Source organism: Sphaeramia orbicularis, chromosome 22, assembly GCF_902148855.1.
Source record: "Sphaeramia orbicularis chromosome 22, fSphaOr1.1, whole genome shotgun sequence".
NCBI lineage: Eukaryota > Metazoa > Chordata > Actinopteri > Kurtiformes > Apogonidae > Sphaeramia > Sphaeramia orbicularis.
The window spans coordinates 43,181,453-43,247,130 of record NC_043978.1 but is presented as its reverse complement, the minus strand read 5'-3'; the positions used below and the strand labels follow the sequence as shown (position 1 = coordinate 43,247,130).

The 65,678-nt window shown below is 38.4% G+C and overlaps 3 protein-coding genes across 7 annotated transcripts; 2 read left to right on the top strand and 1 right to left on the bottom strand.

The window, feature by feature from the left end:
• Window positions 1-7,181: 7,181 nt before the first annotated feature.
• On the top strand, window positions 7,182-26,292 carry LOC115413409 (uncharacterized). Its single transcript, XM_030126224.1, has 5 exons — window positions 7,182-7,779; window positions 15,272-15,353; window positions 15,535-16,049; window positions 19,644-19,697; window positions 25,013-26,292. The coding sequence occupies exons 1-5, from the start codon at window positions 7,711-7,713 to the stop codon at window positions 25,136-25,138; spliced, it is 846 nt and encodes a 281-aa protein (XP_029982084.1). The 5' UTR covers window positions 7,182-7,710; the 3' UTR covers window positions 25,139-26,292.
• Window positions 26,293-29,438: 3,146 nt separating this feature from the next.
• Window positions 29,439-38,291, bottom strand: slc4a1ap (solute carrier family 4 member 1 adaptor protein). Of its 3 annotated transcripts, none has more exons than XM_030126907.1 (14): window positions 37,437-38,291; window positions 36,797-36,989; window positions 36,544-36,672; window positions 36,399-36,459; window positions 36,181-36,320; window positions 35,934-36,094; window positions 34,152-34,221; window positions 33,863-34,052; window positions 33,675-33,771; window positions 33,312-33,567; window positions 32,575-32,673; window positions 32,420-32,487; window positions 32,259-32,328; window positions 29,439-30,467 (listed from the first exon to the last, which is right to left on the bottom strand). In XM_030126907.1, exons 1-14 carry the CDS (start codon window positions 38,265-38,267, stop codon window positions 30,418-30,420), a joined length of 2,415 nt encoding a protein of 804 aa, XP_029982767.1. In that variant the 5' UTR covers window positions 38,268-38,291; the 3' UTR covers window positions 29,439-30,417. The 3 variants fall into 3 exon arrangements, with proteins under 3 accessions (XP_029982767.1, XP_029982769.1, XP_029982768.1); XM_030126909.1 differs by having other exon boundaries at window positions 33,675-33,765; XM_030126908.1 differs by having other exon boundaries at window positions 36,797-36,997; window positions 37,445-38,291.
• On the top strand, window positions 37,585-43,973 carry supt7l (SPT7 like, STAGA complex subunit gamma). 3 transcript variants are annotated; one of them, XM_030126912.1, is made up of 5 exons: window positions 37,585-37,678; window positions 39,654-40,133; window positions 40,270-40,594; window positions 42,121-42,358; window positions 43,389-43,973. In XM_030126912.1, the coding sequence occupies exons 2-5, from the start codon at window positions 39,697-39,699 to the stop codon at window positions 43,682-43,684; spliced, it is 1,296 nt and encodes a 431-aa protein (XP_029982772.1). In that variant the 5' UTR covers window positions 37,585-37,678; window positions 39,654-39,696; the 3' UTR covers window positions 43,685-43,973. The 3 variants fall into 3 exon arrangements, with proteins under 3 accessions (XP_029982772.1, XP_029982771.1, XP_029982773.1); XM_030126911.1 differs by lacking the exon at window positions 37,585-37,678 and adding an exon at window positions 38,501-38,596; XM_030126913.1 differs by lacking the exon at window positions 37,585-37,678 and adding an exon at window positions 38,655-38,823.
• Window positions 43,974-65,678: the final 21,705 nt, after the last annotated feature.

The following is a 65,678-nucleotide window of genomic DNA, read 5'->3' as shown; positions in this document are numbered from 1 at the left end:
CCTGGTGTAATTTCCAGTTAAAGAACTGGAAAGTTAAAGTTGGCTGTTTTTTGTTGTTGTTGTTGTTGTTGTTGTTTTTTTAATAATATAACCACCCTTGACTTAAAAGATAAAAATGGCTAAATTAGGTTTGTAATGTACAGCTAAACATTATCCAGAGAGATGGTCAGGTGATAATTAATGTTAATGAAGTTATACACTGTGCACCGTCTTACACCCCAAGGCCAACTGGGCTGTTCAAAGAATTTATATTACATAATATATGAGCCACTGAGGATCAGTTCATTGAGGTAATCCATTTATTTCTTGCCGCTAAAGGAATGTAGATGCTGCCCCCATGTGGATAAAAATATTAAACCCTACATTATGAGTCAGAGCCTTCTATTCTCCACATAATTTAATCAGGACTAAGCAGATGAATCATTATTTGCATTTTCGTCTGTCATCACTTTAGATTCCTCATAATGATTAAAAAATAAACACTCATCCAGGCTTAGGGGTTTTGTTCACAAGTTGGCTATATTCAGCAGCAAATTGGATTTGCATTGAGCCTGACCTAGAGCCAAGCCACAAGTTCCTTGGAAAGTTTACCAGGTCACTGACCGGAGGTGTTAAGTGAGAAAGCCTCTCACACACAAATGAGTGAGGGAGATGCGTTTAAAGGCACAGTGAACTGTTAGTGAGTGTTTGCACCACACAGGAGAGTCAGCAGCAGACAGATAAGCACCGAGAAAACCAGCCTACACAAATGTTACTATAAATGAAAGTAAAAGCCATGATTTTATAGGTTGTGAAATGAGTATGAAGATATGAAGCATGAAAGGGGAATCAGATACTATCACTAGAGGATCCAAAGTTCAGGTCATGTAGAAGCGATCCAGTAATAAGTAACAAATGTTTCACAAAATATTAAACAAAGCAGGTTTCATTTAATCTTAGAATAAGTCACTGTCATGGTAGTTGTTTTTTCTTTGTTATTGTTTTTTAAGTTATTGTATTTACATACATATTTAATATGCACTGTACATTTTGTAGATACGTTGGTTTAGGCTTTGGTTTAGTTCTTTTGTTTTACACAATCAAAAACGAAACTAAGAGAGCACATGGTCCAGTTGTAATGCAGTCTGTGCGTGCACTCAAACATGCATCAACATCTACTGTATGTTAGAGTGGACAGTGGTTGAAAAGAATGACATCATTGAAACTGGATGCCTCACTTACACCAATTATACCTGACATGCTCTCCTTCTTCTCAGCTTCCTCTGTCTTGTTGCCTCTTCTGTTCTACAAGAGTTTTTTTTTTTTTTTTTTTTTTTTAAGGGTCTGGTTGGTGCTCTTTAAAAATAATGGACACATAACAGTGATTTGAAAGGACTAACTTCCAAAGACATTTGATAGTTTAGTGAAACAACTTCCTACCACAATCCTTTTTTTTTTTTTTTACAGGTATCTTTTCGGTTTTCAGTGTGAGGTCCTGCATATAATGAAAACAACAGTTACCCAGTGTGGGAGAACTATAAATAGAATTATATGTAAATATATGTAAGAGAATAAAGAATGGATAATGAGGAAAAAAGATCCCAATTTCTCTATTTAATTAAAGCTCACTTAATATAACACACTCATAACATTTGTATGAAAGTACATCTAAATATTTCACTTAGTCATTATGGTGGTTATGAAGGTGAGAAAAAACATACTTTACGTGTAAGTTTAGGCTAAAATAGTAACTCGTAATTGCAGGAAACACACATGTACAAACAGTAGTGTGCAAAAGTCTTAGGCCACATTTAGCTTTGTTGTAATAAGCATAGATGTTTATTTTCTAAGCCTTTTCTCATCAGATACAATGAGAAAGAACAGGAAATACATGCATAAAAACAAACAAAAATGTGAACTAAATATCTGCTACAACCTGAAATCAGTACTTAATATGACTGCTGAGACTATGACAAAAAGTAACCTAGACAATAACAAACATCTGACATACTGTATGTGTCAAGACAGCTGATGTAAAAAAAAAAAAAAAAAAAAAAAAAAAAGAAGAAGCAGAACACAAATGCAATAAATCTCATCTTGTCTCAACAAAAGATTTAAAGACATTTCAAATGTGGAGGGAAATACTACTTTGGTTTGCAAAAGCTGTTCTTCTTTTCCCCTGAAACCTTCATTCATAAGCTATGTTTTCCTGCATATCCTGTTTTTGGGCTGCTTTAACTGAAAAAGCTGCTTGCTTTAATATATTTAGTATAAAGTTGATGGAATAATATTGAGTTAACTGTGTATCTTGATGCAAAATTACTGATGATATAACCTCATAGACCGGATAATTGTGTTTATCTGTCCTCAAAAGACTAATTATGTGCAAAAAACAATCCACAAGGTAATTCCAGAGTAAAACCAGGCTCCCCTCTTAAACCTACATATCCTTTTGAAAAATATATTTTCAGTCCCTACACTGTATATGTTTGCTCTACTACTCTTACAAAAAGTCATAAGCTTCAGCTTTAGCCTGCACATTTTGAGTCAGTATTGTATGTATATATTGGATCATATAGTGACTGGAATAAACTGACTTGTTCCATCTTAACCCATAAAGACCCAAACAGCCACCGGTGACATAAACCATCCACTGATCTAGACCGTTTAATACTTGTAGACCCACTAATCCCATCAATACATGTAAATATTTGGTGTAAAATGCAGTTATACATCTTTTTATGGTCATCAGATATGACCCATTTGAACGTTCAAAGGCTTTGTAGTTACCGTGGAAACACCGTCATCTTCTACAACATTGATTCACCAGTAAAACCCATGGAGTTGGATCAATGACAGTGGATGGAGACACTTGGTTTTGCATTCAGTTAGCTATATCTTTGCTGAAAAAGTCACTTTTTCTTCATTTTTCTCTGTTTTGATATAATTAACTTTGAATTTACTCTGAGTTTTCATGAACATTTATATGATCTGTGAATTGAATATAGGAAAATACATGATTTATACCAAAAAAATGCAAAATACAGAGGATAATATTTTTAAAAAATGGTGATAAATGAGTGAAGAAAGGCAGAAAAAGAGAAAAAATAATAATTTGGGGACTGCCTCAAAAGTATCGCTGGGTCTTTATGGGTTAATACAGAGACTAAAAATGGCATATGTGTGATCATTGTAACTCAGTAAAACAACAAACCTAGACTTTTGCCCTGTACAATATGTTTAAGTCCATTAGTTACATCTTTATTGTATTTTATTTACCTTAAATTATGTTTGAAAAGCATACACTGGAATGAAACAAACCTCATCCATATTAAAGATTATTCCAGTAATGTGCAGCCAGTGATGTCAACATGTCTGTTGTGACTAAGCACTGTTCAGGGGTTTCCATTAACTTCAACATAAGCAGGGATACAACAGGGGCATAATAGGTTCAATATGTGCTTGGATCTTATTATCTGTTAACCCTCAAAGAAGTCACTTGTCTTTAGTTTTGTCTGTTTTGATATAATAACATTTGAATTTACACTCTGCTTTTATAAACTTCTACATAATCAATAAATGAAATACAGAAAAATGCCTGTCTTTTCACTGGATAATGCAAAATACAGAGGATGATATCATAAGACGTAGTGATAAATCCCTTTGGAAAGGTTAAATGCAGAGAGAAATACACTTGGAAGTTGCCATAAAATAGTTGTAGATCTTTTACCCCTAGTCTCCTCCAATTCTCCTTGATATTCTATTAAAAATGTACTGAAGTGCTGCTTAACATTCTTTCTGACTGTACATGGCCTGTTTAACTATGATCCCTGACATTCACGGATCAGTATCAAAGCTCTGTTTAAGTAATGGTTTCATTCATTTCATGACATTCTACTGATTTGTGGATCATTTTGTTTGCATTGTTGACTTAAGGAATTGATCAGTCGCCGCATCAATAAAATTATTTGCATACCCCAGGCTGGAAAATTTGTTTAATCATTATCATTATTATTACAACTATGCCAATGTGACTAATTTGTATCATCGCTAAATTTACCTTTACACTGTTGCCGATAAAGATGGAATAAAATATTTATACCTTTTCTCATGAAATCATTGTGATTTATTCTTGATTGATAGATGAAGTGTAACTGAGACTCAGTATGTAATCACTGCACCTGGTCAAAGGTGATTACTGATGTGTATAAATAGGAATAAAAAAAGGAATGAGTCTGAAAACAAAATTATTCCAAATTTATGGGCAACAGTGAATATGTTAATTATGCCTAATATTTTAGTTTATCCATTTTTATTTCCTTCAAAGATAAAAGAAAGACACAGAATAGGAAAATCTGCTTTTACATGCCAGAAAAATGACCAAAATTTAAAGAAAAAGGAGGAGACAATAGAACAATTTTATAATTTCTGCTTTTAACCAATAAAGATCCAAACATCTATCACAGACTAAAAGCATCTACTGATGTAAACTGTTTAACACCTGTCAATCCACTAATCCTATCAATACATGTAAATAATTGGTGTAAAATACAGTTTGTCATCTCCTCATGGTCATCAGATATGATGATCAGAGGCTCTGTAGCGAATGCAGAAACACCGTCATCTTCTACAACATTGATTCACCAGTAAGACTCCTGGAATTTGAATAAAGACAGCAGATGTAAAAGCATGGTTTATGTTCAGTAAATGATATATTTTACTGAAAAGTCACTTTTTCTGCAGTTTTCTCTGTTTTTAATATAATAATCCTCAACTTTAATCTGATATTTTGTGAACAGCTACATGTTCAGTAAATTAAAAACAGGAAAACACCTAATTCATGTGTACACCTATGTTATATTTATTGCATTTCGTTACTTTTTCTGTGATTAATGACCATTGATGGGTGCATATGTGATTGACTTCTTGATTTTATTGTTTTATTGAGTTCTTTTTTGTTTTTTATTTCAAGTCTGAGACAAATAAACAAAATAAAACACTGATAACATGCAAAATACAGAAGATGGCATTAAAATAAATGGTGATAAATGGTGTTCCTTTTAAATTAAAAGTTTTTATCTGTTTTATCTGCTTGTCTGTTTTATCTGTTTATCTGTTTTATCTATTTATCTGATTTTTGTTTGTTTGTTTGTTTGTTTGTTTGATTGCTTTTCTCATGCCTTCTGCTGTAATGTTTTTAATGTTTTATGTAAAGCACTTTGAATAGTCTTGTACATGAAATGTGCTATATAAGTAAACCTGCCTTGCCTTGCCTTGATAAATCACTTAAGAAAGGTTAGATATAGAGAAAATTTCATTTGGGAACTGACACAAAAGTAGCACTGGGCCTATATGGGTTAAACAAAATACTTCACCTAATTTGGCATCTGTGTTACAGAAACAACACATTTAATATATATAAAAACAATTGTAAATAAATTTGGGTAAGGAATTAAATGTTAACTGCTTTTACTTTATTACTTATTCATTGCTGCTTTCTCATGGCAATATGATAGTGATGTGAGGTTCACGAACGAATCAAATCTTTTAAACGACTCTTTGAAATGAACGATGGGAACCGAGGCTTTGTAGAGAGCTGTTCATTTTTTTTTTTTTAAAGAGGGAGTTTCTGATTGCCTGTCAATTTACCAACGTACTGTTCTTGTTCTGAGAATGGCACTATAGTTCAGGTATTTAAGTAATTGCAGTGATTAATCACTGTTGTGTTTTGTGCTATTTTTTCTGTATGTTTTCACACATTTATTGTTCGTGTTTTGAGGAGACTAAAATGTTATTTCATAAGAAAATGTTTTATTTTCTTCTGCATTTTTAGGCTACAGACTAGTCCACATAATGTACCATGATGTTTTTAGTCCAATTCCAGCATTTGCCTAATGTCACCTCATGAAAGAATTTAAAAAGAGGTACAAAGACACAATTTTTCAGAGGTACAGGGATGAGGGAGGGCTTGGGGATCACTGGGTGTGATAAAGATGTACAAGTATGTTGTAAGTGTGTGTAAATGTATGTATAGGTGTGTATGTGTGTGTGTATATGTAGGTGTATATGTGTGTATAGATCTGTGTATGAATATGTATTTACATATATGTGTTATTGTATTATGTGTTTATGTAAATCGTATTATATTTGTTCGTAATAATATAAAGCCAGAAACCTAATTATTTACTAGTAAGTATCAGTCATATTATGGCATAGTGTATAGATATGATTAGACTGGGAAGGTTATTATTGTTATGAAGGAGAAGAGGTGGGAGTTTATAAGTTGTACTTCTTCTCACTCCTTTTCGAATATGTATTATATGTCTTATGTTTAAGTGTTTTGTTTATTAATTTTCTTCTGTTTGACATTCATGTTCAAAATAAATACATCAATCAATCAATCAGTCAATCAATCAATCAATCAATCAATCAATCAATCAATGTCATGGATTTAGCCCACACATTTTAACTAACTATTCTTTTTTATGGTAAGATAATATTTACTGCCAATTAAACACCTTTAAAATGTAATGTCAATCATCACATGTAGCCTGTTTAGTCATTAAAACAATAGTGTTTCAAAATAATGCAAAAAGCATAAAAGAGCCAGTCTTTTGAACGGCTCTTTTCAGTGAACGCCTCCTGATTGAACGGCTCCCTTCAAAGAGCCAAAAGTCCCATCACTACAATATGAGCAAAAATAGATAGATAGATAGATAGATAGATAGATAGATAGATAGATAGATAGATAGATAGATAGATAGATAGATAGATAGATAGATAGATAGATAGATAGATAGATAGATAGATAGATAGATAGATAGATAGATAGATAGATACTTTATTGATCCCCGGGGGGAAATTCAAGTATTCAGCAGCTTACATACAAACACAAAAGTGGGTTAGTATCAGGTTGACAAAAAGGTTAGTATATACACTCTAAGAGACAATTGCTAAAGAAACTACTCTAGTGCTTCCTGTACAGTCCTGTACATCAAGACTGATATGCAACCATATATCACACCTGATCTTTTTTTTTTTTTGAAGTAGTGTAACTCAGATTAATGTGTAATAGGAAGTAAACAGAGTAGATAGTGTGGCTTTAACTCTTAGCCCTCCTCCTCTAGTGGTGTCTATGACATCATCGCATAGCGTAGCCAATCAGAGAGCAGGACGCTGAGGCTCGAGGAGCACTCCGTGTGTTCGTGTAGTTGGTGTGCATCTGCTTGTGTGTATGTGTGTGAGTGTGCGTGTGTGCGTGTCTGAATGCGAACAAGTTGATATTATTTTTAATTTTACCAACATCTTTCAATTAGGACGTTGGAAAATAAGTCGGGCCTGCGTTGAGTGAGACATCTCTGAGAGCCGTAAGACAGAAAAGAAGACTTCACGCAGACACTAATGAACTCGAAAATACCAAGTTTGCTACGTACAGTCTTTGGAAACAGCCCGCATCTACGCAGTTTAACCAATTCCGATATTTCGTTGTTTTTTTTTCCCCCCCGACACTAGCTAACTCTGCAGCTGCTCACCGTATTGTTATTTTTTGTGGTTGGCAGTTTGCAGCTAACAAAGTCATAGTCTCGTGTGCCTTTTTTTTTTCATTGTTATTATTTTTAATGCACAAAATCGTTAATGTTAGCTAATGAAGTTGTAGTCACCGTCACAGACACATTAACGGTTACAAAACTAGTAAGGGTTAAGCCATAAAACTACAAAAAAAAAAAAAAAATGTTAAAGACTCTGACGAAGAAGCTAAGAAGACACTCACTAAATGAAATACATCCCTTTCAACTCAAGGTAAGTTTGAGTGGCTTCTTTGTTGTTGTAAATATTATGCCATAACTGAATTTAACAGCAGTGTTTATATATGTCAGTAGACCGATACTAGCTTAAATGACACGGTGCAGTATCGTTGAGAAGTAATGAGCTTGTTTGTGAACAGCGTGGCTTTACTTTTGTCTTGTGACTTGTTCATTTGTAGGCCAGTTGACGACGCAGCTTATACCCTGAGCGTGTAACCTTGTCAAAGAGGTTACTCTGAGTTCATTAAGACTTTTTTTTTTTTTTTTTTTTTACCTCTTTCACACACACATAGTGAAAGAAAACAGCATACTGTCACTAAATCAGCAGATACTACCAGCCCTGTGTGTGTTCTGATATCCAAGCAAATGTTATTCAGAGGTATTTTCTGCTTCTAAGCACTCCCAACCATTCATTATTACTGTGTTATGGAAGGATTTTTACTCTTCATGGCTTACAGGACTTTGCCAGCTGTTTACAGGAAGAAACTTGAGATCCACATCGTTGCACAAACACATCAGCAAACATGTGGCATGTCAACAAACTCTCCCACTCACAGATGGACACTCATTGACTCATAAACTACAGTTCAGCTGTTTGTCATTTGAGAAAAGGCTGTCTGGAAATACCTGAGAGTGTGTGTTCATACTAATAACTAAGTAAGAGATGATCATTTGTGTGAGCGTAATGTTACATCCATCATCGTGTCCATGCTCTTCCCTCAATGGTTGTAATATTAGTGTGTGTGGGCTAGTATCAGTGGAAACTCATTTCGTATGCAAAAGCTTGGGGGAAAAAAAACAAACATTTAAATAAAAGCCTTACTGTTTAGGGGTATAACTGTCTACGACATCTGCATCCTTCCCCCTCACTTTTCCACAACAGACTCCATGTAAGTGCTCCTCAATTGTTAGTGCCTGTTCAGTTCACATAATGCCTCTTTTTGGTGAGTAGAGGGGTGAATTGTATCCTTCATGGGTCACTAACTTGCTCCATCTACAACACTATTGTGCGTCAACCAACTGTATAGTCGCATGGCAGCCATTTTGTGCCAAAGTGTTTCCCCTCAAAGGCCTGGCTGAGGATACAGGGGAAAGTGTGCCATCCCTATTGTCTACTTTTGTTTGTGTTTGCGGCTCTGCTCAGTGGTAGGACTCCTTGTGCTAAAAGTGGTTTGTGTGATGAGAAAAGTGAATTGCAAATTAGTGAGTAGGCCTGTTGCCTCGTCCTAGCTCCATGCACAAGTTTCCTAGAAGCTACACCCACTACCTCAGATACAGATACTAAAGCTGTTTACAAAGGATTCCCACTTAGAAATATTGTGATCGCAGCATGAAAACCAGAATATTTGCACTTTACAGTAATGGCTTATAGTGTTGAAGTAGGTTCTGGTCGCAGTAGGAATGGCACTTTGAAAGGTTCAGAACTTCAAAAGCACAAGTTTTAATAAATTGGATCCATCCATTTCAAATAGTAGTCCTACATGTTGAGCACATTAAGAAGAACTATAACAAGAGAAAAACAATCCATATCAATGTTGCTGAGGCAGCTTTATCCAGACCTTTTAGTTCCTGGTATTAGTGAAGTCAAAAATGCTAAATTCTTCATTTTCCATAAAGCAAAGTGTTGGTGGATTTTATAGACTGTCTCTGCTTCATAGATACCTATGTCAAATTTAACACCCCCACATTTGAACTTGTTATTTTTATGTCCCTAAAGACATCCTCAGGGTAACATTTAAGAATTTAAAGTTACCTTCAAAGCCATACAAGATATGTTAGAGATATGCTTCCATTATTCTTTTCATTTCTATTGCTTGTCAAAATTCACTGTGTTCATTATGAGTTGGCATTGTTCTTTGGCTTAAATTAGCAGAAAAAACTCATATTAAAAGTGCAGTCATTCACATGTGTGGTTTTTGCAGGATTGCTGTCATTGATTTTTAAGCAAAGTTGGATTTTGTGTGATTCATAGTCACCCTTTTGACAGTTCCACTTTTCCATTCTGACTAAATATTGGCATTGTCTTGACCAAAGTTTAATAAGGCAGGGTTTATACTTATTTAGTGTTATTTTTCTAAAGTGTTACACTGAAGTGTACTACTGTGGTCACTATGGCTACGTTCAGACTGCTGGCAAATGTGGCCCAAATTCGATTTTTTTGCCCATAGTGTGACCTGTATCCGATCTGTTAAAGACAGTTTGAACAGCACAAATCCGATTTTTTTCAAATCCGACCCAGGCCGCTTTCATATGTAGTCCTAAATCCAATACGTATCTGAGATCTTGCAATGCAACTTCAGTCTGAATGACCAGGTCACATTTACCCGACCTTTATGTCATTGAAATGCGACAAACGTCACAATTCTGCGTCCCAGGAATGTTACTTCCGTAAATGCAGTGCATGCCTGTGTGGTCATGTATTACATCAGGACCTCTTTTTCGAATGCGGGTCGCTTCAGGGTCACAATCAGTTCATACTTAAAACTGATAGAAGTCACATTTAATGTGTAATATGAACGAGCACACAAAAAAATCGGATTTCACCCAAAAATCTGAATTGTGCGTTAAGACCTGCTGTCTGAACGTAGCCTATGATGATCGAGGACTGAATGACCACTTTAGGAATAATGACAACGAACTTAAGGGTGAAATTAGCTTAGTTACAGTACATTTGCGTGACTTTTTAATCATGGCTATTTACACTAAACTGTTAGTAAGTTCTGGTGGAGTTTGAGCAAGAGAAATCAACCATGTCCAACTCTGTGTTGTGTGTTTTCACGAGAAGGAGACTGGAGTGTGACAGTGTCCATGTCAGCAAGGAAGGGCAGAGCAAAGCTGATATGTGTGTGAACTGGGTGGTGTGTGTACACGGTGACATTGCCATTGATCCAGCTTAGCAAGCTGCTCAGCGATGCAGTGGACTGACAAGGATTTCATTCAACTGTTCTTGACACACAAACACACAATTCTTTGTCTGTCTTTGCGTGTACAAAGGCAGTTTTATGATTTTAACTATGCAGTCTCACTTTTTTCTTGTGTAGATGTGTCTTTGCTCTGAACAGCCATGACTGATGACAGATCATCCTCATTTTGGCATGTTTGTAGGAATGAACAAAAATAAGTTGTGTGTTGCAAATTAAAGTATATTCAATTTAATGAAAGAGTAAGTAGTATCTTAAAATATACTGCCGTCACTACATGATTAATTACGATACATACTTTGAAGATATTACATATAAATTCATCCCACTGACATTCTGTCTTCTAGAGTTTAGACATCTAAATGGAGTTCCTCAGTTCCTCAGCACTCCAACACTTTGTAAACACTTCCAGTGTACATCCTCTGAACTACTGTGGAGAGTGTTACTCTCATGGCTGCTGCCAGTCCAAATGCTCATCACATTACATCATTTGTGTCAATGAAGAAGGAAGTAGATCCATGTTAGGAAATGAGAAATTTTAGAAAAATACCATCAGTACCTCAGAGAAGTTTAAATGTGTTTTCTCCCTTGTTTTCACACAGTTTGTCTTCACTGTGAATGCACTGCTAATGAGAAATGTGATGTGTGTTCTGAAGGGTGTATCTGTAGGTGGTCCTTGTAGAACATGTGATTGTGTTGTGATTTGTGCACTTCATGTGTACATTATGGGTCTTATCCTTTTTATGCAATTCCTGTTTTTGAAAGGGTCTTTACAGAATTGCACATTTTGTGGCAATATAATTGCAACTTCAGCCTGTGCAATTATATAATCCAAAAAAAAGTCTTAAATTTAAAGGTCCAATATAAGTATGGTGTTTTAGATTCAGTTACAATGAGCAGAGGGGTATTATGTAAAGAATGAAAATGTAAGTCATCGCATTTTTTAAATTTAGTTTATTTTTTTTATTTATTTTTTTTTTTTTACACAAAAGTTTTCATATTTTTCTTTTAGTTTTCAATTGTAACCAAGCAGGTACATTCAAATTGCAAATTTGTCCTCAATAATTTCAATATGACTTTAACTTCTTTTTCCAGGCTCTTCATCTGCTAAATCAAGCTGTGCAGTTTCAGAAAAACTGTGCCCTAAATTATCCAATCAACAAAGTCTGCTTGGTCATTTTAGTTTTTACATATTTTACTTGTCGTAAATGAAGCATGCGGGTGTAGTAAAAATAGTGGGGTTTTTTGGTATGTGATAGCACAGCCATAGCTTATTCTACTAAACTTTTCTAGCCATGTTTTTTCTTCTTATCATGTAAGTAGTAGTACTTCCATAATTTGTACTGTGCCACATCCAGAAAGTACACTTAGAAAGACACAATCGATGCTTAGCTGCATGGATTATAGTACGAAGCCACCTGTCCAGGTTGGAGTAGTACAATCCAGGCTTAGCCATAGTATTACACAAGAGCTGCAAAAAGACAATTGAACATTTCCTACTGAGTTTTATAGGTTTCAGGCAGTGTCATGTACATAAGGTGATGAAAAAAGTTGTGATTATAAGTACAGCAGCATAATAGGATGCAGTGGAGCATTGTGGGTGTTCCTGGTGATTTCTTGAATCTGTTCACTTCACAACCACAAGATGTTAATTTGATTCAATTTTTAATTGAATTCACTCCTGTTTTGATGCAATTAGGAAAATTCAGTTTCCAATTTTTTCCCCATATAGAGTTTAACTAAAACATTTTATTTTCCCAACCTTCTTACACATATTTTCAGGTTGCATGGTTTATATTTTGGAGCTTTTATGATACTAGCCTAACCTACAGTTGTATGTCACTATCCACTTCTACCTCATCTAACTATAAAATGAACATCAGTTAGTGAAATGTAATGTTTATTGTAGCTACTGTATCTGTCAGAAAGCAGTAACTGTCAGCTGTGGTTGACAGACAAAGTTCTTTGTTCCTTACACAACTCGTGCCAAATAAAATAGGCTCTACATGGTGTTTTTTTTTTACAAAGATTCCTCACATTCTAGTATAATTTAAGTGTGATAAATCAAAAGTGATAACTCAGAGTTTTAATGTGGTTTTTTTTTTTCTGCACATTTTTTTATACTGTAGAAAACTGTAATGACGCCAGAAAGGTGATTTTTGAGTGCTGGCCCTTTAAATGTAAATGATCCACTTCATGCCCCACCCCCTCCAGGTTGTTGGCTGTGTTGCTCTGTCCCGTTCAACCAACAATTGAATGTTTTAGGTAACTGGCTCAAAGTTTGGACATATTTTCAGTGTAAACTACAACTGCTGCTGCTGACAAACAGTTACGCCGTAATCAGAGAAATATTCATCTGAAGTCTTGACCTTATGTGTGCAAATGTTGTGACATAGGTAGTTATACACATAACAAATTAAGAAGGAATTAAAACAGGTTGTAGAAATCCACTCAATTTTTGCCAAAATGAACATGAAGACAGCTTTGCAGCACCTGGAGGGTTCACATTCAAACTTTTTGAACTATGAGGGTCCAAATACACAAATAAATGAACCAAAGACTAATAAAAGTGGGTTTAGCAAAATATGACCCCTTTAAACTAAAGCTGCAGAACATTATGCAGTCAGGGCAAAATACTTTCAAATATAAGTGCTGTATATGGTCTCAGTGTACTCTGACGCACCCACATTGTATTTGAATGGTTGAATGGTTTATCATTTGTTTACATGGATCTTCTTTACATAAGTAGTGAGCCTTCACGTAGCACATTAACTATTTTAGTGGTGGTAAGTGTTATAGTGATAATAGTTTATCTGTGTGCTGCTGAACTAAGTCACTGAACAGACAGGCCTGCTTTGTGTGAAACTCTGGAACACCCTCAGGTTTACTAAACTGTGAGCCGTGCTTCATTACTGCATGTGTCAGTGTGGATATCTGAGGCTTGCAATTACAGCATGTTGTGACAAAAGCTGAAACATTTTACAAGCCTGCTAGACGAGACATCAGGCCATGTCCTACACGTGAGCTACACATGTTCTGCATTTGTGTTCTGTGAATCCATCAACAACAACCTTTAAGGAATCCCCTAAGGGGAAGTAAGGCTTAATCCTTAATGTCAGGCTATATGTGATTAGTCTGTGGAGAAACACTAGACTTCCAGAGCTAAAAAGCACACATGCTTAAGATGTTGTCTCTTTTGCTTAAGTGGTTGAGTATCTGGGAAAATCAGCAGACTGTTGATCCCACTGAGCATAAATGCAGATTTCAACACCTCAGAATGAACTCATTTGTCCTTAGAGTGCAATGAAGACATAAAGTTTATGCACCACCAGCATCTCTTCATTCTTAGCATCCTGCAGCAGTAACTTTAATGGGACTTCAGCTGTTTCATGGATGCTGCCCTACTATATTTCATTGGTGTGTAGTGTATAGTGAAGCTGAAGCCTAGCCTCCTGCCAAAATACATTTCCTTCCCACAGTTATTCCTCGGTGTAATTTTCCTATTGGAGTTCATGAAATGACACTGTTTAAGCTTGAGACTCCATGTAAGGGAAGCCAAAGTTATTTTCTCTTCTGTACACTGGCTCTGGGGCTGTTTGTTGAGACTGTCCCACATTCATGTAAATTTAAGAAAGATGAACTTGTACTAATATCCTGAACTGTGTCAGTGAAATACAGTATTAGGCCATATCCTGTTGTGTGCTGTTTGTGACCTTGTTGATTTGTGCACGTGTTGTTTACCGATCTGTAGAATTACACAGTGGAATTCACACTTAAAATGAATTGAATAGTGTCTGCTCTGATTGGGCTTAGAGGCCCTGGCTCCTTTCTCCCTTTCCCCTCTTTTTTGAAGAGCTTCAGAAAGAAGAGGAGGTGTGCGTATTACAGAGTAGAAGGGAGGACACGGTCTATGTTTGTGTGTGTGCGTGTGTGTGTGTGTGCATACACACACAAGCACAGATGGCAGCTGCTCAGTGAGGCCTCAGAGTGGTAATTACTGAGTGTGAGGCGCATTACTTAACTCTTAGCGTTGCAGTCTGCAGGGTATCTGTATTGTTGCTGCTGCTGTAGATGAGGAATTGATTTTAGTGACAAACGAAGATTGTGAGAATGGAAGGTTGGCAGTGCTATACTCCAGTAATCTTACCTGTTGAGATTTGAAGCATGTTCAATATGTCATGTTGCTGTAGAAGTAATCATACATTTATAATAAGATGATCGTGTTTTCATTTTGAATGAATTGTCTGCAAGTCTTTCTGTGTTATGAATTACAATGCAAAGTTAATACCTGCCCTCATTGTGGACTCCATTAAGATTCCTATTATAAAGTGTTGATAAATGATGTAATAAACTTCTAAGTGGGTCAGTGAACAAGTTAAACTTTCACTTTTGCTCAACTCAGAATAGTTTATGTTGTTATTAGAATTTAATAACATTTAATCTTAAATCTAAAAAAAAATATCAGTAGAAGTGGAGTTCTCTGTACTAATCCTTACGTAATTGTTAACATGCTGGTGTTACCATATGGCATATTTGACCTACAGTATGAGCTCTATCCTTCTCCAGATTTCTTATCATGGCAGTGGAGAGGGAGGGGAGAGTGATGACTCAGAAGGGGAGAACCAGGAGCTTGCACAGATTGACAGAGGTACATGCCCTTTGCCAAACATATTATTTATGTATACAGATATTTTCATGACATATTGTTATTACACAGTCTTACGTGTAGATGCTTTAAATTCAACGAGTGATGCCTTCATATACAGGAGCATTGACGGCCTTTTGTAACCACTTTTTCCTTTGACTCCTGTTTATTGACTCCTCTATAGAGAGACGGAGAAATTGTGCCCTCACCCCCTTGGCCACCAGCCAGCAACACAATCAAGGTCCCCTCTCTCCAGCACGGTTACGACGCCTTCGCCTCCTTCTAGATGCCAATCTGGATCGCCACTCATCAGAGGAAGAGCTTGAGAGAATCAGCTGCGGTGACAACAGGAAGTGGGTGTCTGCATTTCCCCAGCGCCATAGTGATCACCACAGCAGTGCCTCCAGTGACGAGGAGGTGCGGGACCTCTGTGGCTGCGGGTCACCGGCTGCCTCTAACAGGCCATTGGTCGAGTCGGGTGCCTGCTTGGCCGCCTCCCCCAGCCCTGTTCTTTTCAGTTCCAGCCCACCACGAAGTCTCAAGCCACCGTCCATGCGTTTTCAGCTCCAAGTGGTGCAGCCAGTGACACGGCCAATCATTCTTACCCACTTTGACCAATCAGCACCTTACCGGAAGTATCGGCACAGCTATGGAGGGGAGCCTGGGAGGCCCAGTCTGGACTTAGAGAAAATGCAACAGGTTAGTTCACCACCAATTACAGCTAGAGGTGTGAGGAGGGTGGAAAGATCACAGTAAACTTAATCAAACACTTAGTAAGTGATGAATGATGAAACACAAGCACAATTATTGGACCAGTTATTGTCACTTCTCAGGAGGATATTTAGTTTGTTACGTCAGCGTTATATGGATGACTCAGGATTGACAATAAGCCACTTCAGCAGGACAACCATAAGAATATACCTTTCTTCTTTTCTTGTCTGCATTTGTCTGCACAGAGGCACAAAAGATCACATACTTGCTGAGATTAGGGAATGAATTCAAATATAAGAAAACAAAGTTTTCCTTTCATTCCAAGATCAGTTCATTTAAAAGTTTAAAGAGGGTTTTTGGGGTCCTTAACTGCTGTTAAAAACTATAAAATCCAATAAATAAATCAATAAATAAATAAATAAACGCCTTAAAGTGTTAAATATGATTTTGACACGTCTTGAAATTGTATTGGATTGTGAGGTTAAAGTTAATTTCAGTTTTGCTTTTACATGTTTTAGGGGGAATTTTGTATTGACCTCACTGTAAGTTAACTACAAATGAAACCAACCATGAAAACTGCATTCTGGTCTGAACCTCTACCCATGACAAAGCAGCAATTTGTATGAGTAACTAGATAAAATGATTTCTGTTGAATATTTTTGATGTATTTGGTCTTTGTAAGGGTAAGTGCAAGTTACATAGCCCACTGAAAATGACATTTGATACACTTTAAACAAGAACATTCTTGAATTGGAATTGAATCAGATGTAAAAAGTGAGCCCCAGCATGACCCACTCTGCTCTAAAAAGTTGGTTTGACTTGCATTAGTGATTGTCTTAAATTGAAACGGTTGGAACATCCAGAAACCCTGTGAAAGTACAGTGTTTACAGAGACTACTTTGTGTCTATAATTCATCTGTTAATATTCTGAAGTAAGTCTATTTCAGTGAAAATACAGTTATAAGTGTATATATTAAGTCAGCCACTGTTTTTGACTGAAAATGTTAAAACCACCAAACAGCAGATGAGCCTTATGCTACCCATTGAAGAAGGCAAACAGTTATGTTGGACTGAGGATTTGGTCCAAAAATACAATGATGTCCCAGCAGTCTACCCAGCTACCCACCACACACGCACATGGCTACACAAATGTGCACGCTCGCACAAGCAAACAAAGTCCTCCCTTTCCATCGCCGGCCGTGTGCCACTACGGTGGTCTGGCTGGAGAGGGATGAAGGAGAGGGAGGCACGGACGGCAGATGTCCGCCCTCGTTTCTCACAAAGGCTGGTGAGCGAGGGGAAACGATAAAGGGGTGGAGGCAGAAGGAGAGGATTAAATAAACAACAGAAAAATGACAGCCACTAATGAGCCATGGAGAAGCTGGTCCACTAATCATTAAAAATCCAATAGACTTGTTGGCCCACACTGTATTGGTAAAGGGTATGTGTGTGTGTGTGTGTGTACATCTGAGAGTGTGTGCTTGCAGGGACAGAACCTGCAGGTTTCAGGGGTCCATATGTCCATGGGGTTTTTAGAGGGAAAGAACAGATGATGAGAGACAGCGGGCAGCAATGAGAGGGGTGAGAAGAAAAAAAGAGGAAGAGTCATGTGTGTGTGCACATTAGTGTGCGTAGGTCTGGGGTACGCGTCTATCATCCTTCCCGTCTTTTTGTGTCAGTGTGTGTACATCCTCCTGTCTGCTGTGAGTTTGTTGCTGTATCAGTGTGTGTATCCGTATGTGTGTGAGTGTGTGTGCACAGTCACACTCAGTCAAGTGGAATGGGAGGTGCTGCAGGGAATACAATAGGGGGCCTACAGAGGTAGCTAGCAGACACAGCTCTAGTCTCCCATTAACCCTTTAACCAGAGAACTTCCAGTCACCAATCCTGTCTCAACTGGGACACAGTCCCCTCAGTTATTATTTCACAGCCTCTTTTTGAAAGTCTCAGCTCAGTCTCAGACAACAGAACATAGCTGAGTTCTTCTTTTTAAACTTCTCAAGTGTGCCCAGCATGAGCCACAGCCTGAGGCATAAGTTTATTTTTCTCATAATTTCCTTAAAGGAAGGGTTAAAGGGTCAGTGGGTTGTTTTCTTTTCGTCTCCGATAATCCTTCATGCATGCTAATCCATGTCCAATTGCTCAGATGTGGCGGTGTCATTGTTTGTTAGCTTGATTATCATTGAAGAACAACAGTTTGTGTGGCAGATGTCTGCTTAGCTGGGCATTTGGGCAAAAATGATGAACCTCAAAGCAAATCATGCAATACAGAATTAAAAAAAAACCACAACTCTTCAGTGGGTAGCAGCAGTATTCTCAATAGCTTACAGAGTTGACAGTATTTTCCAAGCATAACATAATTTTCTCCATTTAGTTGTCATTTTATTTTTATTTCACTGTGATCATAATATGTGTTTGTGCAGACCCATCCAATATGTCATAATAAACATGTGTTTATGTTTCTGTGGCGAGTTTTAATATCTATGACTATAAATATTAAACCATAAAAAAACAGTAGAGCTAAAGTAAAAAAAAACCAAAAAAAAAAAACCCTGACACAACCATCATATTCTGTACACTCAAAGATTTAACACACTCAACCAACCTTTACCATATTTAGCCCTTGTATTCATGGGAAAACTACACAGGACTAAACAGTTCAGTGGGTGGCAAGTCATGACCTGTTGGACATCACTCATGTATCTGTAGATCTAGTGGGAGGATGGTGTTGGTGCTTCAGGTAGAGTAATTCACAAAGAATAGGTTGAAATAAGAAAAATAATAAACTCATCAGCACTTACTGTAACCAATGTAGCATCATTTTGTTAATAATAGGATCTTAAAAGATTTGCACAGATGATATTAATCTGCCTTTATAGTGTGTAATGAGTAATCACATGTTTGATAATTGCTCAAATCTGAGTCAGTCACATACGAAAGCGTGACTGTAGAGCGACTGATAAGGCAGATAAGGGTTGGCAGGAGGTGAACAAGAAGGCAAGTGCGCACCAGCTCTCTCCTACATCACAACAGCAGGAGTCTTGTGTTTCCATTCTTTCCTGCACTCCCTTCCCCCTTAGAAGCTAGCCGCCCAACCCGAGACAATTCCATGATTGTGTGGTCCCTCCACCCCCACTGTTTTTTTGAGAATAGTGAAGCTGCGTGGATATGGAGGGGAGTGGGAGACAGGATATTGCATAAGCTTCATTGACTGGCTGTTTAGATTAGTGAGACAGCTGGATTTGCCTCACTCCCTCGGCCATCATGACTCAGTGTTAATTGGCCGCGAGTGCGAGTTCTGTCACGTCACATCTTTTACTCTTTTAATTAAAAAAAAAAAAAAAATAAATAACCGAGTCCATTGATGGTCCAATATTAGATGTTTTCAGAATTCATTTGTTCAGTTCCTTCTTTGGGTCTATTGAGTGTACAGAGACAAAGAGTGAGTGTTTATACAAGCATGTGACTTTTTTCACAGTTTAAGGATTGTCGTCAGCAACGACAGAAGCTGCTGCAGAAGTTTTCTCATCCAAAAGTGTATGCTTGTCCATAGCTGTCATTGTGTATTTTTGTTCTCCACAGAAAATGCTGCTGAAGAAGAACTGTGGAGGGAAAACACGGACTATAAAGATTCGGGTGAGTTTGCTTTTTCTTTTTTGTTTCTCAGCAAAGTGACAATTCCTGAAAATACTGTAAAGACATACAGTGTATTAAAAATCCTTGCTGTCCTGAAGGTACGCTCCTCCTACTAGGGGTATTAATTTAATGCACACACAGCCTTTCCCTTTATGCAGAGGTATAACAGGCAGTCCAGATCAGGGTGTCCATTAACAGCAGTGATAAGGTTGCAAGGTTGTTCAGCCCCCACGAACAGCCTAGCCTGTCTCGTCGCCAGCACCTTGATGTCCATCCAAATGCACACTGGGACAGCATCTGGCCACAGCTTTTGTTCCCATGCTCCGCTAGCAACAGAGACATGCCTGAGAAAATCTGATAGTGTGGTCAGACTCTTTTAGCAAACAGCACCGATCTGTTCACTCTAGTGATACCTAAGCCAGAGAAGCTAGAACATAATGTGATATTTCTACCACAGGTTGGTCTTGTGTGATCCCTTGATCTCACTCCGCTGCCATTATCAGCCCAGCTTTCCACTTGTCCCATTAGTGGTCCTAGAAGTGTACATTTACTAGCCTCAATAGGTTTGGAAACTCTGGGGTATTTTCCCAAGATTGCGTCTCGGCTGATCTTCCTGTAAAGTGGTTCCCAAACAAACATAACCAATAATCATCCACCAACTCAGGCCCACAACTGTGTATGGGGTTGGTTCGGTTTTATTTGTAGTGGGTAAGGGAAGCATGCCGGAGAGTGGACTGGAACAAGCCTGGGCATCTTGGCACAGGACAGGATACTCCAGAAGGATGCACAGTGTGGTGAGAAAAGTGACGTTATTATCACGTTGTGTGGGATAGTGTCGGTGAAACCATATCACACACTTGTTTATGTACACACACATACACCAACTGTAACAACATTTAGTCCACTCTATAGGTCTACACAAGCTGTACAAATATGCAGGAAAAAAAAAACTGTGGGTAATCTTTACAGAGTGGTTAAGGGAAGAGCAAGTGATGAGAGATGAGGAGGAGGAATAAGAGGAGGAGTGTTGTGCGGTTCCCTTGTGGTGTATTTCCAGGGATGAAGTCATTTTCCATTTATAGCCTGGCCGGCTGCTGTCTGTTTAGCTCCGCTGATACATAGAGATATCGCTCATTATCCTCTGTTCTCACTGGTGTCGTCGGTAGTGTTGTTGTCCCTGTCAGTGACGTCTGCAGGCTTTGGGTATGTTCCAGTTCATAGATTTTCTTGAAGAGAGTGCACAGCAAGACTTTGGATTGATGGAGGCTTGTGCACCTCCATCCCGCTGACTCTCTTTGGCCTTTGTGATCCACTCCACTTCTCTTTTTCTCTTACACTCGCCTTTCTGTTCCCTACCTCGCCCCTTCTTTCCCCACTCTTTTATCTGTCAACCCTCAGTTTCCTGGCCAGGGTCCAGAAGAGACACTGGATCCTGACCCGGGGCCCTGGCTTTGAGGCTGGATTCAAGCATTCAAGCATGGGAGTTGTTATGGGGTTGAGGAGGTCGGTGGCAGTGGTAGGGTACGTGGGTTTATGTGTGTGTGGTTTAAGAAAGGGAGGGAGGGGGGGTCGTGTGGAAGCAGTAGGAAAACACAGCTTTGGCTGCTGCTGCTGAGGCCTGCCCCTCCAGGGGTTGGAGGTGAATAGGAGAGAGGGGTGATGAGAGCTTCCCATGCTGGAGCAGGCAAGAGTGATGGCGTCTGGTTTCAGTCACGCTAAAGAATGGGCGGAGTGGAGGGTGAAGATTGATTGAGGTGAGGGAAATGGTGCAGATATGGAGTGAGTGGAAGGAAAACTAAATGTAGAGAAAATGGCAAACCCCCTTTGTCTCCCTTCACACTGGCGACAGTAGACCTAACACTGGAGATATTATGTTCTAGGATTGTCCATTTATGTCCCTTTCCTCATAACTGTGATAACCCAGTGAGCAGTTTTCTTCAAGTTTGGCTCCGATGTTCACTTGCATTCGACAATGAATTGGTTAGAACCTGAAGATGAAAAGTCAAACTTACTGTGACTTCACAAAACTTTTTGCCCATTTACTCAATTATTCATCTGTGAATTATAACTTTTGCACAGACAGGATTAAATTATGGAACAGTGACATTCTATATCCAAAAGGTCAAAGGTCATCTTCAGTCTGTGACATTATGATGTTGAACAGGAACACTTTTTATTCCATTATTTAATACTATAATTTGATTTTGACCCATGAAGCATTAAGATTTTAGAATGTGTCTTTGTGTTCCATCAGAATCAGTTTTGCTGGCCAATCATGTGAACACATATAAAGGAATCTGTGTGGACAGACATGGATGTACTACAACAGTTCAACTATAACTTGACAGGTTGGATGAGTCATTTAACCACAAGGCTGTAATTCTAGTTTGATTTACTACACGGCTTGGCAGTGATGCAGTGAAAAGTTTGGTACTAGCACTGGCACAAGTATGCGTTGAATGAAACATTGAACATTGTGGTAATATTTAACTTCATATGGTTATGAAGATGAATGCAACCCATAAACTAAGCCAGGGGTTCCCAAACCTTTTCAGCTCAATACCCAGAAGACAAATTTGATGTCTCCCTGGGACGCATATTTATACAAATACATATTTACTATACTTTCCTGACTAAGCCAAAAAGAATGATGGAATAAAAAAATAGTGATAGGGGTTCCTTGAGGTAAAAAAAACAAACACAAAATGTAAACATATATAAAAGAATCATGTGACAAACCTGCAAAACGAGGACTGTTGCAAAACAATCATCAATGTTCAAAAAGTAAATAGTGCAAAAACAACAGCCAGAAACAAGTCTGAGGTGCTCTGATACAAGAATAATAATAGTCAGTGTAACCCGTGTTTTGAAACATGTTTTGAAACATGTTGGCGTCCTTATAGGTAACACAGGACTTGTATTTTTGTGTCTTGGACTTGTTGCTGGCAGTTGTATTTTTGCACTGCTTACTTTTTGAACATTGATTATTGATTTTTTTTTTTTTTTTGCACCAGTCTTTTTTTGCACTTTTATTTTTCTGAGTGTCGGAATGTTAGTTGTAGCCAAAAAGATACTGACAATGTTCACTTCTAATACTGGCAAATAATATCAGGTATCCAGCAGCACAGTTAAATGCAACATGTATTTATGGATCTGGGCATGCACATTTAAAGGGGTCATATTTTGCTAAACCCACTTTTATTAGTCTTTGGAACATTTATTTGTGTATTTGGGGACCCTAACAGTTCCAAAAGTTTGAATTTGAACCCTCCAGATGCTGCAAAGTTATCTTTATATTCATTTAGCCAAAAATCGAGTGGATTTTTACTCCTTTAAGAGTGGCTGAAAAAAATACCCAAAGACTCCAAAACAGATATGTGAAGTTAAAATATGTAAAACTAACAACAGTTCAGGTTGTGGTGTTTGTTATTCTATCTGTTGCTTCAGCCATTTTGTCTCCTCACCTCAGTTTGGGAAAAGCTGAGCTAAACTGGTTTCACAAACTGGTTTCTTTTGTTCTGTGTATACAATCCCAAAGCCAAGAAAGTTAAAAGAAATCCAAACACGTCAGACTATTCTTTTAACATGAGACTTACCCCACAGTGTGGAAACTTATCAAGTGAACAGATTCAGGATTAAATTAATGATCAACAGACAAAAAACTCTTGAAGAGCAGCTGCGTTCCAGGACAAGTAATGTTTTAGTGCAGCTGTAATGTCCAACATCCAGCTGGTGCCTGTTGTGCTACTGCTTTTCAGTCTGAAGGACTTGTACTATGTTTGACCTTTGTGGGCCTTAAATGTCTGTCACATTGCAGATGTGACCACAGGACAGCGCTGTGGGGATTGTTAATGTGGATAGGGAACCATCCTGATCTATGACTCTCCCCCATATTTGGACAGACCTGCAGCTTACCATATGGAGAACATCTTACAACATAAATCAAAGTTACTGTAACTTGTTCTTGAGCTCAAACCTATTTTCCACTTCTCGTTTTTGCCTGTTTTTTTTTTTTTAATCAACAATGGTAAATAAAGTGCTATAGTGCTGGGAGGTATTGGGAATTGTTGCTGCGTTACTGCGGCTAAGGTGTCAGTGCTGGATCCCTAAAGATGTTGGCTGAAGTCATAGCAACACCTGTAGCTTCACATGCACCGTTACAGCAGCACTGATGTCACTGGGTTTTCCAGTAGCAGGGGGTCATTTCCCTGAGAAGTTAGTTGAGGGAAGCATCTGTCCCAGTGCTCAGAGGCATTTGCAAGGAGAAACATGTTGTTAATAGATGAGAATATGCAGAACACAAACCGTACACAGCCCAGCTTAGACCAAGGGGATCAGCGCTCATTCTCAAAGCCCCAATCTTTCTCCGTTCACAGACATCACTCCCTCTCAACAGGCTCTGGAGAAAGTGCTGCCTCACTGCCAAATCCAACAAAGTCATTTCCTGTCGTTTCCTGTAGGGAGGAAAATGACCAGGGCTAATTTTAGACAGAGAGCTAGTAGAGCCACGAGAAGCAAGGTTCTGCTCAGAGGGGGTCGGCTTTGTGAGTGGAAAAGCATAAACCTGAATGAGGAGGGGGAAAAAAAGAGCACAGTGAAAATGTTTTAACAAGGTTCTGTTACTTTCCCACCACTGCCACTTGGGTTTCCACCGAACGTTTCTCACAGTCTTAGGTAGGCCTGCATGATACTGGAAAAAACTGATATTGCGATTTTTTTTTTAACCCTGCGATATGAAAAAATACTCAGGAGGATAACATAGCCGTGTGGTGCTGACGTAAATGGTCAAACAAATTTGTTGTTTCTTCTCGTTGTGGCAACAGATGCAAGGCACTGTCAACACCGAACACGTGTTTCAGCTTCATCCTCCTTGTCGCCGAAACTATTCCAGATAACTCTTTGTTTTCTGCGATTTTCTCTTGTTCGTTGCTCATTTTTCAATGTTATCAGCCACTTACTCCATGTGCGGGGGCGTGGTCTGCTTCAATAAACTGATTAAGAATGATTGTAATTGGAGGGTCGCTGCGCTGAGTGTGTCGGGTACCCTTGAAATTAGATGAGAACACGTTGAGGTCATTTGCCTCCTACATCGCAAGACCTGCGATGTGACTATTGCGCACACATACATTGCGATGACAATGCTCAAACGATATATTGTGCAGCTCTAGTCTCAGGTCTGTAGATTTTAGCTGCACCAAAATTACAACCACATGGAAGTGCAGCAGGTAACCCTTGACCTTTGGCACATGACAGTTTCAGAATATAAAGCTTGATGACCTGACCACTCTTTTCTCTGTCTCTTTGTGTGTCCTCAGAATTTGACTGGCAGCCGTCCTCCGCCCAGGTACACCTACGATCCCTCCATCTTCGCATTCCGATCTTTGAGCACAGTGCCCCCATGCAGCCCCCTGAACCCGACTGAGGAACCGACCTGCTCCTAAGGAAATTCATTCACAGCCACATAATTCTGCACCCCACCCCCTTCATTCCCAGACAGCTGCTTTCTTTCTCTCTTTCTTTTTTTTTTGTGGCTTCTGCAGCGAGACCAAGGAGCGACTGTAATGAGACTGACAGCTAGAAAGACGATGTAAAAGGTGTTTGACGGTCGAACTGTTGCACTCAGGTAACCCACCCTCTTATAAACGCTGTCACTTTGATCATTACTGTCCAACAGTACGTTTTTAAAGGATATTTCAGGTATTGCATGTGTATAGCTGTCTGAAAAGATCCTGTCTTTGGAAGAGAAATGATCAAGACATCAATGCGGACTGTGGCCCAGAGGTTCTACAAAGGGACAAGGCAATCGGTTTAGGACGGAAAACCTGTATCTAAGTCTGAGTCGGACCATTTTCAAGGGAAATATTGCATGTAAGACAATCAATGGGTTCCGAGGTTTCTTCCTTCGATATGATTACTGGACACCTTGTAAGGTTCGGGGTAACTTCATATACTTAACATGGCAAAGTGAGTCATCTACTATCTTGTTATTGAAAATAGACAGTGGTCACGTTGGTCTGTTTGAAAAATGACGTCTTTGGATATGAATATGCAGGTCATGATGAGCTATAACAAACTGTATGACTGTAGTTAAAATAGTCAACTTTTGATGATTAATGTTTCTTAATGACTTTGTCACTTTTAGTCCAGGTCAAAGTTAAGTACATGTATCCTCTTTCCTTGCATGAATTCCACTGTTTTGCAGAAGGAGAGGTATGTCGAAATGAGAAAGTATGACATAGTTTGCTGCACATTTGGCAAGTGTAATCGGTGCTGTGTTCTGCATAGCCTACTTGTAGTGTGCCATTCCCCTCCAGAATATTGTGCGTCATTACTTTCTAGGTAGAAGAGGACCACTGGTACATGAAAAACAGCCCAGTGTTTTCTGACAGTCTCTTAATGCCTTGAAATGACATTCCTGTTGTATTGAATGAAACATGAGCTAGATTTCAGCTCAGCTTGAAATGAGCTGATAATTAACAAAACAACGTCACCACTGTTAACTACAATTTTGCCGAAGTGAATGTAACATTGTGACATGTTGTCCATTGTTGCTCAAAAGTGAATCAATAAACGCCCTGTGGCCTCTTGTTTAGGATGTTCTGGTTTTTCCTTTTTTTTTTTTTTCCAGCAGCTGTGATATTCACAGAAGGGCAACAAGTTCAATAAACAAATGTGATCAAAACAGCATGCAAAGGTATATCCAAAATCATGTCAGTGGAGTTCCAGAAACTTCGTAAACATCTCACTTTAGAGGTTTTGAATGATTAGATATGTGTGTTAGCTTGTTTCAACTTCTTAACCCATAAGGACCCAGTGTGACATTTGTGGCAGTTCCAAAATGAATTTTTCTCTATATTTAACCTTCCTTAAGTGGTTTATCACCATTTATTGTAATATTATGTTCTGTATTTTGAGGGTTTTTTTCGGTGAAAATCAGGTATTTTCCAACATTTAATTCACTGATCATGTAGATGTTCATACAAGCTTAGAGTAAAGTTGAGGATTATTATATCAATAACAAAGAAAAATGCAGAAAAAGTGATTTTTTTTTTGGCAAAAATATATCATTAATGACAGTGTCTCCGTCCGCTGTCATTGATCCAACTCCATGGGTTTTACTGGTGAATCAATGTTGTAGAAGATGACGGTGTTTCCATGGTAACTATGGAGCCTCTGAACATCCAAATGGGTCATATCTGATGACCTTGAAAAGATGACAAACTGTATTTTATACTAATTATTTACATGTATTGATAGGATTAATGGATCAACAGTTATTAAATAGTTTAGATCAGTAGATGGTTTTGTCACCAGTTGATGTTTGGGTCTTTATGGGTTAAACAAGATTTGTTCATAACAGTCACTAAAATACTGTTGCTCTTTTCACTTTGGAATTTCTTGGAAAAAACAAGCACTGAAAATAACACTTAAATTACAGTTGAGTTTGGATTGATTGTTTTTCTAAATCTGTAACAATTCTCGCGGGGTCTTAAAAAGTCTTGAATTTACAAATCTGCATTGTAATACCTTAAAGTCTTTAAGAGGTATTACATTTCATATGGTAGGTTTAAATTCTGTTACCATAAATTTGTAGGCTGTATTGTGTTTAAAAGTGTGGAAAATATCCAAGCTGCAAAGAAGGTAACTTTAGTCTACTAGTTCCACCCGTTCCAACCGGACAATTTATATTGATATTTGGAACCTATTATCGCTAACTTTGCAGCCCCCAGTGAGAAATGATCACAGAACATTTAGTCACGCCACGTCGCCAGAGAAAGCTGACTTTGGGAACTTTAAGGGACGGCTCCTGAGTGAAAAGTAAGCATGAGAAAGTGCAAATTTAATAATACCTGGTTGGAGAAAAGATCATTCTTGACCTGGCTGACACAAATTTTCCTAAATTCTAGGAGTCATGAATTTTTGCCAGTAGATGAGATGGGCACTAAATTCTGTTCAAAGTAGTCTTAAAAAGTCTTAAATTTAACTTGTACAAACCTGTAGGAACCCTGCTGTAAGTTACAACTGCTGCTGCTGCTATTGTAGTGCTCTCAGCAGTCTGATAAGGGTCTGGTCTCGAGTGTTGAGCACCAAATAGATGCCAATTTGGCAAATAGGTCTTGAAGATAATTGAGCATTTAGCAAGAAGCAATCTGGACAGTTTACATTAGGAGGTGGTGACCAAAAAGAAGCAAAAAAGACAAAAAGCTCAAGTGACTTAATATCTACTAAATCCGGCAGCAGGGCTAGGTACCAAATTTTAAGATTTTATGGCGTTGAATATCTTGAACTACTGAACATCAGAAAATGCCATGTCGTTTGATATAAAATTCAGTATCTACAGAGTAAATCTCATCAGTGTCAAAGTGTAAAGAGTTTATGCTTTGACACTAATATTTAAAACAACCTCAAGCTTATTTTGTTGTTAAACTGCTTTTGGAAAATGCCAGAAATGAAAAACTAATGAGTTGAACTACATTGTGCAATGCAATTTCCTTTTGTCAAAATAGAAAATTAGACTAAAAAAGTCTAATTTCAATCGAGTATCGAAGTTAAGACACTGCTAACAGTATTAAAAACATTTATATGATGCTCAGGAACCACAGTCTAGTAATTTCTTTACTAAATTGTCATTCACATTAATAACACATTACATTAATACCACAAATTCAGTACCTAACTTCATCTTGGCTACATTCAGACAGCAGGTCTTAACGTACAATTCAGATTTTTCCGTGAAATCCATTTTTTTGTGTGCTTGTTCATATTACACATTAAAATGCGACTTCTATCAGTTTTGAGTATGAACTGAATGTGACCCTGAAGTGACCCGCATGCGCAAAAGAGGTCCTGATGTAATATGGCATGTACTGCGTTTTCGGAAGTAAATATGTTTTTTCCGCCACTCCTCCTCCTGGGACGCAGAATTGTGATGTTTGTCGCATTTCAATGACATAAAGGTCAGATAAATGCGACCTAGCCATTCAGACTGAAGTTGCATTGCAAAATATCAGATACGTATCGGATTTAGGACCACATATGAGAGTGGTCTGGGCCGGATTTGTGCTGTTCATATTGTCTAACAGATCGGATACAGGTCACGTGGGGAAAAAAAGTCAGATTTGGGCCACATTTGCCCACAGTCTGAACATAGCCCTTGTCTTCTTGGCTCAGTCCCAACAGAAGCTTTGAGGGGGTGGGTTGACTTCCTATTGGTACCAGGTTGCTTGGTCCTGACATAAGTATTGAAACAGGTCATAGTACAGGATGTTATCTATGAGGTCTCGTGTTTTTGCGTCAGTCAATTATAGCTAGAGCCGAGGAAATGTTGAAAATGTTCACAAGTTGTACCTGTTGGAGGAGGTTCACTCAGGTTGAACCACCACCCTTCATCAGAACTACAGCACAAATGAGCACGAATGCTAGCGACATCTTCATCTTCTGTGGGTGTGATGACCCAGGTGAAGGAACAGACGACCTGTGTTTGAGGCGACGACGAGCGCTTTACAACAGTGATTAGTAAGTCGCAGTCTCCGAACATCACAGCAAAGAGCTACAGCTGAGACCACAAGCCTCTTTACGCCAGATCATAGTCAGAGAAACGCTCTTTGTGTGTGTGCAAGGCAGCTTGAAAGAGACAAAAAGAAGCTCTGACGTCAGAACTGGGTTGGGTGCGAACGAGGCCGAGGTAGTAGCGAACATCAGAGAAAACGAGTGGCTGGAAACAAACAAAATCTTCTAGTGATTTGCGATTTATGTACAGAGTTTAATTACACATTTATATAACAAAATACATTTCTTGACTTTGTGTTTTGAGAAAAGACAACAGGAAAGTATGGCAGAATACCAACACAACAGCACTGAGTGGGATTTCACAGAATGAGGGATCCTGCTCTAGGTAAACACACCAAGAGCTGATTCGCTCATACAGACAATCCTGTTAAAAAGAGAACTTTGAGAGGGTTGGACAATGTGTGTGTGTGTCGGTGTAGACACGGGCACACACTTCACTTAGCTTGAGTCATTATCAGCTTGCGTTTCATCCAGTAAGCCATCCAAGTGTCCAGATGGTCAGAAAAGCTGCTTCAATGCTCTCCCTCTTTTCTCCCTCCCTGCTACGCATTCTCCTTTGGAAAAAAAAAAAAAAAAAGGTTATGCCAGCGATCGACTGGAGCCAAATAGGGGTGGGATACAGATTGGATGTCAGGTGGATTTAACTGCACGAGGAGCAGCCAAAGAGCAGAAAGCTGAATTCAGATCAGTTAAAGCTCCTGCTCTGTCCCTTTCTATTTTCTACTTGGATGATATAGAAGTCTGCTCGTTCAAATAAAAGGACTAAATTCAAGTGCTACCCATCTCTGCTAAGAAAAAGAGCCAGCGGGCTGACTGCCAACGGCAAACGGGGGGGAACAGAACTCCAGCTTTGTCAGTTTAAGTGAATTGGAATGGTGTGTTTTTTGTTTATCAGTCTGCAAATATTCCCAAAAGCTGAAGCAGCAGCATTATTATTATAACAGTGAGAGGGTTTAGACTGTTAGACCGTTGTTTTATTGGGTTTTTTTTTTTGCTGGTGTCCCACTTTCTTCCGAAGGCCAACCACACACTGGGGCTGCTGAAGGTTAGTGGATGGAGCTGAGGAGACTGGAGGCTTTGTGTCGCAGGTATTATCTGCAGCATAAAAGCCGGTGGAGTGGAGACAGAGCAGCTCTCTGGTGTTTTCGTCTCAGTAACCGTACTTGTCGTTTAGGTGTGTGCGTCCGTCTCCGGTCTGACCTGTGAGGGGATGGAAAAGGATGCGTGTTTAAATACCAGCTCCAGATTGAATAAATATGCAGGGAAAGAACAGGAATACAGGCAAAATTTCTACACTTATTTCTAAAACGCTATGCAAAACTAAATATATATCCCCGGTGACGTACAGTTCCCTAAATGCTCGCTTGCGTGCAATCATCAAACCGATCACATTCCTGAAAAAGCACAGAACGCAATTAGTTCCAACCCTGAATCCAAGCCTGCTTTGGCAGCCATTTCAAAGTTTATTTCATTCCAGATTATCTTATCATTTCTAAGTGACTTTGATCTGCTTTCCTTGGTGAACAATGAAAATGTCGCTGCGATTTCTGCTGCACAAATGGACCATGAAAGCCTGTTTACTTCCTTTCATCATGTCCTCTTGAGCAAAAGAAAAAAAAAAGAAATATTTTCCCTTCATTCCTGTGCTTCAAGAGCGTGTAAGTCTTGTCAGTGTCAAGTGTTTTTCAAGACATATTAGAGGGCCATTAGACAGAAACGCTGCTGTGTCGAGATGTAATCAAACATCCATCAGGGTTCGTACACATTTTTCAAGGTCAAATTCAAGCACTTTTAAGGGGTGGGGTGAAATACATATCTACAGGAATACATATACTCAGGATTATTTTTTTCTCTTTTTATCACAATGATGTACATTGTGTTATGCTATAAACATCTGAAAATGATGTTTCATAATAGTAAAAGGTTTAGAAATTAAAGGAGAACACAAAGGGAAATCACTTGGCATTTTTCAGACACACTCATAAAGATTAAGTTAAAATGTACCTGGATTTGACCTGACTGAGAGCACATGGTAATTTTATTTTTTTGACACAAAGTTTTATTTTTCAGAATGTATTACCTCTCTCTAAGTACCTTTGGCTTACCATCTAACCTGGCAGAGTTAAATGAGTGATATTTTGCATTTTTAAATGAAATTATGCATTTTAAAACATTTCCCTGTGGTCTACACAAACTGCAAATGCTTGGGTCTGAATTCTTCATTAATTCAACTCCACAGGTCCACCTTCAACCCTATTTCTGAGTAATGACACTAGAAAGGTTGTTTTGAGTGCTGGCCCTTTAAATGCAAATGAGCCACTTCATGCCCCCCCCCTCCCTCCAGGTTGTTGGCTGTGCTGCTCTGTCCTGTTCAACCAACAACTGAACATTTTAGGTAATCGGCTCGAAGTTTGGACATATTTTCAGTATGGACTACAACCGCTGCTGCTGACAAACAATTATGTCGTACTTGGAGAAATGTTCTTTCGAAGTCTTGACCTTATATGTGCAAATGTCGTAATGTAACTAGTTATAGACGTAACAAATTAAGCAGCAATTAAAACAGGTTGTAGAAATCCACTCAATTTTTGCCAAAATAAATATAAAGATAGCTTTACAGCACCTGGAGGGTTCAAATTCAAACTTTTTGAACTATTAGGGTCCAAATACACAAATAAATGAACCAAAGACTAATAAAAGTGGGTTTAGCAAAATATAACCCCTTTAATATTAAAAATAAATACATAAATCATATCACAGAGTTAAAATCACAAGCACTTTCAAGCACTTCAACTAAAATTCAAGCACTTTTCAGACCCTGAAAACACATTAAAATTCAAGCATTTTCAAGGATTTCAAGCACCAGTACAAACCCTGACCCATAACTAATGCTGGCCTATTTTGGTTCCTATGTGGAAGCTCAACCTGGTGAAAAGATGTTGCACTTATTACAACAGAAACATATATTTATAAATCAGTTTGGTGATTTACCTGAGGGAGGAACCCACACACAGTAATCTGGATCATCCTCTGGGTACTGTCCTGTGAGCTGCACTGGTGGCTGTGGAAACGCACCGTGGAGATATTTAATCTGTGTCACACCTTTGTCGATTAAATATTCATCTGTGTGTGTGGGTGTGTGGGGGTCATACCCTGCTGGGGCCCATGACTTTCTTTTTCTTTCTGGGGCTGGGCTCTTCGTCGCCACCTGGTTTGGAGCCTGTGGAGATGGAGGGGGTTCAGAGTTTGTAAAGATAAGTGTATGTGAGCAGAGGTGGATGAGGAAAAATATTCACACAACACTTACTTGGACTGGACGGAGCCGGGCCTTTACTGCCTCTGTGTTGGTGAACTGACTCTGCTACTTCTGCAGAATCCTCAGCCGTCCTCTTTGTGTGGTTTTGCTCTGAAAAGGAGTCATAAAACACAAAGAAATAGTAAAGGACATAAAGAAATATCAAAATAATGGCTTTCAGCTTTGCAGACGTCATAGTTGTGCAACACTTAAGTGATGAGTTGTCTGTTCTTAATTGATTTTAATGATTAATCTAGGGAAAAAAGATAGCTAAAGCTTATTACGTGTCACTATTTCCTCTTTTCTTTCCTTTTCCTTTAGACAATACAATTAATATCTGGGTTATGGAACAAACATTATATTTCAGGATGTCATTGGAAAACACTGACTGATGTTTTCCTCTATTACTGACAAAACAAACTCAATTAATCCAAAAAATAATGGACAGATTAATTTTCAATGAAAGTAATACTTATTTGTGGCCCTATTTTGTACCGCATGACTTTAAACCATGATGTGTACACCTACAGATTACAGATCCATGCTTTACACTTTTCTAGATATTTTACCACTACGTCTTGAAAACTCCACATCCACATGGTCATACACAACTGCAGATCTGCTGCCACCTAGTGGCACAATGAGAAATTTTTTAGATGGAGACTGGCAAATAGATGAAATATTTGATTGTTTGTTCCCCTGTGAAGGCCTTCCTCTTTCAGGTCCATCTCTTCCTGGTGACCTCTTACCTTTCGGTTTGTGTCTCTGTGCTGGTTCCTCTCTTCGTGGCCCTGATGGAGCTCCCTGTTGGGATGTGGATGCACTGGAATCCTCAGAGTCAGCGTTCGACTCAGCAGTATTTGCACCGTCTCCATCATCATTATCCTCATTTTTCTCTACTTCCTTCTCTTCCTCCTCCTCTTCTTCCTCCTCTTCTCCACCAGGAGGAAGTTCTTTCATGTTGAAGAGCTCTGCAGGCAAGTTAGGGCGCTTCGGAGGCAACTTCTAATGAGTGGAAAAATACATCAACAGCAGAGGAAAGACAAACTTGAGTGAAAGAGACAGAATGTGATTTTGTAAAGGAATTATCAGACTGAAGACCCAACACGTACCCCAATAGTACCGGTCTTCAACTTGAACTTGCTGCCTCCCTTCATGGCTCCAAACAGTGGCAGTGTTTTCTTAGGCTTCTCTACTTCTGAGCTGTTACCAAGATGTCAAAATACACTAGTTACTTTAGAATTTATGGAATATCACAGAATATCCAGTCAGAGAGCATGACTGTTTTTCTGTGTCATACCTGGGCATAAGCGAGGGCATCTGGGCGGGCCGTGTGAGTTCAACCAGTCTGCGGAGCCTCTGGGCGTCCTTGCGTAAGTCGGCTACGTGCACATGCAGCTTCCTGCGCTCCACCGCGTCCATCGCTGCTTCACTTCGCACTGCGGTCATGAAGGCATCCAGGGGGTCCTCAGTGGAAGAGCCTGACAAATCTGAGGGAGACGGGGGTGGGTGAGAACTAAGGTGGGAACACACTGTACAAAAACCACTGCAAAAACATACGCCCAGAGATAATCAATCTGATGACTCACCTCTCCTACCAGCATCAAGCTTTTTCTGAGTCTCTGCCAGCTCCTTTTCCACCTCTGACAGTTTCTCCACCTACATGGAAATCACATACGCATGTACTACATGACAGGCACTGAGGGGGAGACGCAGACATCTGTTACGCAATTGACATCATTTGTGATTTTATTCAAGGTATAAACACTGCAAGAGTATTTTTCAAACATTGGCCAAAAGAACACCATCTGATGCTCCTATATGTCAGGTTGGAGAATGTTACGCATTAAAACTGAGCCTCATGCAGCAAGTCATATGTTAACAAATGTCCTCATATTTTAGTTTGTGTCATGGAATTGTTGTTAGTTTCTTAGTATTAGTAGCAGTCCAGAGCAGCATTACCAACATAAGAAAAAGATTTCATTTTCGCAGTCTAAAAATTGCCCAATTCAAGGAGTATAAATTCAGCAACAGAAAAATCAATCAATCAATCAAATTTTATTTATATAGTGTCAAATCATAACAAAAGTTATCTCATGACACTTTACATATAGAGCTGTTCAAAACCAGACTCTCAAGCCAATTTAGAGAACCCAACAGAATCCTCCAGGAGCAAACACTTGTGACTGGTGACAGTGGTGAGGAAAAACTTCCTTTTAACAGGCAGAAACCTGGAGCAGACCCTGACTCCTGGAGGATGGCCTTCTGCCTTGACCAGTTGGGGTTAAAGAGAGAGGGTAAAGAAAGAGAAAAAGAGACAGAGAGACTGGGGGAGAGGGGGAGAAGGGGAGGAGTAGGGGGAAACACATGGATGCAATGGATGCACAGCAAACTGAAGCTAAACTGTTAAAAAGTAGATCAGCTGGTGTTAGTATAATTACCAATAACCAGAACAAATTTCCATTACTGTTAATACTACAACTACAAGTATAAGTATTAACAGTGGATGTACTACTACTGTAACTGTTACTACAACTGATAGGAACCACTACCATCTATGTAACTATATAATAAATACTATCGCAGCTATATGGATAAGTGAGTGATGATGAAAAAACCCCAATAAATATCAGATCAGATCATGTTTACTTATTCAGTTTAGTCATGTTTCAGTTCCAATGTTGATGTATTTTTTGGCTAATACTATTAGTCCACAGATCCCAACTAACAGTAGAAAATTGGGGGTGTTTGAAACAAGAAAGCTGAGACAGAAATGGGGGGCATTAGTCAGTAGTGTGTGTGTGTGTGTGTGTGGGGGGGGGCTCATGATGACATAGAGAGGTGTTTGTTCAAAAAAGCTTGAAAAACGTTACTTTTAAGGATCATTTTCAGCACCTTGTCGCTGCGGTAAAATACATATCTACAGGAATGCATATACTCGGGATAACTTTTTTCACTTTTTATCACAATGATGTACATTATATTATGCTATAAACATCTAAAATTATGTTTCATTGTAGCAAAAAGTTTAGAAATTAAAGGAGAACAAAGTTTTATCCAAAAAAGGGGAGCCACTTGGCATTCTTCAGGCACACTCGCACTGAGCCAAAGATTAAGATAAAAATTTGACATAAAGTTTTATTTTTCCAAATGTTTCATCTCTCTGTAAGTAGCTTTGGCTTGCCATCTAACCTGGCAGCGTTAATATTAAAAATAAATAAATGAATCACATCACAGAGTTAGAATTGCAGGCACTTTCAAATACTTTTCAGGCCTTGAAAACACAACATTGAAATTCAAGTACTTTCAAGGCTTTCAACCCCCTGTATGAACCCTAAAGGTAGTTTCTTTTTTTTTTTTTTTTTTTTTACCAGTGATTCGTAGGTCTCAGGCCGCTCCTCAATCTTTCCGGCCTTTTTCATTCGCTCCTGTCTCTTCCTCTCCACCGTGCCAGTTCGATCCAGGAAGGTGTCATCATCACTGTCATAGTAGTCCTCATCTTCCCAGTTTTTCTTCTTGCGCTTACGGGACACTGAATGTATGAGAGGAAAAAATCTTTGTAACAGCCTATAAGGCCTTCAGATGAAGCCGTGTCAAACATCCCCTCTGAGCTCCTACCTGCCTCCTGGCGCAGTAACCCTCTGGCTTCCAGCATCCGACACGCTTCCAGACAGCACTGTATGGCCGCCTCCTTCTTCTTCCCCGTGTGGGTCACCTCGGCAACCAGCTGCCGGCCCAAGGCATCGTCCACAGGCAGTCTGAAAGAAACATCAACATAATTTAATATTATATCCTTGAAATGGGAGAAACACTTCTAAATCGTTGTCATATCTTACTTTATTCTGCAGAGCCATGTGCCGTGGTTTTTATCTTCATACTCAAACTCCAGCTCCTCTCCTTTAATAAAAGAGACCAAAGTCAGTGTAAAATAACTACAGATGAATGTCGACAACTGGCTCATTTCCACAGAGCGATTCTCACCTTCTCTGTCATAGAAGCCCTGTAATGCCTTCTTGGGGTCTTTCAGGTAAGCTGCTTCCTGATCCTCATGGAACTCTGTCGAAAAAGGGTTTTCCTCGTTCTCATCCTCCTCTGGAAGTGCTTCGTCAGCTGCAGATTGGATTTGGATTAGATATGGAGGGGAGGGAAAGATGACAATGTCAGGATTTAATCACTTCTATGATTTGCTCAAGAGAACGTAAGCAGTCACAGCTGACAAATAACCAGAACTCACCCATTCCCCACGAACAGCCTGAATCGTCAGTTGATGGCTTGCTCTGGGCCTTCTCACTTTCCTCCTTGTCATCCTCATCATCGGATCCGTCTCCCATCATCCTCTTCTCCAGCTCGGCTCTCTGTTTGCGGGCACGCTCCCTCAGCTCGGTAACTGTTAGGTCAGACTCCTCTTCCTCATCAAATTCTGGACCCTGTAAAAGCCAAGGAAAGATGAAGATGCTCTACATCCAAACTCAGAGGAATTTACCTGTTTTCATACCTTTAATGCTTAAGAAAATAAGTTTATTCTTAACATGCATGTATTTTATAAATGTCTTATGTTTGGATCCACTGTATGCGCTTTGAGGATGTGTTCATAGAAAAGTGCTATATAAATGTAATCCATTATTATTGTTCTTATTATTATTAACATCAGTTATGGTATTTTCAAATTTACTTGCCATACACTATGCATATGGTAATCACTTTATTTAAATTAACACTTGTGACAGAACATAAAACTTTCAGATGAGGTAAAGCTTTAAAGAAGTAACACTCAAAAAAGAAAAGCAAACAAGCAAGGAGTAAACATAAACAAAAAAAAAACAACAAAACAAAACAACCGATCTATTCTTTCGTAGTTCTAAAGGATAATTTACCTGTAGGATGAAAAGCCTTGTGCTCCCACCAAACTTTAAGACATGTCCCACTTTCAGCCTGATATACGTCTTCGGGGGGATCTTGTTCTTGTTCACCACTGTGCCATGTGTGCTGCCCAGATCGTGGATGTAAAACCCTCTCTCCTCCCCCACAGAGCCGTCCTCCCCGGCCTCTCCGCGGTACTGGATGATGGCGTGGTACCTGGAGATGGAGGGATGCTCCAGGGACACGTCACACACAGGTAAACGTCCAACAACAAAATAGCCCCGGTCTGTCAGGGGTACTTTGTCCACAATAGTACCGTTCTTGAGGATTTCAAGAGAATATGGGATATCCGGAGCCTCGCCACCCCAGGGCGGCTCTGTGTATGGGAGCGGGGGGAATTTACCAGACGGGGGGGCCTTTTTCACAGGAAGCACTTTTGGTTTAGCTTCTGGCTTTGCTTTGACAGGAGCGTTGGCTTTTTGATTCGTTGTATCCGAGTCTGTTATCCTTTCTGAAGCGCTTCTATCATTCGCAGACACAAGAGAAGCCTGGCTTATAGTTTCTGAAACTTCAGGTTTGTTATTCTCTGTGTCAGCTCTGGTTTCAGCCGCCGTGTCTTTGGACGCAGCACTGACGTTAGCGCGCTTGCTTGCGAGGGAAGGCGCTGCGAAAATAGCCGGTTTTTTAAACGGGTCCTCTGTGTCCATTTCGGCTTTAGAGACGTCTTCGATTTCGGGTTTGCCACCATTCTCTGTAAATGAACTGTCACCCGTTTCCATTGGAGAGGTTTTAATTTCTTCGCGTGTGTTTTCCACACATACATCCGACGGCGGGGAGGCGGCCATGTTTATTTGGTGCGACACTGAATTGTGCCCGAGTCACACGACTATCTAAAACTCACAAAACAGCTGAAAATAATATACTGACTTCAAAACTACCATTTAAAAATAGTATAAAATGAAAATACATCCATTATTGATAGAATTGGTAATTTTAATTATTAATATCTTATTAATTGGTTAGTTTAGGAACTGATCCTTTTGTTTGTTTGTTTTTTACCGGAATTATATGCGAGAAGGACAGAAAAAGTCAATTCCGGTGCCGCTGTTCCCACTAAAATATTAGGCTGATTGGTCCCAGATTCTGTCCGATTCGTCCACTATCGTCGTTTAATGTGAGTTAATGTTTCAATTTTAGCTTTTTATTATTTATCCACACATGCCAGCAAGTTTCAGCTCACTCGTTTGTTCCTCAGTTCCTCCATGACTGCGTTGTCTATGTTTGTTAGTACCAAAGTATAGTCAGACCTCAGATAATACGGGCTATATTGCTATTTGGCAAATAAACACAGTCCTGAGTTATTGACTTCCATAGTCAGTTTCATTTGTAATACGGCGTACGGTAAGTACACCAAATTGCACTTCTACAATTTAACTGTTTACATCATATTGGATTCTTAGTCCAAAAGTAACTTTCTCTGTACATTATCTATCTGTCTGTCTGTCTATAGGCCACATTAGTTTTACATATTACACTTAGTGAAATGTACCCAACTGACCTTTAATTGTGCAAATTATCACTTGACTGCATAATTCTATTCAAATAATTCTATACAAATGTGTACATTATTATAGTATATAAATACAACAATGAACCGAATACATTTGTTGAATATACTTGCAAACAAAATAAACACATACCTAAATAAACGCACATACATACATACATACATACATACATACATACATACAGATATAAATATTAAAAAACACATACAGATCATTTAATACTTTTAAACAAATGTTTTGTTGCAGCCATCTATTCAGTATGAATACTGGCCTAATCTCTCTTTCCTGTCTGCATTTGTGCCCTGTGCCTGCATTTCTTCCATACAAAAGAACACGAAGCGTCATTCTGTTTTGAACAGAGAATGTGATTTTTGACACAACAAAATAAACAATAGTCCATATCATTATTTTTATGGATGGTTTTGTATTATAATGCATAGTGTCACGTCACAGAGTCTAGTGGAATGTTACCATGGTAACTGGAGCACAGCTTCCACTCTATCAGCTTAAGAGCTTTTTATCAGAAGCTGAAAAGTCAAACTAAGCAGTAGGTAGTATAATTTTAAAAATCTGAATCTCTGTTATTCAGATGTTTTTATTAGTTATTTCCTTTTTTATGTATACCTACTTCATCCTCTCCCACTTCTTTTTTTTCCTTTTTAGATTGGATACGAATTTACATTCAGTTTGTGTTTGACCATTCATCATGATGCGTTACTGGGGTGAGATCCCTGGGCCTGCAGGAGCTCCTCCCAGTCGCAGCTCCTTTGACTTGTTACAGCGTGAGTTCCGCTCTGTGGAGATGCAGGATCCACCCCTGCACCAGCCCTCAGCGCAGCGTCCCCGACCCACCACAATGCTGGATATCCCCTCTGAGCCCTGCAGCCTCACCATCCACACAGTGCAGCTGTGCCAGCATGCCCGCCGCCTCCGGGCACTGTTGGCTGCTGCCCAAGCTCAGGCTCAGGGTCAGAGCTCTGCATCCTCTGAAGGTGGCAGCAGGTTGGAGGAATCAGACACCACCCTGCCACTACGGCCTCCCACCCCTCCTGTCATGCCAGATGACCTACTGCCAATAGACAGCAAAGCACCTCGACAGCCCTTCCAACTCCGGCACAGTGACCCTGAAAGTGACTTTTATAAGTGAGTTACTCTCATTGTGTGTGTGCGCAGTCCTTTACTGAATCTTGCCAACCAACATTTTTTCAATAATATGTAAATGATTCTGTCGTATTCATCATTTGTCTTCATTGCTCTCCTCTTGTTATTCCATCAATAGGGGTAAAGGTGAGCCTGTCACTGAACTGAGTTGGCCCTCCTGCAGGCAGCTCCTCTATCAGTCAGTGGCCACGGTCCTGGCCCACGCTGGCTTCGAATCAGCCCAGGAAAGTGTACTGGAGACTCTTACTGACCTGGTCCATGAGCATTACCTGCGGATCACTCGTCTACTGCGGGTAGCAGTGGACAGGGAGGCACGGCTGGGAGCCAGCGCATTCCCAGATGTGGTAGAACAAGTGTTCCATGAAGTAGGCATTGGCAGCGTTCTGGCCCTGCAGCGCTTTTGGCAAGTGCGGATCAAGGACTATCACAGCTACATGCTTCAGGTCAGGATACCGATTTAGCTATGGCTAAAGGAACTGAGAAGTGTGTCATTACACATTGTATATGTTAGAAAACAACAACTGAAAATGTAAAAATAGACATTTTTCATCATTTTTTTGTGTTCAGGAATCATGGTTTGATGATACACTCGGGCCATATTTGGCATGACTCCTCCCTAAACACTATAAAATTATTAAACTAGAGCATATTAGCACCAGTGGCTCTCCTGCTTGGTTTTAGCCAGGTTATGCTAGTCAGTCAGAGGAGTGTAGTTAAGTCTTGGTCAAATCAGTGTTCTCCTGCTCTGGTGGCTCCAGCATGTACAGTATAGGTGTACAATTCCTTTTATATTAATTTGAGAACCAACTGGCCATTGTTTCAACACCTTCAGTGGACAGGCTCTTGTGTTTCAGAGCTGCAATTTATTTTTATGATTTGAAAACCAAATTTTATACTCCAAGTTTTGGAATCATTGTAAATGGTAAATTGCCTGCACTTATATACTGCATTTTCTACACCTTCATGGTGCCCAAAGCACATTACAAAGCCTCACATTCACCCAGTCACACAAGTATACACCAGTGGGCGGCTGCTGCTATGCAAGGTGCTGCCAGGCCCTACTGGGAGCAATATAGGATTCAGTGTTTGTAGAGCATTGTAGAACAGGCAGAACACTTATTTATTACCGCTTTACACAGATTTTTCAGTTACTGTGGGTGTGAGTCAGGTGAGATTCTGTGTGTTTAGTGCTAGTTTGACATCTAAATATGAGCTTAAGCTTGATCTCTCAGGGGAATTAAAAATATTGAGTGAATAGGATTTAGGTTCTTGAACTGATGAAGATGCTACATCTTTTTTCCTCCAACATAAACTCAAGACTAAATCCTTTCACCCTCATTGTTTGCTGAACATCAGTGCCAATGCCTCAGTATAATTCACAAATGAGGCTACAATTCATAATTAGGAGCTCACCTGAAACCCTGAAGCAGCACCTGTTTCCTCATTAGCCTGCTCTGCTTCTCTAACCTGCTGCTATGTTTCTGGCAGACAAAATAATTCACTAATGGTGACACTTCAGTTACAGACAGAAAGTCATCTCATAGTTTGATTTATATCCACCCATAAATGTTTACCTCTGCCAACCTCACTGCTAACATGCAGATGAAAGGACATTGCTATCTTGCTAGTTAATGCCATCTTAGTATTACAGTGGTTCAATAACTTTGAGATTATACCATGGGGGTACCATGAAAAAATTCAAAATGCCTTTACATGGCCAAAAATGTACACTATGTGTGCTGTGGATTTCTTAAAGTACAGGAAAATGCTAATTATTTAATGCAGTTCATTGTATGCATAGTGCATTAATGGGATTTATTAACTGAAAGATAAGATAATTCTGTCCTTCCAAAATATGCAGATCTCTTTCCCTGCATCTGAAGATACGCAGGTGATAAACATAATGGGTAGAAGTATGTGTTCACAGTTTGTGTGTGACCTGCAATTATCTGAGATTGTCTTCTTCCAGGTGAGCAAAGATCTGTCAGAAGAATATGAACGGCTGGTGAACCCAGAGAAAGCTCTGGAGGATTCCAAACCCCCCAGAATCAAGGAGGAGCCCATGAGTGACATTTCCTTCCCTGTTAGTGAGGAGCCTGAGGCTGATCTGGCCTCTGGGGACCAGGCTCTGCCCATGGGGGTGCTTGGGGCCCATGGTGAGAGGCTGGCAACAGGTCTGGATGGCGACCATTCTCCGCATACCTCAGGTAAGAATAGCATTTCAGATCAAACGTAGACTTGACGTGAAATTCGGTGTGGATGCAACACAAGTTTATAAACTCTTCAGTTAAAGCTCCGGTAGAACATGTACCGAAAGTGTACGTGAAACAGGTGAAGGTGCTGCTTATAGACTGACATAAATGACTGAATGTTTTACAGAATGTAGAATACAAGCTTTTCATTATACATCAAGCTCTGCAGGTTTCCCATATGCAAATATAATATATGTACATATATTAAATGCTTGTATCTAAAATATATGTACATATAAAGTTTAAAAATACATACGCGTAAGTACAAGCTATGAACACAACCTGTTAGGAATGGGACTCTTCAGGAATTTGGAATTGGAACAATTTCAGACTCTGACATGTAATTCTAGGTTGGGACAAATTAATTTTTATATGCAAATACAAATTTTACTCTGGTGCATTTAATCAGAGCATGTACTTGTGATGATTATGTATCCTCTTGAGGCCCAGCAATGCAGAGTTTCACAGCTTAAAAAAAAATGATGTCAACTGCAAAGGACATTCTGTTAAAAAAATAAAACAAAAAAATGTTTCTGAAAAAACTGTGGCATACTGTTTCTAATCAAGACAATTATTTTACAATACTTTTACTTTCCTGGGTTTCAGGAGGAAATATTGTTTTATACACACACACACACACACACACACACACACACACACACACACACACACACACACCATTTATGGATTAAATCACCTTTTATTAGCATATTATTCTTTTTCTTCAGAATATCCCAAAAACATGATTGTTGAATTAAAAAGCTTTGATTTTATAGAAGCTTTTATACAGGTTAATGAATTTGAAAGCCCTTCATGGATGACTAATAAGACCACAGGGAAATGATGATGAAAATGTAATAAAATAAATGGAAGATTAACAAGACAAACATATAAGATTAAATACAACAGACATTGGAATTTTTAGTCAAAACTAAGTGAGATACTGAAGCCTGTACTGTGTGCATCATCATCTCTCTCTAACAAGGTGGAGGCGGAGCCAACAACTCCCCGCTGTGGCCCCAGGTAAAAATGGAGCCACACGATGGCGATGAGGGCCAAGGAGCCGGTCACCACCACCACCACCATCACCACAGCGTTCTGGGTGGAGATGTGTTCGAGGAGGGGGGGCCCATGTCCACCATGAGCGAGTCTGGAGGAGCCATGGCTCCCTCTCCCGGAGGCGCCGCCTCAGACGGAAGCTTCGTCTCGCATTCCCCCGACTCCCTGATGGGGACGTCGCCCGTCTTCAACCAGAGACCCAAGAAACGGAAGAAGATGTGAGGACGTATTTGTAGCTCAAAGATCTAGTTTTTCAGGAGGGACAGTGGACTATGAAATGACTAGCAGATTTTCCAGACGTGTTGCGACAGAAGTGAAGTGGACTGAACAGAATATGTCTCCAGATGTCCAGTGTCTCTGCATTAACTGTCATAACAAAAGTGAATGCAGAGAAAAGGGGCTTTGTAGTTTGTTTAATTGGGTTTTATCCCAAAATAGCTAATTAATAGACGCTGTTTCTTCATTTTGTATTAATAACACCAAAAGAATAAACGTCTTTTGAAATACTCAATGTGCTCAATTGAGTCATTAAGTGATTTGTGGAAAATATAGAGGAGTCTTCCAATTAGCCTAATGAATCGAAGAACAGGAAGAACTAACAGGTCTAAAAGCAAATTATTTAGTTAAACAGCTTAATAATTCAGTGAGCGGTTTGTTTTCTCAAGCTATTAAGTCTCTTTGTCCTCACATACCAATTACTGCCTGTGCCATTCATTACCATTAAAAGAAGCACAGACAAAACTGAAAATATTTCCCCCCTCACAAAACATGCTGGCGTATATTATGAGATTCCCCGTCAAGTCAATTCCTCGTCTCACTTCCTGCTTCAGCGCACTTCACGTGCAGCCCAACACACCGGAACGACATACACTTCACACACCTGTCAACCTGAAGCTGCTGCGCTAAATTAGCATCTGTTTCAGTAATGAGGCAAAGCGGTGAATGTAACACCAGAGGCAATTATGACTTGGTTGTCTGCATCATGAAGGCGACATCAATCCAGCCTTAATGGCAAATTAATTACGGCATGCATACTTTTGCATGCTGAATGAGCAGTCCTGTTTCAATACATGTGATTTCTTTTGTGTGGGCCTTTTTTACTTTAACAATTAGTCAGGTAATTGCCTGTATGTATGCGAACTGCTGGTGGGGTCACATGCATTGATATTCAATTACTGGCATTGATAGCTGATTTATGCATTTTGCTCTATTCCTTGAAAAGTCTGTCTGATCTGCAGAACTGTGCAACCCAGGTGGGAGTAAGAGCAGCTGAAAAACACAATCAGTATTGCAGTGGCATGATTTTAAAAGGTTTCCATGTCGATGCTAAGAACTGAGCAATGTCAACCGGTTCTTATACCCTGCAGTTACACCCTGCTCTGACTCTCGCTGCTAAAAAGCTGCAGTTTCAGAGGAAAGAAAGATATTTTGCACCGACTAAATAGGTCTTAAAAAACACCTCTATCCCTGTCTTGTTGTCATAGCAGCATATGGTTATGTTATGGTCTGTGTGGTTTCTTGAGCTCATCGTCACCACCTGGATCTTGCTCCAGGGAAAAGGAGTCTTTTTAGGTAGTTGTTTTTAACATGTCACAAAAATGCTCCTTGCCAAAAGTTTAAGGGAGGCCAACTAACACCAATTAGTAGGATACACTGCAAAAAATCTAAATCTTTACCAAGTGTATTCATCTCGTTTCCAGTCAAAATATCTCATCACACTTAAAATAAGACATAATCACCTAAAGAGTAACTTTTTTAGTGAGATATAAGAACTTATTTTAAGGCAATAGATCTTGAAAATCATATTTCAAGAAATCTTACCAAGGTAATTTTCACTTGTTCTGATGGCAGATTTTATTTATTTATTTTTTTTGCTTAATTCAAGATTTTTTTGCTTAAACCAAGTGAAAAAATCTGCCAATAGAGCAAGTGAAAATTATATTGGCAGGATTTCTTGAAATATGATTTTCAAGATCTATTCTCTAAAAGTAAGTTCTTATATCCCACTGAAAAGTTACACTTTAGGTGATTATGTCTTATTTTAAGTGTGATGAGATATTTTGACCAAAAATTAGAAAAATACACCCGGTAAGATTTAGATTTTTTCCAGTGTACAAAAGCTGCATTGTTACTTTAAGCACTTGAGACCCAGGAAAGTAAAGGTTTGGCTTTTTCACATTAAATAATTGACATGATTGGAAACAGTATAAGGCAACAATTTTTTTCAGATACATTTTTTTTATTCTATTTATTTATTTATATATTATTTTATTTGGGCGACACGGTGGTGCAGTGGTTAGCACTTGTGCCTCACAGCAAGAAGGTCCTGGGTTCGATTCCAACACCAGTCGACGGGGGGTGGGACCTTTCTGTGTGGAGTTTGCATGTTCTCCCCGTGTCTGCATGGGTTCTCTCCGGGTACTCCGGCTTCCTCCCACCATCCAAAGACATGCACTAATAGGTTAATTGGTTAATCTAAACTGCCCATAGGTGTGAATGTGAGAGTGATTGTTTGTCTCTATATGTTCAGCCCTGTGATGAACTGGCGACTTGTCCAGGGTGTACCCCACCTTCGCCCCTATGTAGCTGGGATAGGCTCCAAGCGACCCCCGTGACCCTAGTGAGGATAAAGCGGGTTCAGAAAAATGAATGATGATTTATTTATTTTTTAAGGAATGTCTTCTGCAGTTGTTTTTTTTGTGTAAAGCTGTGAAACTCTTGTTCCTCACAGAGGACAAAAAGGCATGGCTGGGTCTCAGGAGGTTTAGCACCTTGAGCAATAACTCTTAGACCCAGTTTACACAACAACGCTCTCGGTAAAAACGACAAAATATTTTACCAGATGTGCCTTTTGTTTAGATGGCAACAGCGTTTTGGGGGGTTGACAATGCAAAAAAAGTGAAACCACCTTCCAGACTGGAACTCTTAAAAATTCTCCACTCTCGCATCAACGTCTCAAACAGTGATACTCCAAGTGTGGTGGTCCGTGAGAGGACACCATAAAAAAGTCAAATTTATGTCAGTGTTTCTGAAATCACCTTCATCTGACTTCCAAAGCATAGTCACGAGTACAGATAATAGTTTTCTAAATTAAAAGTGAATCAAATGTAGCCTGAATAAGCCAAAGAGTAGACTTTTATTGAATTTGTCTATGCAAACCCATGTTTCACATCACTGTCTCTATACAGTTCGTTTACCTAGGTTGCCTATTGTCATATCAAAGACCTCTCGTGACTTGTGAATTGTGGTGGAAATGAACTAGAATAGCGAACTAATCAGAAACAAAGAGTGACTTGAACAGTTCTAAAATACAACAATGGATAGGTGACTGAAGAGAAAAGCTGGAGAAATGACGACCAGTGTTAGCAACAAGGTGCAAAGACGTTCTGTTAGCATCAAGCAGTTAGCACCATTTGTAATATACAGCAGAATTAATTTGTAATATACAAAATATATTTGTATTATTTATATTTATTTATTTATTCATTTATTATTTATAAATATATAAATATAAAATAAATAAAAAAATATATAAATATAAATTAAAATATATGGAGGAGGTGTCTGGGGAGAGGGAAGTCTGGGCATCCCTGCTTAGACTGTTACCCCCGCGACCTGGTCCCGGAAGAAGCAGAAGATAATGGATGGATGATGGATGGATGGACAAAATAATAATATTGTAATATAGGCGGTTTAAAAAGGTTTTTTTTTTTTTTTAGGGTAGGAGTGAGAAACTGGCCAGCTCGTTAGGTAGTTAGGCAGTCTGTGAATTTTTTTTTTTATGATAAAGTTGTCCTTGGTGTGTAAAAGTTTGAGAACCCCTGGACTAAAGGGTTGAAAACGCAAAACTACATTTTCTCGTCGTGTAGAGTTTACATCACAGGCATGCACCAGCACAGGAAAACAACAACATGTTGGATTATTTCCCTTCAAGTTGCCCTAGCTGCTCTAATTTACATCCAAGAGTCATTTCAGCATTTGTAACAAATTTTTACAGATAGTAGTAGAGAGCAGAGAAGACACATTAACAACCTTCAGCAAATTATTAATGCACTAATACAGCAGAGGTGAACCAGACAGCTGTGGATGAAACCTGGGAGGACTAGTCAATGGTGGGACAACCTTTGTTACGGGAGTAGTTGACGACCATGCATTGGCATAAATAATAATAGCATAATGATAATTGGAAATTTGACACACTTTTGCGTGTTAGTCTGTCTGCAGATGTTCCCTCCAAAACGCATGTCTAAATGTGGAATTATAAGTCAGGACACAACACCACTTTTGGGTTTTCGGTTCAGATTGTTACCGTTTAAACATAACCTCATTTATACTCGTTTCAAGGTTTCCTCAGACAAACAAATTCTGACATATGGAGCCCAGGAAGGGACATGAAAACCAAAAAAAACTATGGCATTACGAGGGGGGGCTGAAAAGTTCACAGCCTGACTAAGAAGGAGTTGCTGCACAGCACTTAGCATACATTAAATTCAACCTTTCCTGATTCTAACTGCATGGTTTCCTTCCAGATAAACACATATTAGATAAAAAATTTAGGACTTTGAAAAGTAGTACTACAGACATTTCATGAAAATGCTTGCTTTTCACCCCTCCCTCGTTCTCCCTACCCCTCTTGAATTCAGCTTCCCAGTTTTGCACAGTTGATAAAGCTGGAGCATCATCCCCTATAGCAACCATGTCAGCATGAACGTCCTTGGGGGCTAACCCCTTTTTCTGCAGACAAATGATCAGACCACGATGCCACGGATGGTTCACTAAATGTCTCTGGTACTACTTTTCAAAGTCCAAAATTATTTATTCAGTGTGGGTTTATCTGGAAGGAAACCATGCAATTAGTATCAGGAGAGGTTGAATTTAATGTATGCCAAGTTTCATTGTTGTGGAATAACTCCTTCTTAGTCAGGCTATGAACTTTTCAGCCCCCCCTCGTATAACGCAAAAACTATTGTGCGATAATGAAATACTTTTGTGTCAAAACGCAATAGTTTTTTTTTTCTTTATGTCCCTTCCCAGGCTCTGTACTGACACACCTTCTTATTCCAAGATTTTTATTTATTATATCCCTAAAATTGAGTTTTGTGGAATAATTTTTTCACCTAGACGCCTGTCAGATCTGCTGCCGCCGAACATCCTTGGTGTGAACATGATAACTAGGACAGATTTGGTTGGATTTCTTCTCCCTTGATAACTAACATAGGGGACCCCTAGTGGAAGAACCCTATCGATTTCAGCTTCTCTATAAGTTTTTTAAGTCATCCAAATGGGGGTCGATTTAGTTGAAAATCAGTTTTTTGGATGTAAATCAAGCAATAATAGGCTGATTGAAATAAACTTAGTTTCATATTGATCGTCTTGCAAATGTCCATTTTCTGGCTACCATCTAAACTTCATACGGTGTCATTTTTCTTTACTAGGTGGACTTTTATGGGGGAAAAACTGGTTCTCTGACCATTATTCTACCACTCTCATGTCGACATAGCTTAAATTGATTTCATATCGGTTGTCTAACAATTATCGTGAATAGATTTAAATACAGCAGAAGGTTGGTGGGATTTCTGGGATATACACTTTGCTGTCAGCCCCCGATAAAGTAAGCCTCGTTTCTTTTCCTGATTCGCAACGAAAACCTCCCCGGACAGTGTTCCACCATAAAAACCTGCTGAATTTGTCTCGAATATTGTGTAGCATAATGTGAACATTCAAATAATAACTTTTACACCATTAAATGTTGCAAACTGGATCTAACAAAAACAAGAAGTACAGTTAATTCTATCAAAAAAGGTCATTGTTGCCCAAGCTCATATAGACGCTCTTAATCTACCCAGATTACTGACCCGCAATGACTTTATTTTAATTAAACATGATTAAATTCAGTTTATAGCACAGAAAACATAAGTGCTTAATTTATCAACATAGTGTCTACTGGGAATAAATGGGTTAAAGCACAGTCTTATTACATGTTTTTCTTTTATTTATTTGATTTTTTTTTTGCTGTGGCAAAGCAATGTGACCCCTCAGTTTGTCAACAGCTGCTGAGTTGCTGTGCACCGGGGAGAAAAGGTGTAATTACAAAAATGTCAAGATGTTTTTTGAGCAGGGGTCTAACAGTTGGGCCAGAGAGAGCGGGGAGCACGAAAGAAAGGACCCACCAAATGATTAATTACCTTCCTACGTGTGGAGTCATTAATTTAGCATGAAATTTAATCTCTCCAGCCGAGTTTTGAGTTTATGAGCAGAATGAGAAATATGTGGAATTTTTACACAATGAGCTCGGATGGTCCTCGAGGGCTGCCCATTCGCCTGTTTGTGAAAAAATCATCTGAAAAGTGAAAATGTAATATTATATAAGTTCTATTAATTAACTGGAACTACAGAAGAGATACTGTGCTGCTGGTGGTGGTACCAAATAATGACTTATGACACAAGGTTATCATATCAACACAAAGATAAATTGCCAGACATATGGGTTGTGACACGTACAAAGAGTGTCTGTCTGCTACACATGCCTCCGTTCACTGCACCCAAGAGACCAGAGAATTGATCGCAGACTGTCAGTGTCTTGGTCTAAATCAGTCGATGGATATTTTCTCATGGGTGCTCTGACTAAAAATGTAAAATGAAGCAAGATTGAATGCAGTCTAATCTTCTCTCTTCTTTCTCGTCTTTTTGTTTTTGAGAAACACAAACCAAAAAATTAGGAGGTGTAAATGAGACTGACCAACTTTGTTAAAAGGTTAGAATGTGTGAGTCGACTATAAGCCGTCCTGCAACTGCAACTGCACCGAAACGCTTCATTTAAACTATTTCTATTTTATGCTACTTAACACTTCTCCTTCACTGCCTTTTGATGGGATGTGATTTCCTTTTAACCCTTTATTGGGCAAGTGACTATTTTTGGTCATTTCTGCACATAGACAGTGGCAGCAACAGTTCCAGTGAGGTAAGTGAGTCAACAATCTCAGGTCCAATGTGGTCTCCAGGGTCTGTAAGGTCCACCTCTGCATGAACAGTGAGTGGACCTGCTTTGTTAGGTACCATGAAGTAATGGTACTAATGTAAGGAATGATGTTCAAAGGGATAATGTGGATGTGGACAGGGATCCGGATCAGTGCTTATGTTATTATAATGTTTTAAAATACATGTTCCTTTTACATTACATGTGGTTTTCTTGTATTTTTCATGTATACTTCTTAGATATATGTATTTTTTGCCACTTGTAGGCAAGGAACCAACTATGGTAACTTCACTGATCTTAATTTTCTACATGACAATAAAAATTTTTTGAAAAATTTCAGAAAAGTAATGAAGTCTTCCAACAACACAATAAGGTTGAAATGTCGAATTTCAGAGTATTTCTATGAGTGAACAATAAAGGGTTAAAGTAAGCTCATTTTTTCAAACTAATTTTAGTTCAGGGGCCACATTCAGCCTAATATGATCTTAAGTGGACCAGACCAGTAAAATTATAACAGTGGAAAAAGTAAAATTCCAAAATGAAAGTGTTTACATCCACAAAGTTTCCTAAAAAATTCAATTAAAAATGCAATTTTAAGAATATTCTTCCTCCGTTTTTTTGATTTACACATGTGCATTACAACATACCACAGTAGATTTACACATACACCAAACACTGAGAAACAGGTAGAATACTGGTAAAATTACAAATTTCTTTTCAGACATTTCAGGCTGTTCAAATTTGTCCAGATTATTCACATTTTGTGTGAAAGGACAGTTTGTAAATGGAAACATTTTTATAGTTTTACTTTTTACACTAAAACAAAGAGAAAAAAAAGCAGTTGTCATTATTTATAGGTTATTATGGTAGTATTTTATTGGTCGGTAATTTTTGCATTTCAATAATTTATCCCAGGGGCCAAATTGGACTCTTTGGTGGGCCAGTTTTGGCCCACGGGCCATATGTTTGACACCTGTGTTTTAAAGCCGCAAATCTGACAAATGCTGTTATTTTCTGCTTTTCTAAACAATATTACACATTCGCTAAACATAATAAATGCACTGACTATTAAGTCTGTGTCTGGAGACCCTTTATAACATTTAAACAGCTAAATTGTTCTGCAAATTTCCCTTCAATGCCTGAAAAGGTAAAACTGTCCTAAATATCCAGCCAACCAGCTGATATAATTCTCCGTCTTCACTTACTTAATCTTAATTCACATCATAGATGAACTGTCTTGTTATGAGAGACCTGAGAACAAATCACTGCCAAAATGAATAAAGCTTAACTAACCAACAGAATTTCCATTTGTATGAAAGAACACACAACAAAAAACACACTGTTTGGCTGCCGCACACTTCAAGCAATCTGTGTTAACAAGTCTCAAGTTGACAAAGCTGTCACAGGCCAAAAAAAAAAAAAATGGTGATGATTTAACCCATAAAGACCCAAACAGCCACCAGTGACCAAAAGCATCTACTGACTTTAACTGTTTAATACCTGCTGATCCACTAATCCTATCAATACATGTAAATAATTGGCATAAAATACAGTTTGTCATCTTTTCATGGTCATCAGATAGGACCCATTTGGACAGAGGCTCCGTAGTTACCATGGAAACACTGTCATCTTCTACACCACTGATTCACCAGTAAAACCCGTGACCCATGACAAATAACAGTGGATGAAGACACTGGGTTTATCTTCAGTTCATGATAGATTTGCTGAAAAATTACATTTTTTCTTACGTTTTCTCTGTTTTTGATATAAAAATCCTCAAATGTAATCTCATCATGGTGATTAAAGTACATGATCAGTAAATTAAATATAGAAAAATACCTGAAAAAACTGAAAATATAGAGGATAATATAATGATATATGGTGATAAATCACTTAAGAAAGGTTAAATATGGACAAAAATTCATTTGGGAACGATCACAAAAGTCACTCTGGGTCTTTATGGGTTAATATACTGAGAAAATCACCAAACTTCATGCTATGGTTGTATTTCTAGACGCGCTGTCCTCAGTTGTTTGGTACTTTCATTGTGTGTGTCTGGATTCTTTTTCTGTTTTGCTTTTTGGACTGCATCTGTCCCTACAAAGCATGTTCTGTTGCAAGTGGTATACATACAGGGTGGGGAAGCAAAATTTACAATGAACATTTAGTTGTTTTTTCTCAGCAGGCACTACGTCAATTGTTTTGAAACCAAACATATATTGATGTCATAATCATACCTAACACTATTATCCATACCTTTTCAGAAACTTTTGCCCATATGAGTAATCAGGAAAGCAAACGTCAAAGAGTGTGTGATTTGCTGAATGCACTCGTCACACCAAAGGAGATTCCAAAAATAGCTGGAGTGTCCATAAAGACTGTTTATAATGGAAAGAAGAGAATGACTATGAGCAAAACTATTACGAGAAAGTCTGGAAGATACTATTAAAGAAGAATGGGAGAAGTTGTCACCCGAATATTTGAGGAACACTTGCACAAGTTTCAGGAAGCGTGTGAAGGCAGTTATTGAGAAAGAAGGAGGACACATAGAATAAAAACAGTTTCTATTATGTCAATTTTCTTGTGGCAAATAAATTCTCATGACTTTCAATAAACTAATTGGTCATACACTGTCTTTCAATCCCTGCCTCAAAATATTGTAAATTTTGCTTCCCCACCCTGTACATGGACATATCATGCTGTCATAGCATTGTGCGTTCGAGGTTCAACATGAAAGATTTGCCCATGTTTGTGTACTTTGGTAAAGTTTGGGCTGGAGTCAGTGTTGTGCAGGGAGCAGGTCTTTAATTTACTTTTGCTGACAGTATTTCTAAGGTAAAGGCAGCTTGTGTTACACACCGTAGCAGCTGTAAAGGATCAGAAGAAAGACAGTGAAGGACCAAATGAAGCGCGCCCTCTACGTAGAAACCACTGTGTGTGTGTGTGTGTGTGTGTGTGTGTGTGTGTGTGTGTGTGTGTGTGGTGGATATTATCACAGATGCAGGCAATGGAGACAGTTGTACAGCTCACACACTGCAAAAAATGTAAATCTTACCGAGTGTGTTTTTCTCATTTCTAGTCAAAATATTTCATCACACTTAAATAAGACATAATCACCTAAAGAGTAACTTTTCAGTGAGATATAAGAACTTATTGTTCAACAATAGATCTGGAAAATCTTATGTTAAGAAATCTTACCAAGATAATTTTCATTTGTTCCACTGGCATATTTTTTATTTTATTTTTTTTTTTGCTTAATTCAAGATTTTTTTTTTTGTTTTGTTTTGCTTAATTCAAGCGAAAAATTCTGCCAATGGAACAAGTGAAATAAAATTTTCAAGATCTATTGTCTGAAAATAAGTTCTTATATCTCACTGAGGTAATTATGTCTTATTTTAAGTATGATGAGATATTTTGGCTAGAAATGAAAAATATACACTTGGTAAGATGTTGATTTTTGCAGTGTAACATGGAACTCATGATGTGTAATTTAAAGTAAAATGAAGCTTGCAATTTTAACCCATAAAGACCCAGTGGTATTTATGTGGCAGTTTCAAAATAGTTTTTTTCTCTCTATTTGACGTTTCTTAAGTGATTTATCACCATTTATGGTAATATTATCCACTGCATTTTGCATTTTTTTCAGTGGAAATCAGGTATTTTCCTATATTTAATTCACTGATCGTGTAGATGTTCATAAAAGCTCAGATTAAAGCTGAGGGGTGTTATGTAAGAAACCGAGAAAACTGAAGAAACGGTGGCTTTTTCAAGGAAGATATCAGTAACTGAACATAAAAACAAGCATCTCCACCCACTGTCATTGATCCAACTCTATGGGTTTTACTAGGGAATCAATTTATTTATTTTGAACATGCAAAGAAAAAAAATAAAACAAAACGAAGCAAATTACGAAAAAAAAAAAAGAACAGAATCTATCTTCAAGTACGTGCAAGTCTGAATTTTGCATGGTCAAAAAGGAGTTGGAAGAAGTATCAACTTATTTAATCCTACACCTCAAGTGTTTTAACACCTTCATCACTAACTTAATACAACACTCAAATAACACATTTTTCCTAATTTTAGCATTCAACCACAACAAATAAATAATGCAGTAACTGAATTATACACAACAGAATGATCATGGCAGTACAGTCATACAAACAGACTCAACACTTCAACAATTTTCTTCAATAATTATGTTAATAATAATGTTGTAGAAAATGACAGTGTTTCCACGTTGACTATGGAGCCTCTGAACGTCCAAATGGGTCATATGTGACGACCATGAAAAGAAGACAAACTGGTTTTTACACGAATTATTTACATGTATTTATAAGTTTATTGGGGGCAGCCATAAGGTTAGTGGGGGTGGCCATAGCTCAGATGGTAGAGTGGGTCGTCCAACAACTAAAGGGTTGGCGGTTCGAATCCCCCTCTGTTCATGTGCTGTTGTGTTCTTGGACAAGACACTTCATCCTCCTTGCCTCCAGTGCTGCTACTCACACTGGTGTATGAATGCGTGTGAATGTTTGGTGGTGGTGGGAGGGGCAGTAGGTGCAGATTGGCAGCCACGTTTCTGTCAGTCTGCCCCAGGACAACTGTGGCTACAAATGTAGTTTACCACCACCAGAGTGAGAGTGAATGAATAATAGGGTGGTCCTTATTTTTCAACTTTCAAATGTTCATGCTCTCAGCCCACCAATTTGTTACGATAAATAAAAAAAAAAAAATTCTGGCAAAATTTTAGGAACATTAACCAATATTTAGAGGTTGCTCAAGAAGTTTAAAATATAACACAGTTAACCGTATTTGGTATTTTTCGCATGTTATATGCTGCATTGTGTGCCAGGCTTCTGGAATGCTGTTAACTGATTTATGGCTGAAACTGGTTCATTTGATCATGTAGATGTTGGCATTACGTATTCTGACTGTTGGTAACCACATGTGGTGGTTTTACCCAGTCAGCACATCACTAGATAAAACTTAAAATGTCCATATTACTTGGATTTGCTGACCTCATCTCCTAATTTTGGGTTTCCCCCAAAAGGTGCTGTTGTGCACAATTTGTGTGGAATCACTGTTGAGTGTTTTAGTAGTGGTATGTCTTTGACAGTAAAAACATATCAATCTGAGTGAAGCACAGACAATACTCCGATGCAAGAAAGGCCACACTGCTAAGTGCTCCAGAGTGACAGTAGTTGTTAATCAACCACATCATCATGCATTTTTCAGTTCAATATTCAGTCATGAATGCAGGACACTATTTTTGTTCATTTGTTTCTTGCTATTTTGTAACATACTTGTAATATACATGTGACAACAGTTATGATCACTCAACTGAAGACAAGACAATAACTCTGACTTGAGTTCTACGATCTTTTGCGAATACATGCATGAACTTTTTAGGCTTGTTTGTTCCTTTTTATGGATATTTGGTGTAGTTGTGCACATGTAGTTAATGTGTGGGTGTTAATAAAAGCAATGTTGCATTCCATTTTGTAATGTGGCGTGCGTTTGTAAGAATGGTGAAATTTATGCAATATTTAACGATTTTGGAAATATTCAAAGGCCTTGAGCTACCCCAAGATATTTTCAAAACAATCTGAAATTTTGCACAGTTTGTTTTCATTGGCATCCTGACAAATTTAGGGGGTGAGAGTCAAACATTTCCAAAAAAAAATTTTTGACCCCAAATAGGGACCACCCTAATGAATAATGGATCCTCTGTATGTGCTTTCAGTATGCGTTCATAGAAAAGTGCTATATAAATCTAATCCATTAATATTATTATTGCTATTATTAGTGGTTCAGAAGTTATTAAACAGTTTAGATCAGTAGGTGCTTGTGGTTACCTGGTGGTTGTTTGGGTCTCTGTGGGTTAAAAAGCTGTCCACTTCGCATCGTTTTGGTGATGCAACAAAATGCCATCTACAGGACTGTAAGAGCTTCACACTCTTTTGCTGCTCAGTCAGTGTGATGTACCCATAGTCTTCCACTGTGCAGGGGATGAATAGAAATCTCTGGAAAATCATGCTGGTGTGCATACAGTAAAATGCAGCTTGACTTGGCATACTGCACCGACTGTATTCTGGGACACACTAAATCTTTTTCTGGTATAAAAAACAGAGTGAGTATATGGAAGGAGGGGTAGCATGCTCACATGATATTTTCCCCTGAGTTGAACCTCTCAGGCAGCTCCTTCCTGTCAGGTTGGATATAAGGCTCACATCCTTCACAGAGACTGGGAGACTCATAACCTTGACCATATATACTCAAAAGCATTTGAGTGGAAGAGCTGTCTGAGGTATGTGTGGTCGTCAGGGAGCCTCTGAAAGGCGCTTGGATGTAATAGCTTTCATCTTTATACAATAAACAGACCCTGAATACCCAGTAAATCCATTTTACTGGAAACCATACTGTTTTTTTTTTTTTCCTCATATGGCACATTACTGTTGTATTGTACAGTGATTTCCTGACCATCACATCCTCATCCTGCCACTGGAGGGCAGTCTTGTGCCACACTCTAAATGTAATTTGACTATGACCCTCTCCTCAAATATAGGATTAAATATTCCCCTAGTTACCACAGAGACCTGCGCACTCCCATGCCCTGTGAGCGAGAAATAGTTTTATGGCATCAGAATTCTTCAGAATAGTGCAGTGGACAGATTGAATATGCTTTCCAAACACATGGCAGAATTTTCTTGCTGCTCTATAGAGTTCATTTTCCTGAATGCTTGGACTGGGATGTACAGTATCAAACACACCAATCATGCAACGTCTTTACAGGACGAAGGACACAATCAGAGGATTTATGCCTGATCAAGATAAAGAATATGTCTGCAGGCCTGTCACTTTTCAGGATTTCACGCACTGCTAGGCCAGTTTTGATCCTAATATGCGTTTCATTTTGCTGAAAGGTGCACCTACAAATGAATTTTTTTTGCGTGTGTGTGTGTTTTTTTTCCCAGTTTCTAATTGCTTGTCAGTCGTAGCAGCCAGTTGTTGAGGTAGGGATACATCTCACATCTGCTTTTGCTGCACAAGGGATAGGATAACCAATTAGGGGATTGTGCCTGCGTGTAGCTGGCAGCAAATGTACAAAAATAGCATGACCATTTTCTCATTCCATTCTACCACAATTGATATAGCTGTGGGTAATGTATTCACATCAGGCGCTGAAAGCACTTTAGATGATGGTATTGATATCGTAAAGGAGCCTTCAATCCCTACCCGCACCATTTACTGTACTATCTCTTAGCGTTCATTTTCATTAAACTGTCTCAAATTTAAACATGCTTGAAATTGTCTTTGCATGGCTGGCAACACTGAGATGCAGCTGTCAGTCTTTGCACTTGTCATGATACAAAAGCTTGTTTTTGTTTTGTTCTTGTTCAGATTTTGTCGACAGCAAATTAGCATTTTACACGGCAAATATGCAAACAGCTAGCATCACTGGTAAAATGTTCATCTGACACCGCTAATAGTACATTACAATGTGCTTGGATCAGTTTAGACATGCTGCAATAGTGCAGTGGCATGTTTTTATGAGTCATGTACTGTATCTTCAAAACTGTAACTGCCCAGAAAGTGTGGCAAAATAAAAGGGTCACCGAGTCGTTTCACCTTCTGCCTCGAGGCCCATTCTTGAAGAGTTGTGTTAAGTGTGACACACTGTCATGAACTGCATTGGTTTGTTACACGGCATTTGTGAAGCTGTGACACTTTGATGAGTCCTCAGTGTCAGCTTGTTGATACCATGTATATGACACCATTCCATCCCGTCTGCTATCCGTTGGCACATTCCTTGAATCTGTCAAAACACTTTGAGATTGTGCAAAACTGAGTGCAGGCAAGCGATGGCTGACAGAAAGACGCTGAGGTTTGGAATGCAGGCACTTGCTTATTTGATACGTGACAACATTCAATCATGGCGTTTATTTGCTGATGCTCCCTCCGAAACCACTGAATTTTGATGTGCAAAGGAATACCTGGCAGTGATGGGGTTGTTTACTTGCTTCAGGTGATGTCAGAACGGGAATAAAATGACATAACCTTTCTGTAAAATCCCTAAGAGTATAGTTCCGGGTAAACAATCAAGTCTGTTTCCAATCAAAATGGCGAAAAAGGCAAATAAAGAGAAGAATTTCTACAACACCTACTTTTTTTTTCCAGCAGGCATCTTCATATGCCAACTTAAAAGTGTACCTGCGAAGAGACACCCTTCCTCCTCATACTTCTGCAACTTATTATTTGTCTCCCACTCAAACTTAGTCATCAAATAGGTTTTCATTCCAGTCTAAATTCACAGATTCCGTGAAACATGTGTTACTTTGCATATCACGTCTTCACATCTTTAAAAGTGTCTTTCACTGCTAATTATTGTTCCACATGGGGAAAAAGGGGGTGGGGTGGGGTGGGGTGGGGAAGTGAAGCGAGCCCCTGCTGGGAGCATAATGCTGCTGCAGTTCACAGTGTCAGGTGTGATGAGGTTCCTCCATAATCCTCTGTTGTGTTAAGGAGTTGAGTTGTCACGACTTGTACCACATGATTTAAGTCACACACACATTTTTGAAAAACCAGGTTGTGGCAGCATTGAACTACAACAAATGGTCGTTTGTCAAGGCCTTCTGTCTCTTGTTTACTTTCACAGATGAGTCATACTTCACTTCACACGGTAAGTTCACTTGTTCCACCGCTCCATTGCATTGTTGATGTTTAGACAGCCTTGTTCATCGATGAGGACCAGCGTTTTCAGGAAATGCAGTATAGCAACATCGTGTCGTTCGAGAATACATTTTCTACCGACAAGCACTGTCTGTGAAATCTGAACTCACTCAGTGGATATTCTCTGCTTGTCTGGTTGCTGTACTTTGGAGGCAGAATCTGATGATGCTGAACGAGGTCAGTAACTTATAGTTTTGGGGAAATACAGTATGTTTACATCATGTCTCTCAGTAATGTATGTAGGTGCGGTGGTGGTTAGCTTAGCATTAGGAGGAGTGTACCTGTGATCCCACTAGGCAAAATATGCACCTGTGAGATTATATTATATTACACTGGAAAAAATCTAAATCTTCCCACGTGTATTTTTCTCATTTCTAGTCAAAATATCTCATCACACTTAAAATAAGACATAATCACCTAAAGAGTAAATTTTCAGTGAGATATAAGAACTTATTTTTAGACAATAAATCTTGAAAATCATATTTCAAGAAATCCTGCCAAGATAATTTTCACTTGGTCCATTGGCAGATTTTTTTCACTTGAATTAAGCAAAAAAAAAATCTGCTAACTGAACAAGTGGAAATTGTCCAATCAAGCGAAAGTGAATATCAACATGAAAAAGTAAATTTACACACATCATTTATCAAATGGGCTCAGTTTTAGCTAAAGATCTTTATTTTATGGAACTGTTATCCTTTTTAACCCTATAACGCCAAACGTATCATATTTGATACATGCGTTTTGAAGCCCTCCACATGATCAGTGTGATATTTTTTTTCTTGAAAATCCCGATGTATACAATTAGATACATGCAATATGTGGATAATCCACCAGGGGGTAGGAATTCATTTGCCAGAGGCCTTTCCAGTGACACTACAAGACTGTCATTAATGAGGAAGGAGGAAGAACTTTGACACTTTTGAAAAGATATTACCAATTTGTTAGACATGTTTGTGCTACATTATGTTTCTGTTTGTTCAAAAATAATAATCTTTGAGTATTGAGACCTGATGTATCAAATATGATACAAAATTGAACCTCATACATGGAAAGTGATATTTGAAAAAAAAAAAGTTGTTCTTCAGAAGGACCAATAAAGGCTGTAGTTTCAAAGGACTGGAATTTTCTGTCAATGATTTAACGGTTCAGGCTTTACAGGGTTAAAATACCACTTACACAGAACAGGAGAAGTTTGGAACGTTCTACTAGGCCGCCTTAAATTAGCAAAAAGACATGAAAAGACTGTCTTACTTTGAGAAATTAAAATTCTGAATGATGAAGTTTGTGAATTCATATACTGGTCACATTTAAAAGACTACCTGTGAACTGTTACTGAGAAATGACTCTCTATTTGTCATTTACCTATGTCAGTATGGACCACCACAAGTTGTAAATAACACTGTGTTAGTATTAAATACATTAAATAAAGCATTGTGTTTATATCTGGCTTGTTTTAAAAAAATAAGTCAACATTTTGGGTGATGCATGCAATGGTGAAGAGTCGTCTACGGGTTACTATGGCAACATGTCCATGTGTTACCACATTCTCATGTCAATAAAACAGAGACTTTTCAATATTTTACTCCAAAATGTATTTTCAGCATAGTTGAACATAATATCTAAAAGGTTTTGTCCTACTTTATATCAATTTCTGTCGAGAACCGCATGTTTTGAATGTTTGCGTAAAACGGTTTCAAGTCTACATGTTAATTTGGCATTTTTCACCTAAAAATTTTATCTCTCCAAATTTTGTTATACATAATGTTAAAGTGCTTATAAATACATACTCAAATATGTGCATATCCTCCTGGGACCCAGTAATGCATTTTTGTCCTCTTTAGTGGACAACAGTTTCACAGCTTTACTTTAAAATAAAAAAATTACATAATGTCCACTGAAAAGGAGATTATATTTAAAAAAAAAAAAAAAAAAAAAAGTATCTGAAAAAACTGTTGCATCATGCTGTTTCCAATTAAGGCAAATATTTAATGTACAATGGCGAAAATGTTTACTTACAAGGTGTCAGGAGGATATAAGTTACTCTGATTACATGACAGAGACTGTTGAACACCAAACGTGTCCATGTGTTACCGCTTGATCGAACCCAACAGACACACAGGTTTTAGTCGTAGAGATAAGCACCAATGGCAGCTCAAGTTACAATACATTAACGTGCTTAAATGACCTTAAATATTGGTTCAGGTTGTCAGTGTGTAGCCCCATGGGAATTCTAAGTTGATTTCTTAACCCTTTCATGCATGAATTGTGAGAACCTTAATCAAGATTTTTTTCCTGAGTGTTTTTATTCCTCTTTAGGCATGAAAAAAAACAATGTGATTTTTTTTTTTTAATGAACCTATTTTCCATGGTGCTACAAAAATGTCCTCTCAGCTCAACACCATACGTTTAATTTTTTAAGCAAAGAAACATACATTTACTGACATACTGCGTGAAAACTATGAAATTAAAGCATTTTTATCCTCCTGAGACCCAGCAATGCATTTTTGTCCTTTGTAGGGGACAAAAGTTTGACAGTTTTACTTAAAAAAATGCTGTCCATTGTAAAGGACATTCCATTAAAAAAAAAATAAATAAATAAAAATAATTTTAAAAAATGTCTCGGATAAACAAACAAACAAACAAAAAAAAAACCTGTTGCATTATGTAGTTTCTAATCAAGACAATTGTTTAATGGAAAAAAGCTAAAATTTTCACTTTCCTGGGTCTCAGGAGGTCAATACTGCTAATCTGATGTTTTCTCACATTTGAACATACTATAATACTAGTTATTACTCAGTCAGATAATGTGAAAAGAAAAAACAACTGTTAATTACAGTCTCATAACAATTAACAATTGATTTAGATAAAAGAACAGCAAAGTTACAGTAGTGGTATGAATGTCAGTGTATGGGATGGTGCATAAGTGTCCACTGTGTTGGCTGATATGGAACTAAAACAACAAAACCCATGAATATACAAGAGAACAGCTGGAGAAGAACTGTCCACTGGAGTGACCACTGTGCATGAAAGGGTTAAATTCCTATTTTTGGTTTCATTGTATTATTTTTTATTTTCTATTAAAATGTGAATATCACTATGTTTAAAATTTGGAAACATTGTGTATATGTAAAAATAATTATTTATTAAAAAAAAAAAAAATTAAAAAAAATTGTTTACCTGTTATATTGAGCCAATCCGAGTCGGGAGGAAGTGACGTATGAGGAGAATGCGGAAGAGAAGGAGAGACGTGGAGTTGTAGAGGAACACGAGGCGTAAGAAAGAGATGGCAAAACGTTAATTTGTGGATGTAATGTGGAAATGTTCAGAGGCTAACGGACAGTGAATCACGGACGGACATTCTGTGGTGTTTATTTGGATTTTTGTGCTTCTTGTAAAATACTCTGGCGAAGAGTTTTTCCTGGAGGATGCTGTGAATGCTAGTCAACCTGACTTAGCTCGCTGGAGTTTAAAGTGGACTGTGCAAGCTAGTGGTCTGCCTGACCATACTGCGGAGCCCAGTTCATCGGACTCTTTTACCTCGGAAGCTGGATTATTGAACGGGACGACGACAGCAGATCCTATCGGCACCGCCAGTTGCGAGGCTTCAGAGAGGACGCCATTCATCAGCAGCTGTGAGTTTTTGTTTTTTTTTTTAAACCAGTATTAACCCTCCGGTATCCCGTCCAGCAAGGCCCTTACTAAGCACCAAGTGTGCGTTTTTGGCACACTTGTGGAATAATTTCAAAAACATTTTCATACAGTTTGTTTTTAATTCTTTTACACTTTTTTCTATTTCACCAACTTGAGCTGTAAATAAAAATACAAAATACTCAATAATTGTCACATATTTTAATCTTTTAAATACTGTGTTTGTGATGTAAACAAACCATTTTTTTGGATGCAAAAAACACAAAAAATATTTTTTTTCAATATACTACATAAAAAGTAGATCACACATTTGATTTTTGCAGCCTGGCACATGTCAATGATTAACTCTAACACTGGTTAATTTGCATTATTATTTTTGGCGCTAGGTCAGATGTTCAAAAATACTAGCATCTGTGACGAAGTGTGCGTAAACCTATAAATATATATAAATATAACACACTCATAAAGTAAACTGTTAAATATTATATATTGATTTATTTTTCTGCACTAATTTAATTGTATTTTTGTAAATCAAGGTCAGCCCTAATCATACGTATCAAATAATCATTCATTTTAGATTTTTTTTAACCCTTTAAACCAGGAGTCACCAATCCTGGTCCTCGAGGGCCAGTATCCTGCTTGTTTTAGATGTATCCCTTTTCTAACACACCTGATTTAAACCATAAGCCTATCATCAAGCTCTGCAGAAGCCTGATAACGACTGTCAGGTGTGCGGGAAGAGGGAAACATCTAAAACATGCAAGATACCGGCCCTCGAGGACCAGGATTGGTGACCCCTGCTTTAAATGATCTCTTTTCATCATGATGTCACTACATTTTTTGATGTAAAAAACACTATGTTTTTTTTTTTGTTTTTTTCAAAATACTACATTAAAATTTTATTACATATTATTTGATATTTTCAGCCTGACATATGTCAATGATTTACAGCAACATTAACAACGTTAATAAATTAATTTAGACCCTCACCTCTCAAATGAAGCCCAGATATCAGTAAAAGCATGATTTATGCCTTAATGGCTTTCAGATCAAAAACAGTGGTTATAATGGAAGAAATAGTGCGTTTTAGGCACACTTGGGAGACAGATGCTAGTCTTGTAATTTTCTTTTGTTTACAATGTGCAAATTTTAGTTGGTGGCCAGAATTTTAAAGATCATGCACAAATGAACAACTTTTGAATTCTAACCTTATTTAAATTGTGAAAAATAATATGAAGTTTTTTAACACAAAGTGCAAAGTGTGCCTAAAAAGCGCACCCGGATACCGGAGGGTTAACATAGAACTTGAGAATCACATCACATAACTTGCCAGGAGATGTAGGGGTTTACAAAAAAATGCCAAAATGTTTACAGATGTTCACCGTTCTTCTAGCCTTTTGATTAAGAGAAAACTTCATTGAGTTGATGTATTGTTTGATCTCATTGTGAAAAGCAATAAAAGAAGTTTTTTAATGAGAGAACTTGCATTTGTGAATGTGGAATTTTGCCAAAGCTGTGAGTTTTTTGTTTTTTTTTTCTGCGCCACGGTGCGAAATGACCATGGAGTTTTAGGTCCCTCCGCTCCCAAACCACGCTTCAGGCCTGCACCGGTTTGTGACTCATACATTACTAATGTTTGGAATCTATTTTGATATTTAAATATGTTAGTTTAGGTAGATAAACTGCTAGCTTTAGGGTTAAAAGTTCTAAGGGTTATGATTCATATGTTCTAAAGTGAACTAAGGGGACTTACAATACTCTTTGAAGTGGACTGAACTGATTTCAAAGAACTGAACTGTAAAAAAGAAAAGACAATTTATGTGTTTACACCACACTGTTTAATGTATAACTTAATTTTATGTTAAGCAAATTGTTCAACGTTCTGTTTGGTGTATGTGTGCATGTTTAACCCTTTCATGCAAAGCGGTCACTACAGTGGACAGTCATTCTACAGCTGTTCTCTTGTATATTCATGGGTTTTGTTGGTTTAGTTCCATATCAGCCAGCACAGTGTTCACTTATGCATCATCTCATACACTGACATTCATACCATTACTGTAACTTTGCTGTTCTTGATAAGGCAAATTTATTCGTAAAGTACAATTTGTACACATGCTCTACAAAAGTGGAAAAGAGACAGGTTAGAAACACACAATTACAATTAAAACATAATCAATAAACATAAATAATAATCAGTTAAAATAAAATAAAAGAGAAGAGTGCAGATAGAACACTTACAGTTATATAAACTTGATAAAACTGATCTGCAAAACATGTTGAGTCTAAATCAATTGCTAGTTATTAGAGTTTAATTAAACATTTTCTTAAACAATTTTTTTTTTTTTTGCATATTATCTCCATGAAGTGAGTAATAACTAGTATTAGAGTATGATCAAATGTGAGCAAACATTAGATTAATTGCATTAAAAACAGTTTTTATTTCATAGTTTTCACACAGTTTATCACTTTCTGTTTGTGCATTTTAAATACACATTTCTTTGCTTCAAAAATTAAACGTATGGTGTCCAGCTGAGCGGACATTTTTGTAACTCCATTAAAAATAGGTTCATTAAAAAAAATCTCAATCACATTGCTTTTTTTTTCATGCCTAAAGAGGAATAAAAACACTCAGGAAAAAAATCATGACTAAAGTTTTCATAATTCATGCATGAAAGGGTTAATTGTGATCATTCATATTGAGGTGATACTGAGTTTAAAGGTTTGAATAGTAAAAGGCGAAAAAATTCAAACAGGGTTAAAACTCCATTAATGTGAATAAGTGAGGCAGGATATTGAAGCTAAAATACATTATACTGAGTAATTGATCTTATTCAATTAGTTTCACTTATAGTCTATTACAGGTGG

Bases quoted from the DNA above. Each gene is read 5' to 3' on its own strand.
- slc4a1ap (XM_030126907.1), bottom strand. From the start codon at position 38,267: ATGGCCGCCTCCCCGCCGTCGGATGTATGTGTGGAAAACACACGCGAA. The intron at 36,321-36,398 runs GTAAGATATGAC...TGTTTCTTTCAG, and splicing joins ACATGGCTCTGCAGAATAAA to ACTGCCTGTGGACGATGCCT. The intron at 32,488-32,574 runs GTAAGTGTTGTG...CCATCTCCACAG, and splicing joins CCCGGCTCCGTCCAGTCCAA to GCTCCAAACCAGGTGGCGAC.
- supt7l (XM_030126912.1), top strand. From the start codon at position 39,697: ATGATGCGTTACTGGGGTGAGATCCCTGGGCCTGCAGGAGCTCCTCCC. The intron at 40,134-40,269 runs GTGAGTTACTCT...TTCCATCAATAG, and splicing joins CCTGAAAGTGACTTTTATAA to GGGTAAAGGTGAGCCTGTCA. The intron at 40,595-42,120 runs GTCAGGATACCG...GTCTTCTTCCAG, and splicing joins ATCACAGCTACATGCTTCAG to GTGAGCAAAGATCTGTCAGA.
- LOC115413409 (XM_030126224.1), top strand. From the start codon at position 7,711: ATGTTAAAGACTCTGACGAAGAAGCTAAGAAGACACTCACTAAATGAA. The intron at 7,780-15,271 runs GTAAGTTTGAGT...ATCCTTCTCCAG, and splicing joins TACATCCCTTTCAACTCAAG to ATTTCTTATCATGGCAGTGG. The intron at 15,354-15,534 runs GTACATGCCCTT...ACTCCTCTATAG, and splicing joins GCTTGCACAGATTGACAGAG to AGAGACGGAGAAATTGTGCC.